At 41.9% G+C, this 72089-nt stretch overlaps 2 protein-coding genes and 1 long non-coding RNA gene across 5 annotated transcripts in view; 2 read left to right on the top strand and 1 right to left on the bottom strand.

Annotated features, from left to right (window-relative positions):
- Nucleotides 1-2005, bottom strand: part of LOC143422007 (uncharacterized) — a 6489-nt gene extending 4484 nt beyond the window's left edge. The window contains exon 1 of the long non-coding RNA XR_013101590.1: nt 1868-2005. This is a non-coding gene — a long non-coding RNA (uncharacterized LOC143422007). The remainder of the gene's footprint in view (nt 1-1867) is intronic.
- Nucleotides 2006-2179: 174 nt separating this feature from the next.
- Nucleotides 2180-11476, top strand: tbx2b (T-box transcription factor 2b). 2 transcript variants are annotated; one of them, XM_012916950.3, is made up of 8 exons: nt 2180-2308; nt 2554-3374; nt 4210-4477; nt 5976-6122; nt 7287-7363; nt 7551-7720; nt 8624-9207; nt 9629-11476. In XM_012916950.3, exons 2-8 carry the CDS (start codon nt 3016-3018, stop codon nt 10076-10078), a joined length of 2055 nt encoding a protein of 684 aa, XP_012772404.2. In that variant the 5' UTR covers nt 2180-2308; nt 2554-3015; the 3' UTR covers nt 10079-11476. The 2 variants fall into 2 exon arrangements, with proteins under 2 accessions (XP_012772404.2, XP_076748228.1); XM_076892113.1 differs by having other exon boundaries at nt 4210-4479; nt 5972-6122.
- Nucleotides 11477-32596: 21120 nt separating this feature from the next.
- Nucleotides 32597-66906, top strand: tbx4 (T-box transcription factor 4). Of its 2 annotated transcripts, none has more exons than XM_004537979.4 (9): nt 32597-32682; nt 38700-38845; nt 39005-39099; nt 48928-49047; nt 50470-50617; nt 59140-59292; nt 64095-64183; nt 64321-64556; nt 64645-66906. In XM_004537979.4, exons 2-9 carry the CDS (start codon nt 38702-38704, stop codon nt 65298-65300), a joined length of 1641 nt encoding a protein of 546 aa, XP_004538036.3. In that variant the 5' UTR covers nt 32597-32682; nt 38700-38701; the 3' UTR covers nt 65301-66906. The 2 variants fall into 2 exon arrangements, with proteins under 2 accessions (XP_004538036.3, XP_004538035.3); XM_004537978.4 differs by lacking the exon at nt 32597-32682 and adding an exon at nt 34754-35093.
- The last annotated feature ends 5183 nt before the right edge of the window (nt 66907-72089 follow it).

Raw genomic sequence — 72089 nt, 5'->3', positions numbered from 1 at the left:
TGATTTAAGCCTCCAAACGTCCTCATCTAGGCTCGTTTCTGACAACTATGTGACCTTATTTTTTTTATTATTTTATTTTAAAAACATACATTTTCAGACAACAGAAATTGAAGACAAAACCAGATAATTTGCTCATTTTTGGCGCATTTTTTCTTCGCAGACGCTTCATATCCACATCCCCAGCTGACAAACACATGCCCAAAGAACAAGTCTAAGGAGCATATTTACTGTCTGCTTCCATTAATCCACAACACACAGGACGCGTTAATCTATCAGGCCGATGCCCCTTCCACGTAGAGCTCCCAGCAGCCTGGAGCTCTGCTGCCTTGACTTAATGACTTTTAAATCGCGCTTGATGGAGATTTCTGTACCGTTGAAGGCACAGAACAAATAAATGGTGACTAATTTGTAAAAGCATTGTTGATACAATTATCCCGTTGAGCATTCCAACAGAAAAACCGTTATCCACCTCCATATGTTGCTAATCTGTTTTCATTTGTGTCACAGTAAAGCCCAGTGAGCAGCTCCCAAAGTCTCCTACGTCTTCAAAAAATAAAAAAGCAGCTTTAGGGACGAGTCAGCTGTTAGATACACACCACAACAACACCCATCTTAATTATTTTCAGTCTGAAACAGCTCTTCTTAACCTTGACACTCTCTGTGCTGCTGATGTGTGTGCCGTGCGGGAGCGCATGACGCTTCGGGGATGTGTGTGGGATCCACTGGGCTCGTGGAAACGGCTTCATTCAGGTGTATGAGCCCCGTTCACCGGAGCTACTCTCTCTCTGGCCTGCTGACTCTATTACGCATGGCTGTATGATGGGAGCCGAGCAACAAGTGTGTAACACAGAGATGTGCAGACATCCCATGCTCTTAAATCACATGACATGCTGTATCTGACACACAAGCCGAATCGTGGTGTCGGTTTGGAGACATCAAATCGTTTTGTTTACACTTTTCTTTTCTGTTTGTCTTTTTTGTTTTGAGGCCGAACGGATTACTTGGTAGTTTAGAAGCATTTCGTCTTTTGATTATTTCATTTTATTTATTCTATTATTTGTTTGTTTGTTTTGATGTTTAGATTTGTTATTGAAGACATTTAGATGGCTACTAAGAATTTTGTGCGGGTGTCAGCGGAAGCCACAGAGGCGGCTAAGTTCCAGGGGTTCATCGGAAATGCGCAGTTGTCGCTGACACACTTATTCAGAGGGATTAACACTTTTTGTTTCAGTTTTTGTCCAAGTGACGCCTGCGGCCCACTCGCGATCGTCCCAGCCCGGAGAGGGCAGCTGTTTATCCAAAACGAGGAGGCGGGGGGGTGGGGGACTCAGATCCGACACTGAGTCATGACCGAGGCAGGACAGTGGAGCAGAGCCGCAGATGAGGCTTCGCTTCACAGCACTTGAGGGTAAATCTAAAGAGACAGGAGATTGTTCTTACTGCGGCGCATCAGCCGACCGGCGCCGAGCGACTCTCTAACAAACCGAGTCCGAGTTCACTGGATTCTGCCGAAGGAGCTCCGCAGAGCAGAGTGCTGGGAGGCTGGTGCCCCACACCACCACCACCCCCTCCTGGCTCCTGGAGTCCCGCACTGCTCTTGGTTTGACAAAATAAAACCTGTCGGAGATTACACGCCACCACGGCCTGCCCCAAACTCAGACTGAGCTCTAAATCATCTCGTCGCTGTTTGATATCGGAGTTAAAAAATATTTTTAAAAAAATAAAAAATAAAGTAATCCCTCCGACAGCCAGCAGCACCGCAACAGCAGGAATAAAGCAGCGACACAATAATAACAAGTTCAAATACATGCAGTAAACTTCATCTGAAGCCAAACAAGGAAGAGTTGGTATCGAAGTGAGCACTCACCGCTTTTTTCTCCCTCATTTTTCTCGCAAAATTCACGCATCATTATTCATCGGGCTTCCTCTGTTTTTGCTCCACGCAGCATCAGAGTTGGTCTTTTCCAGCCCGCTTTACTCTGCCGCCGCCTCCCCGTCAGCCCCACCAGGAACACGCACAGATACGCGGCTCCCGCCCGGGGAAATCGAGCCTGTTTGAGTCTCGATTCAGTATACACACGGTTAACATAGCCTGGACTAGTGTGAGGCAAATCCAGCCTAATCGTCAAAACAGCCGACGCTATAATTACGAAGTCTCTATAGAGACTATAGAGCGACCGAGAGAGCAGCAGCTCTTGAGAAGAAATCTCTCCGGAATGCAGAGCATGAGCTGCGAGATTTACTGCTGTGACATGTTCGAAAACACTGTGGCAAATATGGAGAAGTGAGGCTGTTCCTCTGTATGAAGGTGAGTATTAAGACACCGAGTCTGTGGACAGGTTGGGTTTTTTTCCGCAGGCGACATTATAAAAAAGCTAGCCGAGAGAGGTGATGCCTCCACCGGCCAAGAGCTAAGGGCTGACCCGGTGTTTGGCTTAGAAATGGGGGTGGGATTTCCCGATCTTTCCTGTCATTGGTTAATATTTTATTCTGTTGACATGTTTTCTTACTGCTAATGCTTCCGACACCTTCTTGTCCCCCCTCCTCTCCTAGAGTCTGGCCGGAGCTGTCAGAACCACGCCTATAGGGGCCCACAATTGGTCCAGAAAGCGTAAAATCAGCAATCAAAGGGGCTTGGTTCATTAGTGTTGGGGATGGAGGCAGGAAGGACATGTGAGATAGTCACAGATCTGCAGTGAACGGGGCCACATCTCTCCAGTCAGTGTGGGATGACTGAGAAACTGCTTATTTCTCTGAGAGGCACACAGCGCAGCCGGGCTCTGCCTTCTACTGAAGCGCCACTTCTGCTGACGGACTCGGTGCAGGAACCAAAGGAAACGCACATCAGCAGCAACTCTGGGCTATTTTCTTCACCCCCATAACGCGCTGTGTGTTCACTGTGCCGCTTTACAGACATTACTGAGTGCTGTCGAAGAGCGGACCTTCTGGCTCTGGGCTGGGGGGAGATACCATTAAAATATCTGTTATTTCACTTCGCTTTTTGTGGATGCACCGATGAGAGATCCAGTTTTCACAGGGACTGCAATGGCTTATCACCCTTTCCACGCACACCGGCCGACCGATTTCCCCATGTCCGCCTTTCTAGCGGCCGCTCAGCCTTCCTTCTTCCCGGCGCTCAGCCTCCCTCCCGGTGCTCTCACTAAGCCGATCACGGACCACGGCCTGGCAGGGGCGGCGGAGGCTGGGCTCCACCCGGCTCTCAGTCACCATCAGGCGGCTCATCTCCGCAGCATGAAAAGCCTGGAGCCCGAGGAGGAAGTGGACGACGATCCAAAAGTTACACTGGAAGCCAAGGATCTTTGGGACCAGTTTCACAAACTCGGAACGGAGATGGTTATTACCAAGTCAGGAAGGTAAGAACTCTCGCCCGATGCATATAGATCCGCTCACGGATATCCGGAGAACGTGTTTTTATTTCCATACAGTTTAAAGCCTTTTCGGTTAGTCCAAGTAAGCTCGGAGAATTACTCGAGAATTTTAGAGCAGCTAAAATGCCAGTAAACGGCAGCCTCTTTATCAGGCCTTGCACGGTCGGTACATATTTTTGCAGTGATTGTTGGTTTGCTCATTTATTTAAATAAAATAAAATAAAAACTATATTTAACAAAAACAGCGAGAACACGGCATTTACCAGTAATTATACCCTAAATAGCAGTTTTAAATGTCGTTTTAAATAACTATGCCACATCTACATTTGTGGGTGAGGAGCCAGTTATTGAATAAAGCTCCCGTTTGTCTTGAAATATTTGTCATCTACTTCCACCGTGACCACAGCACATATCTGGGATATTTTGGGGGAAATGTGGTAAGAGCTTTGATCAGGTTTTATCTCCTAAACTGCATTCTGTGGAGGCAGCAGAGCTTCTGGGTTTTATAAACAGGCTGTCACTTCAAAAAGCAGGGACATGAGGTGGTGTGGTCATAAATATATTCCTCAGCTTTGTAGTGGATGGCTTGGACACACACACGCACAGAAACACGCACTGTGTTTTTGTGTTGCTGTCGCCTAACAGTGTGCAGCTTTGGAGAAGAATGTCTGACAATTGCAATATTTCTGCCTGTACGAGCGCCGCGTTTTTCCCTCAACGCCTCTTTTGTCAAATTTGCTCAAATGTTGCAGGATAATGTGCAGTTGTATTCGGGTTGTATCGCGGCGTGTTGACTCCCGGCGTGTGTTTCTTTCCGCAGGAGGATGTTCCCTCCGTTCAAAGTGCGAATAAACGGCCTCGATAAAAAAGCCAAATACATCCTGCTGATGGACATCGTGGCCGCGGACGACTGCCGCTACAAGTTCCACAATTCCCGCTGGATGGTGGCGGGCAAGGCCGACCCCGAGATGCCCAAGAGGATGTATATCCACCCGGACAGCCCGGCCACCGGCGAGCAGTGGATGGCCAAGCCTGTTGCTTTCCATAAACTCAAGCTGACCAACAACATCTCGGACAAACATGGATTTGTAAGTACAAATAGAGTTTTTTTCCTTTCTTTCTTCTGTGCAGGGAGGATATTTTTCATATTTACACGCTGCACTGAGTGTTGAAATACTGGAGATGACATTTTCAACATTTATGGATTTTTTATTTACTTTATTTATTTATTTTTTTGGAAGACGTGAGGGGAAATGGGTGATAGTGAATGTTTGATCACAGGAAAAAAAATCCGGAAAAAAAAAGAGCACAGAGCGAATTTCTAGTATGAAACTGCCACAGAAAAATGATCAAGTAGCTTCAGTAAAGCTGAGAGACGTGGAGCACTGACATAAATCTGCTCAGAGTATCATCGTCTCCTACAGTATTCTAAAATGAAATTGACGGAGAATATAATATGTAGCGTCTTTACACCCAAAGCTTTGTCACTTTGTCGCTACTTGACTTGGAACTTGTGTCTCTTCGATGTTCTGCAGAATATCGCGGCTCTGCAATTTCTCCACCTTGATATCCAAAGCCAGGCCCAGCTGCCTGAGCTGCAGCACCTACAGGCCTCCTTACCCCCTGACCGTAGTTTGCACTGCACCTCCCTACTGTACACCTTTGTTTTAGGCCCGATTGTATTGGGAACTTAAAAGAAAAGAAAAACCCAGCATGTCTAAGCCGACTGTTTGCGAGGCTGAGGATTAAGTGGTGTATTACCAAATCGGGTCAGAAAGAAATAACATGAAGTGAGTGCGAAACGCTCCCTCCAGCTAGTAACCTCATATGGCTGTTGCATATATTGTGTATTTTATTTTTTCATTTCTATATTTGTGGAGTGTGTTTTATCCAAAATAACTGGCTTTACTTTGTCTTTTTACAAAGCATTTAAAATCAAATAAATAAATAAAATAAATAATAACGCTACCAGTTTGCAAAGGGGCATATTATCACATTTTGCAGTGTGTATCTGAATGGCAGCCTTGTGTGCTTTCTACTGCAAATAAATGGAACATGACGCGTCAGTCTAAATAATTTGCAATAGCTAAGAAGCAGAATTTCTTGGTGTGTGCAGCGCTGATTCGGGCTTGCATTGCCTCGTACAGTCACCTAAAGTTTTTGGTTTTCTGTATCTTTACTGTCACTTTGTGTCCGGTCCATTTTGGGGGAATTTTAAGTTTTGCGTGTGATGTCTTTGATGCGTCAAAACAGACCACCGGGCAGTAACTCCACGCCGCTCTGTGCGTGTGTACTTGTGAAATTTGTAGCTCTTTGTGCTGTTAGGAATTGGATCAAATCGTTTTTTCTGTGGTTCTGATTCCTCATGGCAGCATGTGTGGCCTGGTAAGGTTTTTCCCTTTGCCCCGCACTAATTACAGACCAGGCTGCTTACACAGTAATTATAACAGCATCAATAACAATGCGCTGGATGATCCGCCTGCAACAGATTCTGCCTGGTGTCGAGGTTGAGCATCTGAGAGAGAGAGACATAAACATGCCGTGATATTCACTCGAAAGCTTCGCTTTCTGTGTGTGTTGGTCCAGACGATCCTGAACTCCATGCACAAGTACCAGCCCAGGTTCCACATAGTGCGGGCCAACGACATCCTGAAGCTTCCCTACAGCACCTTCAGGACGTACGTGTTCCCCGAGACCGAGTTCGTGGCTGTGACAGCATATCAGAACGACAAGGTGAGTCAGCGTTCACACTCCACCGACGGCCTCTAATATGGCTGCTATACTTTGCATAATAAACATCCTAAATAAACGTCCTACATCAGCGTCCTCTCCCCCCGCCACCAACCCCCGAAGACTTAATCTGATTTTGTAGGTCGCCTAATTTCCCTGCAGAGGACTCCCATGTCCCTCTGGATTTTTTTAATTGCTGTTTTGCTTGGATTTGTGGCTGCAGCCGACATATCTATGAATTCAAATGGAGTGTGTGTGTGTGTGTGTGTGTGTGTGTGTGTTATCGGCTATTCACGGGCTATAAATGGGCTATTACCTTGTCCAGAAGTGAATAAATTAGGCGTATAAATGCTGGAGAAAGGAGGTTATGAATGTTGTGACGCTGCGTTAAAAATGACTGGCGTCATATTTGAAAGTTTTGTCTTGTCAAAGTGACACTAGAGTCATTTATTTATGTATTTATTTATTTTCATATCAAAGCTAATCATTCCACCTGAATTTATAAAAAAAAATTGATGGCATTATTTTGAAGCCCTTGGCTGTTCGTTCGCCTCCTTCTTGAAGCTAATTGGGACTCGTGTCCAGGGGCGGGGGTCATGTTCTAAACGTTTATGGCAAAAAGACACAATTGAGGAGGCATTTAAAGGGTTGGTCACACTGCAGCTAGACTGGGCAGATGCTCAGACTCGCTACTCAAACTGGAAGCGCCTGAAGCGTTGAATTCTGGGGCCACGGAGGGCCTCCAGGAGCACGGAAGCTCCCCCGAGGCCTGTGTGGCTCCTTCAAATACACGGAGCCACACAGGCCTCCTCCACATATTGTGAGGCAGCAGTGTTCCAAACCGCCGTATTAATTATTGATATGAGCGTTATCTGTTCAAGTATAGCATCCTCCGCCATTTTTCTGGGGGTCGAAGGCCTCTGTGGCCCCACAGAGGAATGTTTCGTGGCAGAATTTCTCTCTGGGGGCCTATGTGAATAACGCACCATCATTACGTTTTAATTAATAATGCAAATCCGAGGTCTACGCTGTATGTGTGTTAATCCAAAGGCATTGTTTTAATACATGTGGACCAGGTGGAGACACTGGGGCCTAACAATGTGTGTGTGTGTGTTTTCCTGTGGTTCTCTGTGTATAAAACGGCTCCTGTCCTTCTATTTTGGATAGATAACACAGCTGAAGATCGACAACAACCCGTTCGCCAAAGGTTTCAGAGACACGGGAAACGGAAGGAGAGAGAAAAGGTACAAACTGCTGTATAACACCTGCTGTGTGTGTGTGTGTGTGTGTGTGTGTGTGTGTGTGTGTGTGTGTGTGTGTGTGTGTGTGTGTGTGTGTGTGTATCGGCCTTTTTTTTTTAATTCAGCAAGGACAACTCATTTGTTGTTATTATTATTATTATTATTATTATTATTATTATTATTATTGCAGGAAGCAGCTGTCCATGCCTTCGCTGCGGATGTACGAGGACCAGTGCAAGGCGGACAGGGAGGGCGCGGACTCGGACGCCTCGTCCAGTGAAGCTCCTGCCGGCAGGGACACGGTCCACTCCCCGCTGGGAGCGGGTACCAGCCCGCTGAGGTTCAGCAGGCCAAGTAGAGGTTAGTGATACTACCGCTTATTTTTTCTTTGGTGCAGGGGCTTTGTTGGATTTCATGACAGCGGGGTGCGTTAATAATCACGAGCTGCTGCAATGATCGTTTAGGTTATGAAATAATTTCATATTTTAAAGTGATAAAGTATTAAATGAGTGCAAAGTAAACAGTGACACAAAGTAGATGCATTATTGTCATACATGCATTATTTATTTTATTATTATTACACTATTAGTTCTAGATTATTATTGTGGCATTTGATTTTTGCGATTCAGTTTTTGTTTGGTTTTTGGACTGTGGTGCGTTCAGATAAAACAGCGACATGTCTTTAAACGGTGCCACAGGACTCTGACCTCCAAACTGTTTGGTTGTTACTCATATTACTGTTGGATTTGCGTTGGTTTTTGGTTTGCATTCCTCACCTGTTAACCAAAGGTTGCCTCGGATAACGCACTGACCCGCCTTTATTTAATTTGTTAATTTTGTTGGTAAGAACTGTGTATAAAGACAGTAAAATCAGCCTAATTTTGGACTGCCGTGGGATTTGAAATTCAAATTTTCATCTGAATGTTATAACTCGATTATAAAAGTTCAGAAATAGTCCATTATATATGAGTCTCATTAGGTCTCAGCATTTAGTTTTAAAGGGCTCTGATAAAAATTTAAACATGTTCATTTTTCCAATCTTTGCTCACTAAAACATTACACACAGGCTGACAAGGAATATTTTTCAAAATTAATACAATATTTAAAATGCTGGTTAAATGTTATTTTCTCAAAGACTGGAACATACAAGGTGGATTTGGAGAGAGCGTCCCAACCAGCCTCGTGACCACATGATTTGCTGTGTGTGGGTTAGAGTGTAGGACTGGTGCTTATGTGTCCTGCTTTCTGATTTCTGCATCTTAGATGATAAAACATGCACTGACAGCGAGCAAGAGCTGGAGCATCAAGATGAGCGCTGCACCGGGTCCAACAGCCCGGGACCCGAACCTGTGTCCCCCTACAGCTCCAGGTGTGAGGAGCGCATGAGGGAAAGAGCCGTTGCTGAGAAGAAGGATGAGTCTTTATTCAGTATAAGGAGCCTCGAGAAGGACAAAGTGGAAAGCAGGCACAGGAAGGACACCACAGACGTGTTAACAAAGGACTCGGAGGCTGGAGGCATCAGTGCCACTAAGGATGCCTTCTCCCCTCTTGTAGTCCAGACCGAGAGCCCCTCACACTTCAGCCCAGGCCATTTACAAAGCTTGGCTCTGTCTGGCCTGCACAGTCAGCAGTTCTTTAACCCTCTGAACACCGGATCGCCACTGTTGTTTCACCCTGGGCAGTTTGCCATGGCCCCTGGAGCCTTTTCCGCTATGGGCATGGGGCATCTATTGGCCTCTGTATCTGGAACAAGTGGTTTGGAAAATGGCAGCCTCTCCACCCAGGGCACAGGAGGAACCCCAAACCCCTTCCCCTTCCATCTGTCCCAGCACATGCTTGCCTCTCAGGTAAGGAAAGCCGCCCACTTAAATGATTTAGTCCCTCTCCACACCTGTAGCAGTCATGTGACGTCAGCAGGACAGGGACATAGACATGATTTACTTTGCCTTCTTCACACTGTGATTGTTGAAATAAACTCTACACTCAGCAAGCTCGGAATTTAGGTTTGTTGATGATTAAAACAACAGTACACTCATCAAATTCACCTTTTGAAATGTAGAATCATCTATTTGTAAAAATACATAAATAAACAAAACCCAGGAATAATATATTACTGCTTCAGTGCTTTTTAAATCAGTTTTAAACAGTCTGAAAAAACGGAAGAATCTGATGTTTTTGTGAGTAGGTGAATGGAAGAGATTCTTTGATGATCGTCCCACATCAGTGATCTTTGCACTGACTATGTGTCTTTCCTTGTTCGACTTTCAGGGCATCCCCATGCCTCCATTTGGGGGTCTCTTCCCGTATCCTTACACCTACATGGCAGCAGCTGCAGCAGCAGCTTCAGCCTCAGCCCTCCCAGCCACCAGCACATCCAGTCCGCTCTCCAGGAACCCCTTCCTCGGCTCATCCAGGCCACGGCTCCGCTTCAACCCCTACCAGCTCCCGGTGTCTCTGCCTCAAAGCTCGAGCCTGCTCACCACCGGCCTGCAGGGAAGCATCAACCCAGGCTCAGAGTCCTCCAAACCGGGCAGTAGGGAAACTAGCCCAGCACCGGAGCACCACAGCAATCACAAGACAGGAGGCTCAAGTGGGAGGGTCGCGTCTCCCAAAACCTCCGTGAAGGACTCAGTGAACGAGCTGCAGAGCATCCAGAGACTGGTTAGCGGCCTGGAGGGCCAAAGGGAACCCTCCCCAAATACAGACTGTCCCAAGTGATTAAGACTCTCTGTCTGGGATGAAGACTTGGCTTGAATACTAGAGGACTATAAGTGCATATGTCCTGTACAGCACATTACAGAGACTGGGATGAAGGCATGACTGATGGGCGTTGATGAAGGCCAATTATGACTATTTTTTGGAACAAAGCTGCAGGTAGACAGAAATATAGTCTATGTAATTATATTTAATCTTTTTCAATTCACAAGTATTGAAAGTTTCCTTCAGAGCTGACCTGTTGGAAAGCGTGAAAAGCTTCAGCACCATCAGACACCAAAGTCCTGCCTGAAATCCTAGTGTTTTTAGCGTTAGCTTTTGAAGACGGCCAGACCCACCAGAACAAAGAAAAACACAAAACAGAAAAAAAATCCCTGCTGCAATTCTACACTCATTAAATAAAAACGATTTAGAAAAGAATAATAAGGAAATAACTCAAATGTGAGGAAAATAAAGAATTAAATAATCACAAAAAACCCCTTTAACCTAAGGCCAAGGACGTCTATCAGAGAGTCACAGTGACAACAAGCAAACAAGTAGTGAATTAAACGTCATCATGTCATATCACAGGTGGACCACGCAAGGCCACCATCGGCCTCTTATAGCGGTCTAACCTGCCCGAGAGCCTGCAGCTCCGCACTGTGCGTGGGGCACTGTGGAAAGTGTGTGCTGTAAAGTTTGGGTAACCTGAAGCACTTGAGCATCCGAGCCTGGTTTCTAAACTCCACGCCTGAACACGAGGCTTACGACGCCGACAGGCAAGTCTGATTATTTCAAAAGGGATGGAAGGTGAACGTCCCGCCTGCGAGAGGAAGAAAGAACCGTTTATCATTTAATGCCAGAAAAAAAAATCTTTCTGAACTATTTATGTAATAAAAAAAATCTGTAAATAAAGCTAAGATCCAAGAATATGCAATTGGTATTAATTTATTCAAGGCTGTATATTAGCGTGTATATATTTCGAATGGATCCTGCCCCCTCCTCTTCCTCCTTCCGCCCCGTTTTACATATACTGTACATGAAAGCTATTTAGCGCTTGTTGGTTTGAAAAAAGAAAAAGAAAAAAAAACTGTGTATGAAGCATCGATGACTTTTTTTAGGAGACGTGTGCCATGTTTTAGTCTGCATCCACCGACAAACACAGAGGAACAGAGATAGAGAGAGCTCCACATGGATTCTAAAACACCTCAGGTTATTTCACTTCAGCCAGGAGACATTCAAAGTAATTCCTCTTATGGGCGCATCGTTCATATCTATTCATAAATATATTTAAAGTTGGAAATATCTTGTTTATGCTGGTTGTCCGGGTATTTTTTTCTTTTTGTTTTTTTCTTTCTTTCTTTCTTTCTTTTTTTTTTTTTTGTTTGTCTCACAATTTCAATAAAAAAATGTTGTGCGAAAGGTTGTATTATTATTATTGTTATTAGTATTAGTATTATTATCACCTCACTCTACCAACTGTCACCACTTTTGGAGCCTTTTTAATGAAGTCATCTAAGCTAAGGTTTCACACAAATAAGGGCCTGCTTGTAGACACACACGCGTACGCGCGGGGCAGGAGCGCCCCCTGTCGGCCACATGTCGAACAGGAGGAAAAAGTGTGGTTTACTAAATTTGATAAGAAAATGTGTCTGGGTCGAGTTTGCATGTCATTAAAAGCAGATTTAAATTGCATGGTGAAATTTGTGGGTCAAAATTGCTGGCAGAATTTTTGCATTGAGACTACAGCTATGACTATTACAGCGTGCTTTATTGTTTCAGACTTTACATGAGCAAACGAATTAAAGAGCAGGCTTTGCCCCTCTATATTTGCATTTTTATGTTCTATTTTCTCGTGTTTTGTTGCAGCAGTCTGTCACATCGTTTTAGTTCCTGGACCTGTCTTCTGTACACACAGCTCTATTTCGAGCAGGTCCTCGGTCGCCGTCAATCAGCATTTCCTTTAGCATTGTGTGTATTTTTAGAAACACTGAAGTGATGGAAGTATTTATAGGAAGAGCTTTCTCTGCTGCGCTCGCACACATCCGCTGCAGCCGGAGAGCAGCTTTAACTGTTTAAAGCAAAGAGCAGCTCAGAGTCCGACCGACGAGTGTGAAACAGAACGTGTTTTTACCTGCGGAAATAAATGTTGTATTATGAAACCAAACATGCATGGTGTTTGGAGTTTGAGCCTAAAGTATTTAGAATGAATGCAATATTTCGTTAGTGCTGCGTATTTGTGTGTGTGTTCCTGTACATTCATGAACTCATCCTCAGTAGAAATGTGACTTGCGCCGAGGCCTCAGCAGTGTGTGTGTTTATGTGTGTCACTGCATGTGTGTGTCTCGGTTTAAAAGGTTAAGCAGGGGGAGTTTAGGGCAGCAGACAGCCTTTTGTCCGGGACCCGGCGTCTGTCGCCTGCCTGCCGGCCACAGCCTCCACACCGCCCCGCTTCCTAATTAGAGAGTCTCCCCTCTTCCTCCCCTTCTTCTTCATTTTTCTTTTCTTTCTGCAGCGACAATCACAGGACTCTCATTCTGTTACGGGGGCCATTGTTGCCACTCTGTTATCTTCAATTAACAGGGAGAGCGAGTCGACCTCGCACACTGGGAGAAAAAAGTATTTGTCTAAATCAATCAGTCAGCGAGTGATCAATAGGCTCCTGTGGAGGCCCCGTGGATCATAACTAATGACTGGTGACGGCGTGGGGTAAAAAGGCCAAGATTATTCACAACTTTGTTAAATGATCAGTGCTGCTCTATGATGTTATTTATGCTTTTGGAGGAAAACAGGAGAAAATGCGCAGTTCGTTTGAGACAAACTGCAACTTATCCTGTTTGGACTGTGTGAAAGCTAAACAGCAGCGCAGAGGCTCTGCTTATCTGCAGGCCTGTAGGAGAGATTTCAGAGCCTGCTGGGATCTAGTCTCACATCAGTCAGCATGCCCCAGATTACACAAATATTCTACTGCCTCCGGGTGTAAGGTTACTTATGTAACTGCATGGAGAAACTGGTAGTTTATTAACAGTTTTACATTTGCTTTTCTTACAGCTACACTCGCAGTCAAGCCCTGCAATCGAAAAGCAGCTAAATACCCTCGTTCAGCAAATGTTTAGACCAAACTTATGATTATTGGATTTTTCAGTTTCGTGAAACATTACAGACTGCTTCTGCTCGTGTCAGAGGCGACTGGCACACTTTGTTATTCACTTACATTTTATCCGACAGTAATGGTGACACTGAAAAGGAAAAAATGCTTTTCATTAGATTTGATTGAAATAAACAAAAAAGTGTATTTTTTTAAAGTAGCACCGACCCGACACGAAACAAAATAAAAACAAACTGTAAAAATGATCATGTTACATGCAGCTGAATGACGGCACAGAGGTTAAGCTTGTTTACGAAACATATATGTGGGCACTTATTCATATCTGATACTTAATCGCTTTTGACGTGGTTCAATCCGGAATGTGATACTTTTAATTGTAGTATTATCACCATGAATAGTTCTTCTGATTTATAACACGTGAAAATTCATATTATCATCTTTCCTCGTGTTCTTTGTCTGTCGCTAAATTAGAATTAATTTAAGTGTATAAAGAACTGCAGCACTGGAAATCAAACTCTGACATCAATTTTCCACTTTTTAAGGGTACTACTCAAATAAGTCTGCTGATCTTATGCTTGCTTCATGAGATTAAAATATGACATTAATATAATGGGGAAGAAATGAACTCATGACCTCAAGAAACCTTCTCATCTCTGAAGAAGCTGACTTGGATAACAATGTGCTGATCTATTTTACAAGTGAAACCGCTAGAAACCAATTAGATCCGATACTAAGCACATGAAATTGCATTTTATATTACAAAGTGAAAATTTTAGGCCTGTGCATAAACATTTAAACAGCAAAAAAGTGAAAAAAGGTTTGCATTATGTTCTGTAGCTAAGTTTTGACAAGCTGGCTAAATGTTTTGTATGTGTGAAAAAGAGGGAGGTATTGGTACAGTATGCTGGGTGTCTACAGAGTGTGTATTGTCATCCTGTGGCTCTGCAGGCTGCTACTGAGAGAGCAGGCGGCCTATTGGTTGCTTAGCTCAGGTGCAGCCTTTGCACTGGTTCACAGTGGAGCAGGAAGAGTCCAATCACAGACCTCTGTTCTCCTTCAGGACAATGCAGGGAGAGGGAAAAATGCACAGCCCACAACCTCAGTGAATGGCTTCAGGGAGCCAACTCCTCACACAAAAATAGAGACCTGCACAAAAGCAGAACATACAAATGAAAAGGTTCTCATTTTGTTTAAATCCAGTGGCATGTGCTGAAGGGAGAAAGTGCAGAATGCTTTGAGTTAACTTCATGAGAGCAAAAGATCCATTAAAAACACCTAATAAACACACCTATAAAATGCAGCTCTAATAGAGTACAGGCAGATCAGATGGGCCACCAAAGCTGGAAACTAAACGAGCATAGATCTATAGAATGAAAGAGGAACAGCAAACTAATAAAAGTCATCAATATTCAGGTTACATGAGTGCTTTCAAATAAGGAAAGGAGTACATGCAGCAAGTCATCAAGTGTGTGTGTGTGTGTGTGTGTGTGTGTGTGTGTGTGTGTGTGTGAGTGAGAGAGAGAGAACCCTACTTTTTGGGGAGTTTGGAGCTGAAGTGTGTTAGCCCATCGCCCCCTCCTGGACACTGAGGAAGGGGAAGGACGTCTATTTGGACTTTATTTAGACTGTGACAGTATTAATACAATAATAAATAATACAAATAATGATAATACAAATTTACAGTGAAGCAAAGTATTTAAAACAGAGTAACATGCATGGAATCTATAAAACAGACAAGTTTGGATTTTATGACAATCACTTTCCTCTACAAATGATCTAAATGCTTCTTTTTGTTTGTTTTTTGCTGCTTTATTTAAAAATGATGTATTTAATCAGTGTATTTGCTCTGGGCCTACATTGATTAGACTCACACGTTACACTATCTTTACCTTACACTACAGAGTGTTTTGAGGCAACTGCTGTGGTGATTTGATATGAATAAAACTGAGCTGAAACTGAATTAGATTGAATTCTTTCATATTATCCACCGTAATAACTCTCCTAGTTAAGTTTACAGTCATTCTATTATAGTTCATACTTTTCTCTTAATGTCATTTTCAGCCATTCTACATCAGTCTTAGCATTTTTTTAACGTGCTACTAAAAGTCAGTACAAATATATTTATGAAGTCATATGATTTTGCATTGAAAACCAGCAGGAGACTGCCACTCCTCTAAAAGCGCTGCTTCCAAACGCAACAACCACTAGGTGGCACACTTACTTACTTTAGAAGTATCACTGCTTTATTAAAAGAAATCGGGAAGGACATTTCAAAAACTAATAATACATCAGAGGATTTGGGTTATAAATGTCTTCTACAAAGGAGCAATATTAAATAAGGACATGCAGTTTTTAAAAAGAGAAATAGTATCATTTGGCCAAATGTCTGTGAATACTATGTGTGTGTGTGTGTGTGTGTGTGTGTGTGTGTGTTGTGAGCATTGACCAATACTCAGAATAATAATACCTGGGACTGTGTCCCGTTTTTAAACAACTGCAGATTCCAAGATAATCAGTTCAAAAAACTGTACGTAAGTTATTTGTATGTGTCATTTTCACAGAACAAATAAGAGCCTAAATAAAGAGCATGGCGGGCCTGTTCAGCAGTGAAGTGCAGCACCGCTCACACAGTTAAGGGTTGTGTGAAAGCAGATTTGTTTGATCTTAGGCGTAGTGTACATCAAAGCTCTGCCAGGTCTGTCGAATTCCAGGAAAGACTTTTTAGTACTGAGCAGCAAAATGTTTACAAAAGGTTGAAAAGGGAAACAATTTCTCAGATTTCTTTAAAAGAAATCTGAGAAATTGATGCTAAGCAGAGGCAAATGGACAGATTTATATATTTAAATTTAACCGCAAATGTGTTTGCTTTTATTAAGAGTACTACATGGCACCTACAAGAGAGCTGCATAATTTACACATCCTTGGTGGTTTCCAAGTATACATCACAGCCTGATTTAGGAAAATTATAAGATGCACAAAGTCTGCGCACACACTATGCATCGTAGTTCATGCTCTTACGACCTGCTGCTCTGGAGACAAATTACAGACTGTAAGATGTCGGATGGAAAAGAGATAAATCAGAGCAAGCCAAATACTGTGGTGTAGCTAATGAAGTGGCTGGAAAGGCCAGACCGGGCAACCCCCATCTTTGTCACTCATTACAGCTGAGGGAAACAGTGGAGGTTTGCAATGAAACAGGCACCTTTTACTGTCCTAGATCAAACAGCAGCCAAAATCTGCACCGTCTGCACTTCAAGCCTCAATTACGAACACGGTATGAGCGTGTCGGACAACCAGGTCGTTGCAAAAACAGGCTTTTGATCATGGCCAAGTTCTCGAGGATATGTTTAAAGAGGACAGCAAGAGGAACTGTGCAGAATCTGTACATCTGACCCAGGAGAAATCATTTGCTCTGATGGCACTAAAAGGCCTGGCCTCCACACACTGGGCTGACACAGAGATGAACGCAAGAGATTAGCAAAGACTAACCGTCTATGTCATGATGAACGGACGCCTGGGCCAAGTCACAATGCTGAGACTAAACCCGCCAGTTCTTCTAAAAACATACAATCCCCTCAGCGCTTGTCCAAGCACAGACATATGTAAAATACACCCACGCCAGACTGGATAAACTTTGAGTTGCTCCACAGACACACAGTGTACTCAAACTGGAGTTTGACTGATGCAGCTTCTTCTTTAGAAACAAGGACCGTGTACATTACTTCTAAGTGTTGTTTATTACTAACTGCTACCCAGCTATAAACAGGCTGATTTAGGAATTAAGAGATTTTAGTGAATTATGTTACTTTTACCAGTCTAGTTAAAGACTGACCAGGTTTAAATCAGTATGTTGGAAGAAAATTGCTTAGTTAAGAATGTCAACTTATAATAGCTCTTATAGGTAAAACACTGGCCTCATTCTGGGTTATTTTAGTGTTAACTAAGGCAGAGAATCGTTTTCTGGTACAGAAGAAAAAACCTGTTATTTCAGTGTAAAACTCTTGTTCAATTAAAGCTGCATTAATGGAGTTAGACTGATGAAGAATGCAGTTGGTTTAATGTTACTGAACGCTTTCAATAGAGTCACCAGCTTGAGCTCCTAATCTGGCTTACTTGCTTAAACTTAAAGCTGCGCTGGTTATCTGCTGAATACTACGATACAAAGCTTGTTTTACACCTTTGCTAGCTGGTAAATGCATACCAATGGATCAGCCTGTGTGGGTGCAATGCTTCTTTAATGCAGCCCGAAGTTCCTCACGTTGGGAGGGTGGTAGGTCTTGACAGCGGTGTACATTTTCACAAAGGACACAGATGGTCCTGCCATGGGCAGTAATAGTTAAAATTTTATCAGGTCATCCTTCCTGGAGGTATTAGCAAGACAAATTTCTGGACAAGAACTGATTTATATTATCACTCCAGAACAGTAACTATGTACTCTAAAGTAGTGAAGCATAACTTGTGCATTTAAATTTGGAATCTTCTTCACGTGTTTCACAGGGTTCAGTTAGTTCAACAATTCGTTAAACTACAGGCATGTTAAAGACCTGAGGTTGTTGTATTTTGGCAATAAAAATCACATTTCATGAGTGGTGTCCAATCTCATACTTTTGGCCTCCAGCAGAACTGTGATGGATCCCGGAGTCATTTTTGACCAGGATATGTCCTTCAACATGTGCATAAACAAATATGTAAGCTGCTTTCTTTCATCTGTACAGTATGCTAGAATTAGAAACATCTTAACTCAGAGTAATGCTGAAGAATTAGCTCATGCATTTATTACTTCTAGGGTGGACTATGGTAAGTTATTAATTTAAGGTTGCTCTAAAGGTTCCCTGAAAGATTAATTGCAGGGCAGACAGACAGCCACTCACAGTCATGCCTATGGACAATAGGTATCAGGGGTGTAATTTTCAGGGGGATTAGGGGGGTTATGACCCCCCACAGACCCAACCAATATAACACCCCCCTCCCCCCAATAATATTATATCTTGCATAAATAGGCTGTTGATTTTCTTTACTCATTTCAGGTATTACCTGCAAAATAGTTGCATGTTTAATCATCTGGGAATTTACCCAGATTTATTTAGTTATACATTTTTTACAGAAACATTTGTTGTTCTACATAAGACTTGTATGTATAAATGGGATTAAAGAGGGTAATCCCCCCCAATGTTGAGCACAAAGTTGCACCGATGATAGGTATGGACTTTGTGCTGCGGGAGGAAGCTGGAGTACCCACAGTGAACCCATGCAAACTCCACACAGAAAGGCACTGGCCACACGGTGGAGTCAAACTCAGGACCTTCTTGCTGTGAGGCAGCAGTGCTAACCACTGTGCCACCTTGCTGCTCTTTCAAACTTTTCCCTTTTAAAAAAAAAAAAAAAAAAAAAAAAAAAACCTATAGCTGGGACTGGATCAGGAGCCCTTGATATATCCTCCATTTATTCTATTATTGTCACGGCGAGTGAGGTGAGCCGTGTGGAGGCAATGAAGGAGGATCCAAACGCAGGCAGTCGTGAAGGTGTGAAGGTGGTTTATTGAGCATGAAAGTAAATACAAACGGCAAAGGGAGCTATGACTAACTAGACTGGGAACAAACTAACTACAGAACACGAACCTGAACATGAGCAGAAACACTTAGCGGTTGACAGCAGGGAAACACACAGATGACGCAGGGTGGAATACACAGACGGACCAGCAACTACAATGACGGCAGACATGACTTAAATACACAGAATCACAGGGGAATTACACACAGGTGGTGGACACAGCTGGGAATAATCAACAAGACGAGACAAAGGTAAAACTGAACACACTCACATGAGACGCAGACCATCACAATAAAACAGGAACAAGCAACCATCACACTAAGACACAAACTCGACATAGAGAGACAGACAGAAAATGGCACATGGAGCTAGACAAATACTAAGCAGACACAACTGAAGAACAAATCCTAAACACCACAGAAACATGAAACTCAAATAATAAACATCATCATAATCAACACTACCAGAGAACAAGAAAACAATCCCTGATGCAAACTAAAACCAAAACATAATAAAACTCAAACTACTGGGTCCGACGGACCCAGAACCGTGACAGTACCCCCCCCCCTCTAAGGGCTGGCTCCCGACAGCCCCGAACAAAAAAGCACAAAGCACCAAGCCAGGGCGGGCGGAGGGGGTCCAGGAAGGAGGGTCCGAAACAAAAAAACAAGGAGCACAAGAGACCAGAATAAACCAAAAACAGGCCAACACAAAACAAGACCATTCACGAGTCCACAGTAAAGTCCGGGGGCCGACAACACAAGAGCCGAAACAGTTCAGGGGGCCGACCCTGCACACAGCAACGGCGGCGACAGGCAAACAGTTCAGGAGGCCGACCGTGCACACGGCAACGGCGGCGACGGGCAAACAGTTCCGGAGGCCGACCACGTGGAAGGCAGTGGCGGCCACCGAGCAGGTCCGGAGGACGGCCGCGATGCCAGCGGCGGCGACGAACACCTTCCGGAGGCCGTCCCCGAAGGCCATGATGCCATCTCAGAGGCCCGGAAAACGGCCGGCAGAGGCGAGGCGGAACAGGTCGAGCTGGCACCGACGGCGGCGTGGCAACCACAGGACCAGACGAGGCAGGACCAGGCGAAGATGATGAAGACACGGAGGCAGGACCAGGCGAAGATGATGAAGACACGGAGGCTGGACCAGGCGAAGATGATGAAGACACGGAGGCTGGACCAGGCGAAGATGATGAAGACACGGAGGCTGGACCAGGCGAAGATGATGAAGACGGCAGCGGGACGGCTGCGGAACCTGACGGCAGCGGGACGGCTGCAGAAGGTGATGTGGAGATGTGCTGGCTGGGTCCTCCAGGACCACCAGCAGATGTGAGGATGTGCTGGCTGGGTCCTCCACGGGCCCACCAGCAGATGTGAGGATGTGCTGGCTGGGTCCTCCACGGGCCCACCAGCAGATGTGAGGATGTGCTGGCTGGGTCCTCCACGGGCCCACCAGCAGATGTGAGGATGTGCTGGCTGGGTCCTCCACGGGCCCACCAGCAGATGTGAGGATGTGCTGGCTGGGTCCTCCAGGACCACCAGCAGATGTGAGGATGTGCTGGGTGGGCTCCACGGGCCCTCCAGCAGACGACACTTGAGGCTGGCTGGGTTCTCCTAAACCCCCAGCAGACGACACTTGAGGCTGGCTGGGTTCTCCTAAACCCCCAGCAGACGACACTTGAGGCTGGCTGGGTTCTCCTAAACCCCCAGCAGACGACACTTGAGGCTGGCTGGGTTCTCCTAAACCCCCAGCAGACGACACTTGAGGCTGGACGGGCTCCTCAGGCCCTCCAGGGAAAGCAGTCTCTGAAGCAGCAGGTACGGAGACCTCTGCCAGTGTGGACACTGGCTGGGACTGAGCAGCACCGTGGCTAGACTCAGGCAGCAACAGTGGGATACAGTCCTCAGAGGGCTGGAAGTGTTCCCCAATACACTCAGCAGAGGACTGAGGCGGACGGGTGAACTCACTTGAGCTCTCAGGGGGTGCTGAGAGCCGAGACTGTTCAGGTGAGTTCTCCGGTGAGGCTGCTGGTGCTGGTGTCTTGACCTCTAGGGGTCCAGAGTTGGCTGGTGACTGACACCCAGCCTCTGGGGAGGCCCTAGAGGGAGCAACTGCCTCTGAGATGGCCAGCTTAAATGAACCAGCAAAAGTTTGTGTGGAGTGTGTTCCCTGCTTGTAATGAGGCTGTGAGGATAAAGGCTGGGTAAATGAGTGGACAGGCTGCTGAACTGGTGGCAACTGAGCTACAGGTAGCAAAGTAGTAACAGGTGGTGGAGTGGCTGGCTGAACTGATAAGGCTGATGACTCTCTTGCCAACTGGGCTATTGACTGGGCTATGGACTGTAACATGGTGTCTACTGGGTCTGACTGTGACTGTGATGGAGGTGATGAGTGAGTGGCTGACTGAGTTAGCGACTGCTGGGAAGCTAACCGAGCTACCGGCTGAGCAGCTGACTCAACGAACACAGCCCCGGTATAAACAGTCATATGAACTGGTGAAACAGACAGAGCGTCTTTTCCACTCACCACACCCGGCAGTTCTGAAGTCCTATTCTCCAGCTGTGGGGCGACGCGCCGACGGCGCGATCGTCGCTTCCTCCCGGGCAAAACCTCCGGCGGGCCGGGCAAAACCTCCGGCGGGCCGGGCAAAACCTCCGGCGGGCCGGGCAAAACCTCCGGCGGGCCGGGCAAAACCTCCGGCGTCCGGCTGGGTTGGGAAGCGATAGCGGCTGGTGGGTGTAGGTGAAGTTCGTGAAGGATGAAGTCTTGCGCGAGTGGGTGTAGTGAGTCCAATAGCCAGGGATAATCCGTGAGCAGCTGTTGCAGTCTGGCTTCCAGAACGTGGAGGAATGCTTCTCCCTCATGCTCTAGCCACAGGTTGATTATTTGTGAAGCGGAGTTCGTGATGAGGTCCCGAAGCTCCGTGGGTGGGGTGAATGCCGCTGGATCCATATCTGGCTGGTTCGTACTGTCACGGCGAGTGAGGTGAGCCGTGTGGAGGAAATGAAGGAGGATCCAAACGCAGGCAGTCGTGAAGGTGGTTTATTGAGCATGAAAGTAAATACAAACGGCAAAGGGAGCTATGACTAACTAGACTGGGAACAAACTAACTACAGAACCTGAACATGAGCAGAAACACTTAGCGGTTGACAGCAGGGAAACACACAGATGACGCAGGGTGGAATACACAGACGGACCAGCAACTACAATGACGGCAGACATGACTTAAATACACAGAGAATCACAGGGGAATTACACACAGGTGGTGGACACAGCTGGGAATAATCAACAAGACGAGACAAAGGTAAAACTGAACACACTCACATGAGACGCAGACCATCACAATAAAACAGGAACAAGCAACCATCACACTAAGACACAAACTCGACATAGAGAGACAGACAGAAAATGGCACATGGAGCTAGACAAATACTAAGCAGACACAACTGAAGAACAAATCCTAAACACCACAGAAACATGAAACTCAAATAATAAACATCATCATAATCAACACTACAAGAGAACAAGAAAACAATCCCTGATGCAAACTAAAACCAAAACATAATAAAACTCAAACTACTGGGTCCGACGGACCCAGAACCGTGACAATTATAGGCTCTGGCTGCTGAGCGACTTCCCATGATGCACTGAACATTTCTCCACTTCCCGGTGTTTTATTTTACTATTTTTCCAAAAGCGTTCACTCGCCTATCCAAATCATTGATTTCAGGAGTTTCAGTCACTTCTATGTACATGTAGGCACGCAGACTGCTTTCACAAACATTTGTGAAAGAATGGGTCACTCACAGAAACTTGGTGAATTCCAGCATTGCACCGTGACAGGATACCACCTTTTTCAGAGGTTGGGTCTGTGACCCAGCGTTTTGAGTTTATTTTGTGTTTTTGATTTCCTTATGTTAGATGGTGATAATATTAAGTTCTTGTGTCATTATTTAGTTAGGCAGTAGCTGAGTTTTATTCTAGTTTTATTCTAGTTTTTTTTTCATTATGAGTCTTGAATTCAATTCAAAAAATTTTTATATAGCACCAAATCACAGCAACAGTCACCTCGAGGTGCTTTATATTGTAAGGTAGACCCTACAATAGTACATACAGAGAAAAACCCAACAATCATAAGACCCCCTATGAGCAAGCACTTTGGTGACAGTGGGAAGGAAAAACTCCCTTTTAACAGGAAGAAACCTCCGGCAGAACCAGGCTCAGGGAGGGGCGGGGCCATCTGCTGTGATTGGGTGGGGTGAGAGAAAGAAGACAGGATAAAGACATGCTGTGGAAGAGAGACGGAGATTCAGAGTCTGTCTTGTCTTCAGTGTTTTTACTTTCACTTATGCCAGTGCGATAGTCTCTCCCTGTGTTCTGTTGTAACTGTCAAGTTTGTGTTGTCATGTCTACGTTCCACTATGCTTCCTGTTTTATTTTGTAAGTCTTGTTTCCATGTTCAGTGTGTTTAGTTTTGCATCCCCTGTTGTGTCATGTTCATTTGTGTCAGCTGTGTTTCCCCAGGTGTTTCCACTTCCCTCATTACCCTTGTGTATTTAAGTCCTCTGTCATCCTCTGTTCAGTGTTGGGTTGTCTGGTTGTTTCCAAGTCAGGTCAGGTCAGGTCAGGTCAGGTCAGGTCAGGTCAGGTCAGGTCAGGTCAGGTCAGGTCAGGTCAGGTCAGGTCAGGTCAGGTCAGGTCAGGTCAGAGAGTGTAACCTGATGTGGTAGCATATACACGCTGCATATGCTGCTGCCTACTTGGAAAATATGGAGGTACAGCACCTGGGGGCGCAGGTGAAGAGGGCTCTCTGTGGGGAACACCTCCTCCATACCCCTAAGTGAGAGTAGACTAGGCCAGTCTAAGTTGGGTGATGGGGATATGTGGCAGGGAGGGGTCTGTGTTCTCTATTTACCTGCATTTGTGATTCAACACTTGTTTTGAATGATTTCTTTTGTAGCTCAGTATGTAGGTCATTTACTCACTGGAAGTCTTGTGGTTTGATTCCTGGGTGCTCCAGTCTGCATGCCAAAAGGGTAAGATACAGGATGTGTTCATCAGAGCGTAAATGTTGGATAAAAAGGCACTAAGGCATAAAAAAGTGCATGTGTGAATGGTTAAATGGACTGGTTCTTATATAGCGCTTTTCTACTCCCCCAGTGTACTCAAAGCACTCTATACAACACATTCACCCAATCTCACAAGAACTTTCTCTAAACTGAGTGCTTTTCTAATGACATTCACACTCCGATGGATGCATCGGAGAGTAACTTGGGGTAGTAGTTTGCCCAAGGATACTTGACATGCATGACTGGAGGAGCCAGGGATCGAACCACCAACCTTCCGATCAGTAGTTGACCTGCTCTACCTCCTGAGCTACAGCCACCCCAGTTAAATGAGGCTATATTGTATAAAGTGCTCTGACAAAGTAACAAAGTACTATATAGAACCAGTTTACCATGACACTTGCTACACACCTTTAACAATAGATGAAATGATTATGTGCAACATAAAAGGCTTCAGCCAAAGTGATGGTAAATGGACTGAATCTTACACCCAGAGCACTTTACGTAACGTGCCTCATTCACCCAAGCACTTTTTTATGCATATGCTTAACTATTTTCTATCTGCCATTCACACACATTCATACTCCAGTGCATTTGGAGAGCAACGTGGGGTTAGTGTCTTACTCAAAGATATTTGACATACAGACGGGAGAAGCCAGGGATCGAACCACCAACCTTTCAATCAACTGACCAGTGAGCAACTGTCCTACCGTCCCCATTTTAGAAGAAGTTTCTGAGTTTGTGGACAAGGCACAGGTGACACAATACGAAGATAGCCAGGATAAGCGGGTGAAAAACTTATTACAAAGGAGCCTCACCGAACCAGAAAAGAATGTGCTCGCCAAAGGACTTGATTTTGTGATTTATCCACAATAGCTGACTATAGTGGATCTTATCACAACCACAGAAACAGGGATAAGGAACACAACCTGAAGCATAGCTTCCTCTGTCTAACTGCACAGTACAAGAAAAAAAGAACACTGTCACATCCCTAAGCAAAGACCAAAACATCACCATATTACCAGGCAATAAGGGAAGGTGCACTGTTGTTCTATACTCAACTGATTACCACACCAAGATTACTACACTCCTCAGTGACAACAATACCTACAAAGCCTTAAGATGAGACCCCACAAGCAACTACAAAAAGAAAGTCATCACTTCCCTACAACAACATGAAAAAGCCATTGACATGTGTACAGAGGGGATGTTATACCCTGTATATATGGATCTATTCCACTCAGACCCATTATTAGCAGTATAAACTCATCTCTCCACCTACAACACTTCGAGGCACCTCACCACCAGCCTAGCTCCCCTTGTGAGGAACACACCCCATTACACCTTGGTCAAAAGAATTATGAGACTTCACTGTTCACATCAACCCAGTGGACCAAAACATAAAGGTACAATTTGCCAATGCCACTTCTGCATTGTGCTGTACACACAGAGGAGAATGGAAACTTCAAAACTAAAGTTTACCGGACGTCCACAACAGACCAGTACCGACTCCCACCGCCCTCTGGAAGTAATCAAGACCCCGCAACACCCAGTAAAAATGGTTTCTTCTAAGCAAGAGGGGAAACAAAAGGATCACACACATGTAAACAAAGCTCTTAAAACATGTGGTTATCCCAAATGGGCCTTCATCAAATCAGCAAAGATGCACAGGAAAGAAGGTCAAACACCAACTAGGGAGGAGCAGAGTGACAAACGGAACAACACCGTCAATCCCTATGTAGCAGCTTTATCAGAGAAACATCCCAGTGCACTTCAAACCCAACAAGTTGAACAACATGGTGGCTTACAACACTGACTTTCTGCCACCTACAATTCAATTTTGAGATCCCTTCCAGGAACCTCAAAACCCGCTAACATCTTGTGTCAGGAGATCTCAATAGGTCACATGACCGGGTGACAATGGTAAATGGCCTGTATTTGTATAGCGCTTTTCTAGTCCCTAAGGACCCCAAAGCGCTTTACACATTCAGTCATCCACACACACATTCACACACTGGTGATGGCAGCTACATTGTAGCCACAGCCACCCTGGGGCGCACTGACAGAGGCGAGGCTGCCGGACACTGGCGCCACCGGGCCCTCTGACCACCACCAGTAGGCAACGGGTGAAGTGTCTTGCCCAAGGACACAACGACCGAGACTGTCCAAGCCGGGGCTCGAACCTGCAACCTTCCGATTACAAGACGAACTCCCAACTCTTGAGCCACGATCGCCCCAACCAAAATTTCTGCTGATATTGACCCATGCACACTTTGGCTCATGTGATGAGGCACATGACCAATAGTGGGTCAACAACCTTCTTAAGGAACAACTCCCTCTAGGGTTTGAATACCTGGGACTCTCCAACATTTGGTTTTAGAACTAGTAGTGAAAGAAGTCCATTCGCTTTCTTTCCAAGCCCCTTATATGACTGACAACCTACACAGGCATTCATACAAGTGCTTCTTTAACGCCTAAACAACCATAGGCTTAGACGCCGATGGATAAATCTGGGACAACACAGGGTTGAGTATCTTGTCCTTCAACGTGCAGATTGAAAGACCCAGAGATCGAACCACCAGAAGAGCGGGTCATCTAATAATCAGTTCAGTTGGTACAGCCTACTGTTAAAATGTAATAATGACCAGATATTTAATCAAAATGATTATAACACTTATTTTAGTAATCAGTCTATGGTTCACCAATGAAAATCATTCACTTTGGTCAACGCTGAGATCAGTTACATCAACAACAAACCATATGGGAAACCATGAGAAGGAAATCACTTATCTGGTCTAAAGAACAAAGTAAATAAATAAAACAATAAAATAAAACAAAAATCTGTAATTGATTTACTGTTTAGTGAACACAGATACAACGAGGAGCTGCTGGGGGTCACATTTGTCCCAACCATAGGCCCCCTGAATCTGTCATCATGTTATGACTTACTTGGTGATTCCCATCTAAAATATAATCCAATTTCCTTTGGCTTCACTACAAAAACTGACAAAACTGATTTCTGATGGTACTGAATCTGATGAATTGTTTTTAGAAACAGTGTAGAGTTAAAGATATACACCTAGAAAATAATTTGTTCAGCACAGTTATATAAATACAACCTAGAATGCTTAAGGGTGATAAAAGTTAATTGTGACTGAAGGTTTTTAGGACAAGTTAATGTGATGGCTATAAATAGAGAAAACTCTTTGGATTAGTAAAGAACCAGTCACTGTTTACTGTCTTGAAAGAGTTCATGTTTTCTATATTTGTGAATGAAAGGCTCCAGTGAGTGCTTATAACACATTGCATGAATGTATCTGATATGAACCAGTCTTGCAATTCTTTACTGAATTACTTATTCACATCTGTGAATATTCCCATTCCCCGAGTGGCTGTCTCAAGTGCAAAAGCTCCATTCAGTGTTGAATCTAAGGCGGACCTGAAAATGCAGGGCGCCTATCTTGACTTTTTAGAATATAGTACAGTAATATTGCACAGGGCTCCAAACTGTAGTGCTTTACACATTTGGCTGATCTCAAGATGAGAAACAAAACCTTTGGAGGAAGCATCATTTGTAAAGATCTGCCAGCTCAAACACATGGAGTGACCGTCATGTTAATAGAAGAGAGCTGCCTGAACTGTTTTAAAAAGTCCTGCGTCCATATTAATGGCCTCTATGATCTCCGTACTGATAAATAAATGTGAGGTGTTGTAATCGTATTTTGGACTGAGTCGCATCGGTGAATGCACATAACAATCTTAGATATGATCACGCGCAGTCATGTAAACACATGACATCAGTGCTTCTGTTTCAAATCCAATACTCACACAGTTTTCTCTTTTTTATTAGAAAATGAACTAAGCACAAGTCTTTTGAAACCCTTTGAGATGACTGCTAACAAGTCAGTCACACCCAATAAAAACAGAGATATAGTGAAATGCAGCGTCACAAATTGGCTGCCCAGTTATTACCGCCTGTAACAAAGTAAAGCTGGCAGACTGCAGCAGTGAGGATGGGGACAAAAAGTAGTCCTTAAAATCCTTCAGTCCCACTTAACTTTAATCACCCTTTAAGCAAACAATGTAAAAGAATTCAGGGGAGCTTGTCCTTGTCACAGATGTCTGCATGTTATTAGTTTGTCACAGGCAAACACTGCTGTTCTGCTTTTAGCTCCAACTGTTACAGTGACAACTGTGCAACAACAGGGGGAGTTTGAGGAACATCAGAACTTGAGTATCTCAAAGAGAAAAAAACAAACAAATGAAAGAAAAAACTTGTAGAAAAAGACATAAAAGCATGAGTTGTGTTGGATAAAGATTACTGTACTCTTGCATTTTTGGCTCTTCTCCCAACACCTGTTGGTCAGAAGTTGCAGCCCTTTAAAGTCCCAGGTTTATGAATTCATTCACTTGAAGTTCCATTTCCTCCTGAACAAAATCATTGGTTTAATAAGCAAGAGTCAAATAAGAGCCAGCCATCTCTGACCCACATCTGCTTTTCGCGAGCCACATAAAAGGCAGAAGGGAAAGTCCAAATGTATCACTTCCACGTTCTGTGCACATGGCAAAGCCATTTCACCGAGGCACAACTAGAACACGGACTCTGGGGCCTGGTGCGTTGATGAATCGATGAGGAGGAAGAAGTCGGCGAAGGATTTCGGAGGTTCCGTCATGGGAGGTCTGACCGACTGCTTCCACTGTGCTGGGTTTAGGTCTGTGAAGTCAGCAGGATAACCAGGTCCCATGTCTGGCCTGTCACATGTTCGGGGATCAGAGAAGCTGAAGGAGCTGCAGTGTGTACGTGAATGTTACTAAGACTATGGCTTTGACCAGATCTTGAACTGAGCAGCACATGATGCCTACATACCGCCAGCCAGGCAGTCTCTAAAGTCCAACTGAAATCAGCAATTGACCCTGACACCTATATCATCAAGCTGGGCTCCAAATTAAACGCACTCAGTGCAAACATGGCGCACACTTCAAAGAGTCCAGGGGCTTACTTCAGAAAAACAAAAGGCATGACACTGTTTAAATACAAGCACTGGGGAACTAGTGAGACGCCAGAGCTTGTGAGATGGAGCAGAAAGAAAGAGGCCAAATAAACAGGAACAGTTTTAAAGAACCTGTAACCCTGCTAGACAGGGCACCAGTTTGTATTATTCAAGTGCTGTGTTGTGACCTGTGTTGCACCTCCATCAGTTCACACTTGCTAATGATAGCAAGCAGGAGGATACGGGTTTAGGTTGTTACTTAGTTTTCCCTTATGTGTGATGGAGCTAGGTGGCTCCACGCCTTACTGTTTGCTCTGAGTTGTAGTTGTGGAGTAACTGCTCTGAGGCCGCAGTCTGTGTAAGCAGAGCCAACACTGAGGATGGATAGCTTCAAACATTCTTTGAGTCTGTGTCAGTGGATTTAGTGCTCGGGAATTTGGGCACTGTGGGGGTCTAAATAAAAGAAAACACCATCTTTAAGTCTCTGTCAACTGTCAAAAAATTAAAGAGACTTCAGGGAAATCAGTTATTCTCTGCACTATAAGGGAACAGTCACATTTCTGCCACTTGAGGCATAGATGCCCACATGTAGAAAATTTGCCACAGGAAACACCCGGCTAACTTCCCAAAGTGTCAAACCAGAGTTAGAGACTACATTTAAATGCCTTTGCAGAAACCCAAACCACTGCACTTCTATTAATTGGCCACAGAGGATTTAGAGTTTGATGTTATCCAACCACAGAGCTCAATCCCTGCGTATAATGAAGATGTACTCCGTGACATTCAAAACAACACTACAGTATATCGTGTGAAGCTAAGATTTTAAAAAGCAACCATATCTTTATAGAAGGAAATGTTTCCTAGAACTTGAAGCTTTTTCCTGCTGAATCATGTTTTAGACTCAGAATAGGACTGCAGGAAAGCTTTGCCAGTATTTCAGGTATTTTTCAACATACATTAAACATATGAGAGTTATTTGGTGTCTGGACTAAAGTCCATAAGATGAGGGAAAAAATTCTAAGTAGAGTTTAATTTTGGAGGTTTTCTAGAATGTATTCTAACTGATAGTACAGTCACTGATCTACCCAAGCCAAAAAGTCTAATAAACATGTTGGTGGAAAAAACTGCTTTATTATTAGTGCGACTAACCATAATCTCACTGATTCATATAAAAAGTGCTAGAAATAGTGAGATCTGTGCTGCTATAAAAGAACTATAGTGCAACAGGAACACGGTGATGTGTCTCTGCTGTTTTCCACTGAAACCAACCAACCAGGTGTAGCTTCAGGCATAAACTTTTGAAACTATTTTATTTACAATGAAACTGTTGCCTGCTGCTCGGGCAGTCCTCATCTAACATACAGCGCTCATAAATATCTGCAGTAAAAACAGTATATATGCTTTATATTGTTTCACTATCACATAAGAGAAAATGTACATTTTCATTGCAATAATTTGACAGCAGGAAGTTTGTTCCTGCCAAAGTTTGTTAAGTGTCCAAAATGAAAAGGCTTCAGGCTGACTTAGAAATGTTGATTAAACATTACAGAGTGTGTAAATTTAGATTGCTATGAAACCACTTAAACATCATGTTACAGAATTTTTAAATAAAATAATTTGGAATAAACACGCCTGTTTTTTACATGACCGAGTATTCTGTAGCATATCTGGCATTTGTACTAACCAACTGGAAAGTTGAAAATTGAGTGCTGACAATGATCCCGTCCTCCTGAGAAATCACTGTAAAGCAGCCAAACTGTTTAGCTGCTACAAAGTGAAATCAAAAACTCAATCTTTAAAAAACAAAGTTCAAATCAGTGCAAAGCTTTACTTTTCTTTTTTCTTTTTTTGATGCAGTGCTTAGATCTAAACTAGACTTCAGTAAAACACTCGTATTGAACCCAAATATCCTGGGTTACCTGGTCTAACTTTTTCCATCAGCACCACATCTTCTGAGTGGTGACACTAAACACTGCCAATTATTTTTGTTTGCAGCTTGACCACTAAGTGAGGCTACAACAGCCTACTGGGCTTTAATCTCTGCCAAATCTTGACAACAAGTATATTACTCTTCGGTGGGTCAGTGCTCCATTATCTTGTCCTGCCTATCCCTAACTTTGTCGTCTGGTGTTATTTTCCAGAGCAAAGCAGCTGAAAGCATCAGCAGACTGGGAATGATGCTAATGAGATTGTAAGACTGAAGATTCAAGCTCTGGGATAAAAAAAGGGCCAGTAATTATCTATCAGTAACTTATTCTAAATAATCATTGTTCATGGTTTCTTACAGACAAAACACAGAGGACAGTAGAATTCATTATTGTGTATCACATTAGAGCAACACCACCTTTAACATCCTTAGGCAGTGAAAATATTCCATCGGAATACTCAACAAGATAATGTTCACAATACCTCCATCCAAATATGTGCTAAAGTTTTCTTGTGCAACATACTGGAGGTCAGCCACGAACAATAATACAGCGGAGGCCTGAGGAGGGGAACTGAAACAGAAATCTCCACCTCGTCTGTGACGCACTGCAGCCACTTAAGCCTCATCATTGGCCGGGAGAAGTAAAAGTGACCAATGAGTGATTAGAAATGAAGCTATGGCAGAGAATGGGGAGGGGGCTGACACACTGTATCCATCTACAGCAGACTCGGCTTCCGCCATTTTGACTAGAAAAAAAAGAAGGAAACAGAATTTGGTGATGTGCACTAACTACACAACCCACACACACACACACACACACACACACACACACACACACACACACACACACACACACACACACACACACACACACACACACACACTTCATCAGTAGCTATGCCTCAGATTAACTGAAGCACTGCATCATTTTGAGAATGAACATTATCAAGTAGACAAGGTAAACAGCTTAACTGATATTTTTGGAGTTTCTGTATGATGTGGTGGACTTGGTCTGAAAATAGTCTCATCCCAGATCCCCAAAGCAGCAGCATGACTGGTTTTTAACTATGGATGACATAAGACTGAATGGAGACATGAAATATTTAACACAGAATTATAAGAAGGGCCACAGACAGTTCAGAAGATTTTGTGTTGAAAAAAACATTTCATTTGTGTCTAACAGTTCAGATCTGATAATAAGCTTAATAATATTATACTGATACACTCTCACACCTTGTTCCAAAAATTACAAATTTCACATATTTATGCATACACATTATTATTATTATTATTATTATTGTTATTATTATTATTATTATTATTATTATGTTAAATTTTTTAGCTCTACATCAAGAACATTTCCTTTGCTTTTAGTGATGTGACACTTTCAAGAAAATGTAGCGTTATTAAATCGGTTTTTAAACTTCAGCAAATGTATTTGATTTTTTGTTATCAACAAAGGAAATAAATTTGACACATTCACAGTCGCCTGATTTAAAGATTAATGGTTTGTGGACGATAATTAGCACATAAATATACCTGCATGCAGTTCGTTTGGCTGGGGGTCTGTAGAATGGATGTTAGTTGTGTTGCTTAGTAACAAGTAGCGCAAAAGGAGCGAAATAATGTTGTAAAATAATTCACAGAACATGAATCGAATGGTGGCGTTTGCCTCCCATCACTGATCACCAATTGGAAGTCATATTTCCCAGTCCAACGCTGGTGTCAGACTGGCTACAGCCGAAACCTCCTTCTGCTCCAATCACGTGACAGTGGGAGTCCGTGGAGGTTTAATTCCCTTCCAAGAAGGCCAGCTCTAATCTGCCGCTATATACATCTATTAAAGAAGAAAAAACTGAAGTTCTTTGATTGCAGCAGATGCAGAGGTGCTGCACGTGTGGCACAGGGAGGACTGAAGACTGGAGAGCAGGCTGAAGGAGTACAAAGGTCAGGCAGCGCAGAGAGGAGGACGGGAGGTAAGAAGCTCGCCAAATAACAAAATAAGCAGTTTTTTTGTGTATTATGATCTGTTATTGGAATTACTTTTTACAGTTCAGTGTGCTGCGTCTGTGTCAAACTAAAGCCCGTCAAAAAGTACAAATGCAGTTATTTTAGTATTCGAACACATTTTTTAAGTTACTTGTGAAAACACTTAAACACTTTCACGCAAGTTTTTCACGCACTTAAATATTTAAAGTCTTGTGAATTTCCAAACTCTCTGATATTGATCGAGCCGCGCTACACGAGGTTCACACTTCTCCTGAGAGTACAACACGCACATTTATGTGGTTTGAAATGGTTCAGGCTTTAGTCTAATTGCTTTCTGGTTAATTGAACTGATTGGCTAATTGGCTGTGACACAATAAGGGCGTATGCGGAGATAAACGCGGCTACATCGTAATGAAGGCTTTTGCAGTTTCTGTGGTGGAGACAGACAAACACTTCTTGCGCGTTTCTTTTACTTCTGATAGTTTAATGAGCCAGCAAACTCAAGGTACAAGGTAAAAAAATAAAAGACAGAGAAATGTATTTATTTGGGTTAAATTGAGCATAAACGGTGGTGTTTATAGTGAGTGAGGCAAGGCGAGAATGTGTGTCGAGTTAATAGTTTGAGGTTGGAGAATAAAGCAGCTCACTCTCCGCTCTTCAGGAGTTGGAGAAAGTCTGTCAGCAGCGCTATCAGCCTGCTTGGAAAGGCAGCGGAGCAGAGCTGCAAACACACACACAGCTGAGTGACAACCGGGGCCGTTCATGCGCTCGTGTCACCAAGCAGACATATAAGTCACGCTGGCATCTGATTTATAGACGCGCTGCAGATTCACGCTTCATTTAACGCGAAGCCACAGCGTATATTTCACCTGCAGACCCAGCGCGGCCTCCGCGTCAGCCCTGCTGCATGTGGCAGTGTGCAGAAGGATGCCTGCTGCTGCTGCTGCTGCTGGGTTATTACCGCACACACACACACACTTTCAACACTACCTCATTTTCCTAAACATTATTCTCAAGTGGTTTTACATTCGGGTCTTTATGGAGATGGAAGAGTCATTTAAACCCATTTAATGCGTAAAGTTTTTATTTTTTAATTTAATTTAATCCATGTATTTAACCTTGTTAAACGTAGAATTTACGAGGGTTTTATTTTCTTTCAAAATGTCTTCTCAGTTATTTGAGTAGGCATGATCTGCTTGTGGTCTCGATTCATTCAGCGTTTATTATATACATGCTGATCAAAATAAATAATTAAATGTTATGAATAATCCAGGATTCCTAATAGGTAATCGCTGGTTTGGGCCAGTGCATATTTGCAAGTGACATATTAATCACAATGTCTGCAGTGGCACAAGTAATGCGAGCGCTCTATTAAACCGCTGTGAGGCTGTTAATAGAAATCCACCGCGGCCTATGTGCTACTGTAGCACACAGCTCGCTGTTTTCAGTGTGAGATTCCATTGTATGTTACAAAGCTCTATACTGGTGGTTACACGCACAAGTTGTTAGGATGTATTTTGAATAATTTCGTGGCTTCATGTCGGGTGGGGAACAGTGTTTTGGGGGCTACCCTGGTTCATGAGGTGGGTTATCGTGGACGGGGAGTCAGGGTCACCACCAAGCCCCGTGGAGGCGAGTGAAGGCTGGGGTTATCTTCTACAATATTTTATGAATATTGTCTTGTTCACTGGTTGTACTTGGTTTTACATTAAAGCCTCACTTTAGTCAGCATAGGTTCAGTCCGGCCTGGTGACCCGAGGCAATGACGAGGGTTGATACAGCAATTACCAGATAATTACCAGACATGCATTCAAATGAAAACGCAATAATAATAATAATGCACATTATAGTCTGGTGGTGTTGGGAATGCTACCAAGATACCAAGGCTCAGAGGAGGGCACCGTTTCTACACCACAGCTGTAAGGCTGACCCGGTGAGAGGAGCAGTGGGCAACGAATCACTTTCTCCCTGCTGCTTTCACACACCGAGGGGGACTGAGCTACTGCGTGTAGCAATGTAGGAAAGCTCTTGTTGCAGTGTGTGTGTGTGTGTGTGTGTGTGTGTGTGTGTGTGTGTGTGTGTGTGTGTGTGTGTGTGATTCCAAGAAAATAACCCACTGAGATCCCCCCTCAGAGCTCCAAGTGCGCACTGCACAGGCGCAGAACGCGGCTTGTCGATAGAGAAGCTGAAAGGCACTAAGGCAGCCGAACCGACCGGCACTTCCCAGCGGACAGCCGCCGCTGCTGCAGCCGTCAGCACAGCGCTCGAGACGAGCAGTTATCTTCTAAAAGCACGTGCAGCCGCGGTGGGAAGGGGAGGAACCCTGCTGTTTGCAGGCCGAGGACCGAGCTGCTGTGCGCGGAGATGGATTTAAGCAGATGATAGCTGACTGCGTGAGGTACAGTAGAGAAGCGTCCGCGCTGCCGACCGACTTGTAAATAGTGCTGTTTGTTTCAAGAGGGGAGAGCAATGCTGTGTCATCCAGAGTGTGATACTCTGTGGGGGAATCAACCCACTGTAATTAACCCACTGTACTCAGTCCACAGAGAAATCTGACAAGGAAGCGCTGAAACTGACAGTCAGAGAGAGAGAGACAGAGAGACAGCCAGACTGAATGAGAGCTGGGATGAGCAAGTCTAGCTTTTTATTTCTATCTTTATTTACTTGTTTTTATTGATATTTATTTATTTCAGAACATGTGCATGCTGACTTTTTTGACTGGCTGTTATTATTATTATTATTATTATTATTACTTTAACATTATTAAGAAAGCTGACTTTCACATTTTCTTTACAAACACTGGCCTGTGCTTGGAAGTTTTCACACACCAGCTTAAAAGTAATTAGTTAATGATACTGCTATTTAAAATATTTCAAAATGCATGGTTCACTTCATATATTTTATAATATTTGTGTTGAATGGAGGATGGTTTGAAAGCTTTTCGTGTTCAGTTTTTTGATTGTTTTAAAATATTATTGGGAACAGGGCTGGAAGCCCAGCTTTATGTATGTATGTAAATATGCAAGCTGCTGTGATCATTGCATTTTACACTAAAAAATGACGTAGATTAAAAGCCAGACAATTGCTTTATTGTTTCCATGCATCAGTATTTGCTCATTTTATTTTGAGGAGTTTTTGTTTGTTTGCATTGAGGTTTAAATGCTGTCAGCGGATTAGAAGCAGTGGAAGGTGTTTTCTTTATGTCCTCATCAGCTAACGTTGTTTGTTGTTGAGAAGGACGTGTTGAGCACTGATGCCGGGCCTTCATGGTTCAGAGCTGTTGACACAAAATGGCGGCAGATTGAAATGTGTTACATCTGCCTCACACAGTTAGCACATCTCCACACACACGCACTGTTTTTAGCGTCTTAGGCTTTTGGTATTTGCTACTTCAAACTCTGCAGTCTTTCTGCAGACCTCTGGAAAATATGTGAACAACAGGCCCACGGATGCTGGCTGTAGCGTGGCATCATAAACAGGAGACATCTAAGTTAAATGTGTCAGAGAACGCCACACCAGTTGTTGCAGTGTTTCCCACAGGGGAACATTGAAAACCTTATTTTGTGGCAGAACCTTTAATTGTTTTATTAAAAATGAGATTTGACCTGTGATTTTCTGCATGATATTTTCATTTCAAAATGCAAAGGTTCAAAATGATTGGTGCTTTAAGATGGCTGCCAAGTTTCACGACTTTCTTCTGTGAGGCCTTCGGCCGAACAGTTTTCCTGCTTGCAAGACAAGTAAAAGTGAAGCTTTGCAGTTAAATGAGCAGCTCATCTGTATTCGTGTGCAGTTTGTTTCCCCTGTTTCTTGCTTGCTTTGCTGCATAGCCATTACTTCTTTGTCTTTCAGTGCACTATAATATTTTCCAAGCAGATTCATTTAGATGATCATTTCTCCCTGTAAGCAGCAGGAACAAACCAGACTCCCTTCAGGATTTACATGTTTAAATAAAACCTTTAGATGCTGAAAACATATTTGGTGCCATGGATTTGTTTTCATGTATTTATTTACAGTCTATCGAAATGTTATAACGGACAGAAATATGTCCGGAATAGTCCTCAGATTGGATGTCGTGTGTGAGGCAGAAACAGGCTTATGCATGCGCTGTTGGCTTGTGCTCATCAGTTAAACAGAACTAGTGAAAGGCCTAGATTCACACTGTACAAAAAAGAGAAAAGAAAAAAAGCTTGTAGCTGTTTCTTCGTCAGATCTTATCTTTATTAGCTTTCACAAAGGTCTCCGTCCGTTTACACTGGATGCCACCTCTCCAGTTTCATGGCTAAGAGAGTGGTTTCTCTATGTTTACAGGCTCACGTCCACAGCGTGCAGCCCTGAGGCTAGGAGACCGCAGCAACAGGTTTCACACTAGCATACTCCGAGCAGCTTTTGCCTTACAGAAGTACAGAAGCATTTCCAACCATTAGAAATGACCTGAAAACTAAACTGTAGTTAGACTTTGTCTAACTTTGTGGAGTTAAACAAAAGCATTTGGAGCAGAAGTAATAGTTGTAAACTTGCAGTACGAAGCACACAGAGAGCTGCATCGAGGTTTGAGGCAGGAACAGAAGCAGAAACAGCCGCAGTGACTCTGTACATGTGAGGACAAAATAATAATGACAAGGACGAGTCTCCCATGTTAACGATGTATTACTTTGACTTGATTTTTTTTCTGTTAACAGTTCTGTGTTTCAAATCGAAATGAAGATTTCAGCCTTTCAGAGCTGCACTCTCAGCTGCAGCGATGTTCACTGTACAGTGTGTCAGCCTAATTTACTGCTGAGACTTTGACCCTTTTGTGGAGTCTCGTGCACAAATCTTTAATAAAGTTTGAGCTTGGCTGTCACGGAGCTAAACATGTTTAAGTCTCTACGGGCCGAGGTTCACATGAGATGGTCCTCAGGTGCTGGCATTCTCTAGATTAATGGATGAAATGGAGCAGTACAGAGTAGCTCAGTAGCACAGAGAGTTTTGTGACCCTCAGTTAACAGAAAAATGTTTGCCTCATTACTGGCGTGAACTTCAAACGGAAAATTGTGCTGATGCATTGTTGATATCGACTTAAAAGCAAACAGCGTGTGAGGAGAGAAGAGAAATATTGAAACCTCATTCCTCTGTTGTGCCACTTGAATATTATCACTGTATTTTCAACATTTTTGTCTCTCTGTTTGTATGCCCAGTATTAAACCAGTACTTGGCTCAGGTTTCCTCCATAGAATTTATCAACAACAGCAGCCAGTGGTACCTGCACACCCAGCCCAAACCAAAGATTTCAACTACAAAAATAAAGGCTGCATATATATAGCATTCACTTTTTCAAAAATGCTTCAATTGGGTCTAAAAATGTCATTCAAATAGAAAATCTTTCATTGGCAAAAAGTGTGCGGTCTGTAATGGAAACCTGACTTCATACTACAAAAGCTTAGCTGGACGTTTTTATTTTGGAGAAGGGGGAAGTTTTACACACTCCAATTAAATCTTAGAAATTCATATTTAAATTCAAAAACCTAAATATGTAAGATGATGGCCCGCAGCTGTGCAGGCTCACAGTCGCACAACATGTGATCTGCACTCACACTGACGTGCAATCTGTTACATTTGTGTAAAAAACACACAAAGGTGTGGCAAAAAGATAGAATTGTTGTTGAATAAAAGGGAGAGTTGTTTTATTTCAGATCATTTTTTAAGTTAATAAAAACTAGTGTTTAAAACATTTAATGAAAAACAAAAACTTTGAAATAAAGTTTTGCTTCCACATTAATCATTACATAGCAAAAAATGACCATAGCTTAATAAAGTTCTTGGCACCACTGATTTAAGGCCAATGCTGTCTCACAGTAATAGAATATATATAGGAGTATACTTTATAACTGTATATGACATGAGGCTACATTACATCTGGAAAATGTCCTGTGCCAGGTCTGACCCACAGTGGCAGTTCCCCTCTGCTTTCACTGCTGCTCACTGATAAATCTGACAGCTGGGTATTCTTCTAATCCTGCAGCGATGCTTCAGGAGAAAGCTTCAACTGTGACGGACGAACATGTGAGCCGGCTCCAGACCGGCGGGGAGACGGATCTGCTTCCAGACCAGTCGCGACTGGGCCTGTCCACAGCTCCCACCGTTCCCAGCTCCACCGAGCCCGACCAGGTACGCACGGAGGGCAATCTTGCATCTTCTGGATGGACTGTGAAATAGTACGCTTTAGGCTGATTTATAAATTGCTCCCTTTGGTGTTTATATGCAACTATTTTGCATTTTCTTGGATGGTCTGAGTAGTTTTGATTGTAACTGTGACTCTTCCTTCAGAACATTGAGAACATTAAGGTCGTCCTTCACGAGAGGGAGCTGTGGAAGAAGTTCCACGAGGCCGGTACAGAGATGATCATTACTAAAGCGGGGAGGTGAGTGAGGCATGTTTCTGATGAACCATAAAAAAATTAAAAGAAATGTTTGAGTTCATGTTTGCAGTATTTTTTCCATTTTACAGAAGAGTAAATACTCTAGTGTAAAAATACTTCAAAAGAGCTACATTCAAAATGTAATCTAAGAAAATGTACAATTTCTCATGGTTTTTTCAGTCCCTTGTATTACTGCATTTTTGTTTGGATATTGGAACACGTGAACCAGCCAGTGTCTGCTGTCAGGTATAAGCACTGGAATAAACAGTTTGTTCAGACGTGGAGTCAAAGAAGACATATTAAACATCTGCCTAAATCTCTACAGTAAATGTATTTTCTGCTGTTGTTACATTAACGTACTGCATTACTGCATTGCAGGATTTGTGGTGGAGTTTATGAAACACAAAGATTACCTGAAAAAGTTTTTCACCTGATTTGAATCTCCCCGTCAACAGTAACCTGGAAACGGTCGAGCTCCTTGTTATTCATAGAACATTGAAACGTAGCGATAGTCTTCAGAGTGAAAACATGCATAGCTTTCTGGAAAATTGCAGGCAAAGTGATTTTCTAGTGATGGATTCATTATGCAAGATGAGTATCACATCTTTCTGGGATCATCTGTTTAGACAGCTCGTAGTAACGTACGGCAGTTATGATTTTGTCTTTCAGGAAGAGACAGAAAGTTCCTGCCGCGGCGACTGCATAATTGAAAACACAAATGACTGCTCGGCTGGTTGGATTTAATGCGACCTGAGGATTAGATAGTGAGGCTGTTGGACATTAACCAGAGAATGAATACACTCTCAAACTGACCTCCGCCTCTCATTCCTCACGGGATGTTTTTTTCCTCAGCGAAAAATGTAAAAGGTCACCACATTTTTTCCTTAATGCTGTATAACCGTAGGAGATGGGCTTTTCCTTGTCCAGCTGATAAAGTAGGCTCTGAATCCTTAAAGCCCTTTGAAGAGTTGTACAGTCGTGTAGCTGTGCAGCTGTGCTGGAAGACCTATCGGAGTTTACCTGCAGTCAGTCTGCAGCGGGCGCGCTGAAAATTGGCTTCATCGCTGACAAGCAACAGATCTGAAAATGAAAATGATATCGACACCAGACTGAATTATTTAAGCACGTCATGAGCAGTGCATGTAGTGCTCACTGTCTCATCACGGTAGAAGGTATTTTAATCATACTGCAGCAAAAAGCATTTGGCAGTAGAACATTGTATTTAATGTGTCGTTTGAACAGACAATAAAAAGCACCCAAGAGTGGGAACCAGGCATTACTGCAGACACAATCCCTGCTTTATCTTTCTAATTTTTTATTATCTCAAAGTGTATCACAGAGAGTCACAGCAGTGAGCATTTGCCCACTAATTTGGAGAAATTTCTCAACAGACGTATTTATTACATTCATTGAGGTCATAAATACATGTAGATAAATAAAAAGAAAAGAAATGAAAGACGAAAAGAGGCAGGTTACAGGTCAATGGTAACTTTATTGTCCCCAACACAACACACAACAAATATACAGAGATTAATTCTTGGAATTATGTTGTAAGGAAAGAATGCATCATCGTGAATGCGTCTGAGGTTCACACACCAGTCTGTCTTATTCTTCAGGGTGAGTGCAGCTTCAAAAAGAAGCTAGCATGGCTGTAAGCTCCTAATGATGACGCTAAAAAAATGATTCATAGCAAGTAAAGTCAACCATCTTAGAAAGCAATGTTACAATTCTAATATTCATTTGCACTAAATAAATAGTTCATCCAAGTCTGAAAGAGCTATGGAGGCAATTAGTCGCAAACCAAACTACTGGATAAACTAAGGTCATTAAAGTCTGAGTGATGTGATGGCTGCCACACGGGGACGTGCATTTCTGTAGAGCTAAACTGAACGGAAATCCATCCAAAAGCTGTGCAGATTGATTGGTTGGACAGCAGTTATATACCAACTGCAGGTTTGTTCTTGTGTATTTTGTTCATATTTAGTGCACTGCACAAAAAATGACCTGAAATACTGTCTCACTGGTTAATCACATGACTCTTAGACTGCAGTCGCAAATTTTGGTATTTGAAAATAAACGACATATAAAAAAACATGATTACAAAATAATGAATCTAAGCAGAAGAAACATTTTTCCAAATCATTATTAAACTAATATTTAGAGAAGGTAATATAAATATATGTCAGAATAGGGCAAAGTACTTGCAGTGTCTGTCTCATGGATTTTTGAATGAAACGTGTTTATTACTCATTCACTGAAGTTACTCACACTGAGTACTGTAGCCAGAATTTTTTCTCGAGTAGAGATACTTACATACATACATACATACATAATATTATTCAAGTAAATGTAACTGAGTAAATGTAATTATCAGTGATGGGAATAACGGTGCTACAAGTAACGGCGTTACTAATGGCATTACTTTTTTCAGTAACAAGTAATCTAACTAATTACTATTTCTATCGTTACAACGCCGTTACAGTTACTAACAAGAAAATACGATGTGGTCGCGTTACTATTTTTCAACAAACAGACGGTTGAAGCCGTGGTCAGCTTAACGCATCTTATATCAGTTGCAGGAAGTAGCTGTAAGTAATCTGGACTACAGCTTTAAGCAGCTGCGCGCTCCCGCGGACGGTAATCACTTTCTAGCACAACACCTGGAGCTCAGGGGCAAAACAATGGCATGAGTGCTGCTGTTCGACTGAGGAAGAGTAAAGTAGTCGTGGTAAGCCAATCACATGACCACTTAAAGACAAAGCAACAAGGTGCCAGTTTTTAAATTGTGTTGATAGGCCACGTAAAACCAGAGTCATGATAAACAAGATATACTCGGCGTTTTTACTGTCTAAGGACAGCGCTAGCAAGCACTCTCTGCTTATGACCAGTGGCGGTCCTAGCCTGTTTGGCGCCCCGGGCGAACACTATACTGAATTTCACCAGAGAAACACACACACACATGAAGAGAGAGAGAGTGTGCACTGTATGCAAACAGCTACCAAACAGCCATCATTATTCCTCATACAATGAGAACAGGACAAATCAACAACTGACAATGACTAATTAATATTAAAATCTGTAACATAATGTATTGTTTGGAGTTTAGTCTGTTACTGTTGCTATTTTTACCATTTCTTCTTGGAGCAACTGTAACGCACATAATTTCCTTAGAGATTAATAAAGTTTTCTGATTCTGATAGTTTCAGGATGAGCTGCCATTATCCAATCACACATCTGCTTACCTGCATCTTTTGCTCGTTTCTGCTTGTTTTTTCTCTTTTTTTCTAAACTGAGCACCTGATGGCTTTGAACTTTTCTTGTCCATCTTCCACTGGTTTGAATTTTGCACTCCAGTATGAACAATCATCCCCCAACCCGAGGATCACCACAACATGATCTAACACACCTACACCTTAGTTGAAGATTCACTTTGTCTAAGGTGTATTTCTGGGATTTCACACAACCCAGGATTCAAATCATGAATCCATAATGGGCTTGGATTTACAACATTATGAATGAAATGTGCTCGATCTGGAAGCAGCTGGCCCCTCCCCTTTCGACGGGTTGTGTGTGAGACTTTAAATCATCAAATTATAAATTTTAAATTGTTATTGATCCTTTACCCCTGGTCCTAAAGTGTATATTTATTTTCTTACTCTTCTTATATTTGTTTTTTGTTTACTTGCACTGCTGTAGCTGGAGCCTCGTCGTCTCGTCTCTCTATATGCTGGGCTGTCTGTAGCGGAGATGACAATAAAGTTTACTTTGACTTCAGCAGCGCGCAGGCGCACCGAGGGCTCTCGCGCTCACTTTTCACGTACAGAATTTCGAAAAAAACATCGGTGCAAATTATAAGTCTGTATCATGATGCCTGGTGTTTTTGTGTTTGTTGGGTTTTTTTTAAATTGTTTTATTTTGCAAGTTGGTTATTAGACGCTGCTCCAGCCAGCCAGAGAATCCCCCGCCGCCCCGCCCTCTCCTCCCTGTGCTGCAAGCAGCAGGCGCACCTCGCGAACGGAGGGCGCCCTTACTCCCAGCAAATGGGCGATAGAAAACCGATCGGTGCCTATGCGCTCCCAATATGCGCTGGCTGGCAGCATGAGTACGAGCAATTTATTTATTTATTTATTTTTGCCGATGCCCGTGAATCCGCCCCCCACCACGATGCCGCCCCGGGCAACCGCCCGTGTCGCCCGTATCAAAAACCGCTACTGCTTATAACCCCCAAAACAAACAAAAAACAGCCCTTTCGTGTTGGTGGAAAAATGCACCATGTCGACCAATCAAAAAATGATATGACAACATGACATTTGGTTGTTTAGGAAGAGGGGGAAGTTTTAGGGGTGACGGAGAGAGAGAGAGAGAGAGAGAGAGAGAGAGAGCAGAAAAAGAGAGAGAGAGAGAGAGAGAGCAGAAAAAGAGAGAGAGAGAGAGAGAGAGCGAGTTTTGAGATGTGAGAAATTTGTAACATTTAGCATGTTTGGGGTGTGTAGTTAATGTGTTGTCTTGTGTAGTTAGTGTGTAGTGTTGTGGATAGTTTTGTGTTGTGTGTCAGAACAATGAGGCGACTGCTGTCTCCAGGTAGAAACAGGAGTGATACACCTGCTGCTGTCAGACCTGCAGGTATCAGGCTGTGATGTTTCCTTTATAGTGGACAGAAATTATTTTTTGGAGTGGCACAAATAATTTGTGACATCTTATTGAAGAACAGCTGATTGTTCCGCAAACAGTTTGAAATGGTTATTTTAAAAAAAAACGGTCAAAGGTAAATGGCTGCAAATAACTTTGTTTGCAAAACTTGTCCATATGATTTTCAAATTGACAATTTATATTTGCATCTAAAGTTATGAAATATGGTTCAATAAACATGTCTGTGGTTGTTACAGTAAAAATATAACTTTTTCTACTCGGATTTTATGTTTTTTGTCTGATTTTAGATCAATTGTGTTAATACAGTTTGTCAAAATGAAAACATAACTGTAGATTCAGACACGTGAGGCTGTGCTGAAAATAATGATACCAAACAAGACAAAGTAAATAGTTTGTAAAGGTGAAATGTGGAGGAAACATCAGAAGTAGTTAAAAATGGCCAATTATGACCTGGACCCCAGAGGGTTAAACACTTTTTTTAAAGTAACGCAATAGTTACTTTTCAAGTAATTAATTACTTTTAGTATCTTGTAACTCAGTTACTAACTCAGTTACTTTTCTGAAGAAGTAATTAGTAACTATAATTAATTACTTTTCAAAATGAAACTTGCCCAACTCTGCTAATTAGTTACTACCCACCTCTGACAGTTGCACACACCAACACAAGTCCCTGTCCTAATGAAGGCAACGTCCAATCTTTCTTTTAGTTGATCCGTATGAAGAGACGACACACAGCTAAAATGAAAAGCAGCCCACAGAGAATTCAAAGTGATCGCCACTGTTATTACTTCAGACACATGAACCAGTACAAAGGGAGGCTTTAAGCTGAACTACTCATTACCACTTTTGTTACTGGTTGAAGTTCAGGCTCTGGCTGCTGAGCCGTGGTCTGCATACACTCAGCTCTGGGTTCTCGGCTAGCTTAGTGTTAGCATGCTACCTGTGCTATCTGTGCAGGTGCTAGCAAAGAGCAGAACTTCTGTTAGCAGCATAATGTGATTTTTGCCCTGGATGCAGTTTGAACTCTTGTTCTTTTGTAGAATAAAAATAAAAGTAATATCCATATATCTGTTGGAGGTGTTGTAGTCGCCAAATAACATAACGTTGGCATTCCTCAGTATAAATTGGCGTTACTCAACTTCTAGTTGTCGTTGGCTAATATCCTAACCCAACTAAATGTCAAGTTTAAGGAAAGCCAATCGTGAATCAAGTTGAATGAATGTAAACATATGCACAGGTTTTTCAGGCATAAAACTTTATTAACGACCACAGTCATATAGTACTGTTTTTAACATGTTTAAAAATGTGGTCAAAGAGACATTTGGACCAGCACAGAGGTGATTTCAAGTATTCTGGCAGGTCTGTTTTCTGGTATTCTGCTATCATTTGTCATGCATAAAATGAAATAGTTCTCCTTTTTTATGTTTGAATGGTCACTTCAAAAGAACTGCCAGTAAATACAGTTAAGGGTGCACTTTATACAGGCTATGGCATCATTCAGATTACATCATCGGTTCAGTTGTGATTGAGTTGGAACAACAGAGCAAAAGACAGACTTTGGAACCTTTTAGCTTCTACCTGTGTACTCCCTCTAACCAGGAGAGTCTGCTTGTGACTTCAAATTAGACGTTTTTGTTGTTGTTATTGTATTTGTTTGTTTTCTTAAGATCATTTTTAGACTTTACTAAGAACTGGTGAAAATCAGGAATCAATAACAACTGACAGTTTTAATTAAACTGACCTAAATCACAAATAAAGCCTTTAAAATGGGAATAGAACCAATAAAGATCATATGGCTCCATAAATATGCAGAATTATGAAGAAAAAAACATTCATAATAAAATGTGAGTGTTATGTGTATTTAAACTATGGACACTTTTAATTTCTCCAGTTTTGTCATATAAATATATATATATATATATATATATATATATATATATATATATATATATATATATATATATATATATATATATATATATATATATATATATTGCAGTGCAGAGATGAGAGGGGAGTCAGGACAGATGCAGATGAACCATAAGGATCCCATATTTCCCAAACACTCCGAGATGAAACTAGCTCAGTCCTAGCTGAATCTAGAAGACTTGTTATGATGAGTGTCATTGTCCAGGTGTAATCCTCCTTCTTCAAAGCACCCACCGCAGCTCTTGCCTCACTCTGCCTCTTTGTACACAGCCCGTCAAGTGAGTAGGAGCAGTTTGATAAGAGGAACCCGGCGCCCACAACAGGCCTTAGTCTACTAGGCTGTAGCGCTTCATCATCCTCATCCCACCCCCCCTTACCCTCAACACTTCTTTTGATCTCGCTGTAGTACTGCAGATTCCCAGAGAAGGAATGGATCATTGGAGGGCCTAAACATGTGGGATTGTTAAGAGAAACAGCTGGCTGGACATAGAAACACACACACCCTGACACTGATATCATACACACACTCACTGACTTCCATTTCTCATGCCCCCCCTTAAGTTCACTCACTTAGTCACGCTGCTGAATGTATACGTATCCCTTCATGTTGTCTTTGAAAAGCAGTTATCCTGGGTCGATTTAATTCAGCGTTTTAATACATTAGACTTAAAATAGGGGCGGGACAAAATACTGATACTGCAGTAAGTACGGTATAATGAATCACCTCATCTTGCCATACGTTACTTGTACACCAGCAGCACAGATATTTTGGTCGCACTTTATAATAAGTCAATAACCTATATCACAATATGTACTGTCCACACTTTAATGAAAATAGGACTTAATTATCTAAAGTAGTTCCCTAATGGTACTTAATGATGTTGCTACAGTAGAACAAGGGAGTAAACAATTTTAAAGGAAAGGACAAACAACTTGTACTATTTAGGAGGTAAAGATATTTTATAATACAGACTGCTCCCTTAATAATATCAAATAATTACAACATCCCCTAAAATACTTTGAAGTGACTTGTTAAAAAAATATTATCTACTTTCTTTCCACCAAAACAGGCATTTATTAATTAAAAATATTTACAGTGTCATTTGTGTCTCCTTTCCATGAAAACAGCCGTTGGGTAACCACCTATTTCTGTTTAATATTTATATTAGTGCGATTAGCATTAGTGTTGCTGTTGGGTTCCCACCCTAGCTAGTAAATTGAATTTGCGATCTTTCACTCGTTGATTGTGATTTTGCTGATTTCACATATATACAAACTTCCCAGTTCATTTAAGTCTGCCACTTTTTACTGCTATATGTTTTTAACCACATACTGCTGTTAATTTATTCTGTAATTATTCACATTTTAATTCTTATTAAAAATGTATTTTTTTTTAATTTCTCAACTACAAATCCATATGTCCTTTAAGTGAAGTAGGTTATTAAATATTCAAGTCCCAGTGCCCCCAGGTAATATGTTTATGTATATATACAACCCTAAAGCTCAACTCTGAACAATCTGAACAATGAGGAAACTCATTAAAGAGGTGAACATATACATACCTTGCCAAACAATGGTTTTATATTCATTGTTCTCTCTTTTCCTTCCAGTGAATCTGGTTCTCCCACTAGATGTCATGTCAGCTCCCTGGGGGAAAGCTGCCGGTAGCTCGCTTCTTATGTGGGGGATTATTATTTGGTTATTCAGTTGAGCCTAATTTTCCTGGATAATTTAGTACCTGCTCACAGGACACAATTGCATAGTGAAAGCGATGCTTGTAGGGAACCAATGTAAACACAGAGTGTGATGTCACTCAGCTATTCATTACATTTACTTGCTCAAGATTGGATAAAGATCCCCCAGCAGAGTGAGCCGTGAGATAGTTATGGTCATATTATACAAATCCGAGGGCCACATGTGTTGACACAGGCCTCCAACTGCTCCGACTGTGTGTTGCGAGCGGAGTCAGAGATGAGCAGAGGTCTGTTTTGAATGTTCTTCTAAGATTAACCCGTCTTTCAGTGAAGATGATAGCAGGACTGATCCCTCCTACTGATTGGATTTGAAGCCTGGGAAAGAGATTTAAATTACCTGCTCTCAATCCCCCGCCGCCCCCTTCATCTTACTTGATGGAGTATTTACAGTAACACGATCAGCACTATGAACTTTTGAAGATGGGCATTTGCACCATTTGGAGCAGCCAGTACGCAGACAGGGGTTTTGATGCCTTGCAGTCCTCCCAGAACAACACGTGAGGTTGTCCATTACAGTGTTTGACTATGTCACCATGGGCAACACCAGCAGATAAACTCCAGGCCTTTTTGACCATTGCCAGTGACAAGCCAGCTGTCTAATCTTCTGTCCAATCCGGGGTGCCATTAAAAACCACTTAAGGCTTTATAAGAGACTGCAGAGGCTTTTGCAAAATTTCCTTTGGCACAGATGGGATGAAAAAGTTTTTGGTTTCCCAGAAGAGGTCACAAAAGGTAGCTCCCCTCATGTGCTTTATAGCCTTGGCTGCTATATTAACATATTTGAGACATTTAAAAGATCAAGCATGTTCCCATGCTTTCAGTGACATCTCACAAATTGTTACCAGGCCAAGAAATGTGAGATTTTTCTTTTTCTTTCACAGACAGGACTATCTTAAGCAGAGGTTTGTTAAATAAATGCTGGATTTGTAATGCGTTTGATGTAGTTTTCTGCTGACAGGAAGGTTTCATTAACGTAACATTCAGGTAGGGTTTATTTCAAATGTCCAAGATGGCAACTTTCTGTCTGTCTGTCGAATCCTGTGATCTCTGTGGGTCCTGGCTCTGCCAGCTCCTGCTGCCATGGAGCAAATCAGATCTTCAACTGCACCAGCGCCAATACTGGTCTCTTCCTACAAGCTGAAATTTTTTTTAATGGCCTACAAGATCCTTTCTTATGAAGAAAACCAGTGCAGAGCGCTACCACTGAAATTTGTTGCCTTCTCTGGAGTGTGACATCATGTACAGATAACATAATCGTCCAAACTTGTGTCCTTTGAAAGAACTCCTAATCACAGACGTGATATGTTTACCGCACTGTGCAGACAGGGCTTAAGCTCATTCATTTTAAAGCTGAGGGTGGACATCTCTGTCCATATTGAGGCCAATTAAGAACTAATTTGTGTGGCAGTAGCTGAGATCAGCTTTTCTGGGAATATTTCATGTTGTTGCAGAAACATAGAGTGTGTGTCCAACAGTTTTGCTTTGTGTTTTTCAACAGGAGGATGTTTCCTAGCTACAAGGTCAAAATGACTGGGATGAATCCCAAAACCAAATACATCCTACTTATTGACGTTGTCCCAGCTGACGACCACCGCTACAAATTCTGTGACAACAAGTGGTGAGTTTCAAAGGACACAAGAAGAGGTGTGTGTGTGAGTGTGTATATGCATGTGTGTGTTAAGTAATCACATTACAGTTACTTAGCAAACAACCATGTCGCTTCACGAGCAGCGTTTGATCGGCCTCAGTTCATCTCACTGTGTGTGTGTGTGTGTGTGTGTGTGTGTGTGTGTGTGTGTGTGTGTGTGCGTGTGTGTGTGTGTGTGTGTGTGTGCGTGTGTGTATGTGTGTGTGTGTGTGTTTGGGATTAATATCCCTACTTTGTTACTGTCATCATTATACTACTACATTTCCTTTTAAAAAATTACAAATAATGTGGAATACATTCTATTATCTGAGCTTGGCTTTCTTCATTAAACAGAGGAGTACCAGAGTAATAATCTGTATATAAATAATAATAATAATAATAATAATGGATTGGATTTATATAGCGCTTTTCAAGGCACCCAAAGCGCTTTACAATGCCACTATTCATTCACTCTCACATTCATACACTGGTGGAAGCAAGCTACAGTTGTAGCCACAGCTGCCCTGGGGCAGACTGACAGAAGCGAGGCTGCCATATCGCGCCATCGGCCCCTCTGGCCAACACCAGTAGGCAAGTAGGGTAAAGTGTCTTGTCCAGGGACACAACAACCAGGACAGAGAGCCCAGGGATCGAACCGGCGACCTTCCAGTTACAGATGCGATTCCCAACCCCCTGAGCCACGGTCGCCCCCGTAAATAGTACCCCTCCAGAAGAAGCACTCCTCAGGAGTCTGTCCATTCACAAAAATGCATCCACTACAATTCTTCTAATTCCTTATTTAACCCAGATAAGAAGAAACGTAAAGAGGAACTGCTGCTGGTTTGTTTCAAATATTCTAAAAGAGCAGAACCTTTAGAGTGACCTAAGCAGGTAACTGTTACTGTGGCTCCTCGCCAGCAGCACCTCCTTACTGCGGGGCAATTACAAAACATTTAAAAAGAAAGAGAAAAACTACCCAAGTTTGACTGTTGCTCCAGCTGATTTTGTATCTGGAGTTGATGACATTATAGTCCTCCATGCGTTAGCACAACAAAATAGCTGCCCTGCCTTCATACTGAGGACAGACAAAATAGTTTTGCCAGGAAAAGCTTAAAAAAAGAATTCAAGCAGACCTTCAAGCAGAGTTGTTTTACAGCCATTTGTTTCTGATCTTGTGGCACGGCATGCAGTTGGTGGGTTCTGGTGTTTCTCAGTAACACCTTGCAGCAGTATAATTAGGAATGAAGTTTTAGCAGGGATCACTGCTTTTCAGTATAAAGGACTTAATGCTGTGAGGGTGGAGAGCCTTGTATGTCCAATGTTAAACTTAAAGAACCTGGCATAGTCCCTGAAAAACAGCCCTGGCTCTTGAAAGCAACTATGCACTTTGTTCCATTTGTAATCTGTTTTTAGGATGGTGGCTGGGAAGGCTGAGCCGGCGATGCCAGGCAGGCTCTATGTGCACCCTGATTCCCCTGCCACTGGAGCTCACTGGATGCGGCAGCTGGTGTCATTTCAGAAGCTGAAGCTAACAAACAACCACCTGGACCCTTTTGGGCATGTGAGTAGCTATGGAGGATGTTAGTTATTTAAATAAGCATTTAGTGATTTTAGAGGCTGTAGCGCTTTGTGATGCTTGCTGTCTAACACTGCGATGTGAATTAAATGTTAATCTCATGTTTGGAATGAGATGCTGTGTCCATCCATCTTTAGAAAACACTTGGTGACTAATATTCACAATAGGTTAAAAATGGATAAAAGAATAAGATAACATTGATGGATGGCTCAATACTTCCAATATAAGTTACAAAAAATAAAAAACAGGCTTGCTAACATAGCAACCCTAGAACCGAATATAAGCTAAGCTAAAAGCTAAGATATACTTATTTATCCCAAAGTTGAGAAACTCCTTCATTACAGCATTTATAAAATAGGTCAAATAAGTAGAAAGGCATATATCTTCATATCTTTAAAAATGATCAAATAAATACAATACATTAAAACACGTATGAATTTGAACAAATTTTTAAGTAATAAAAACAAAATTAATACGAACATAAAATATTTAAAACTCCAGAAAACAACAGGATTTATTAAAGGAAGTGAAACCAGCAGTGCAGTGCAATAAAGTCTGTGACGGTGCTGTCACAGGCTGGGTCTCCGACCCAGCACTCTGAGTTTTCTTTGTATTTGTCTCATTTTGTTATGTGATCAGTTTTGTGTCATTTCCTATTTTCCTTTAGTTTAGGCAGTTATTGTTCTTGGTTTTCTATGTTTTGGGGTTTTGTAATTATTCATCACGTATTAGGTCTGTTAAGTTGTGTTGTCATGTTTTAGTATTTCCTGTTTTATTCTGGCAATGTCATGTGTTCTTTGTTTATTGTATTTAGCTTTCCTCTCCTGGTCCTGTCATTAGGTTTATGTCTGTCAGCTGTTTTCCCCCATGTGTCGCCACTTCCCCTGATCACCTCATGTCTGTATTTAAGCCTTTTGTTTTCTCCATGCCATTGTCGGTTCGTCTGTTTACATCACCGCAGTCATGGTTATAGTTTTCGTCTGTTTAATCTCACCTCAGTCATAGTTATAGTTTTTTGGTCTTAGTACCTTTAGTGTTTTGTTTCTTAGTGTCTTGCCAGTTTAGTGTTTTTTGTTTCTTAGTGTTTTTGCCAGCTTAGTGTTTTGTTTCTTAGTGTTTTGCCTGTTTGTTTTGGTCTCTTGGTTTATTTCCTGCCGGCATCGCAATAAAGCTTCACCTTCTGTTAAAACCTTACTACTCCTCATCGTCATCTGCTTTTGGGTCCTGTTTCCACACACACACCGGCGCACCCCGCCGTGACAGGTGCAGAGTTGAACTAAACTGTTAACATAAGAGATGATTCTCTCCTAGACAGATGTGTTCGACTGCTGAGCGTTACTGCATGTGGTACGAAAGATCATCATCCTGTAAAAGCAGGTGCTCCATTACCTGTTTGTTCAATGGCCTCGTCTCTGCCACAGCTTCAGATGTGTCAATTTCACAGCCAGTCACAGAGCCAGCTCAGTAATCCAAAGTGTCGGTGCCAACAGGGTGAAACACACTACACGAGAGAAAGATTCATACTTTAAAATGACCACTGTGCTTAAATCACTGACTGTCAGTTACAATTTAGTCAACAGTGCTTTACTGTTAACTAAACATGAAGTTATAATGAAACATGCTAATGATAAAAGATAATAAACAATTGTTTCCAAACAAATTTATGAACTTTATTGTAAAGTTGTAACTGATTATACTAAAAAATTATTAATGAGTACTATTTAATTTAATCACTACAGCCTGTACATACTTATAGTTATAGAATATTCACAACATACTTCATACCGTGTACATTATAACATACCATAATAGACCCATTTCTGTAATATACTCACATATCTATATTATTGCTAATATATATTGTAATATATCTATATCACTAAAGCACTTCTGGATGGATGCAAACTGCATTTCGTTGCCCTGTACCTGTGCATGTGCAATGACAATAAAGTTGAATTCTATTCTATTCTATTCTATTAATTAAATTCAGCTATATTTATATAGTGCTAAATAGGGATGCACCGATACCCGATACCAGTATCAGTATCGGTGCATCCCTAGTGCTAAACCACAACAACAGCTGCCTCAAGAGGCTTTATAATTCAAAGTAAATCCCCAACAGTCAAACAACCCCCGATGGGCAAGCACTTTGGTGAAAGTGGGAAGGAAAAACTCCCTTTTAACAGGAAGAAACCTCCGGCAGAACCAGGCTCAGGGAGGGGCGGGGCGGGGCCATCTGCCGCGACAAAAGACACACTGTGGAAGTACTCGTGTATAAATATATGGTGAGTGAAAAGAGGTGCGAGAAGGACAAACGCGCAGTGCGCCATGTGAAGCCTCCGGCAGCCTACACCTATTGCAGCATAACTAAGGGAGGATTCAGGGTCACCTGGTCCAGCCCTAACTATATGCTTCAGCAAAAAGGAAAGTTTGAAGCCTAATCTTAAAAGTAGAGATAGTGTCTGTTTCCCGAATCCAAGCTGGAAGCTGGTTCCACAGAAGAGGGGCCTGAAAACTGAAGGCTCTGCCTCTCATTATTCATTCTACCTCTATTTAATGTATCTGTAAACATTATTTGGATAGCTATTATAAACTATAGGTGCAACTATGGCGTGTCAGTTTAAGTGGTCTCAGAATCCCCTCTCTGTATTTTGCTGATGATGTGGTTCTGTTGCTAATATTCCTCCATGTCAAACGGGGTCAACATCCTGTATGGCTCCTGGGTGTTTCAGGATTGTTGATATGGGAGGAAGTCCAGGGTTAGGCCCAGGGCACTCTGGAGAGATAATATCACTGAGCCAATGAGCACCTTGGTGCCCTGCCAGAAGAGCTGTTGGGGAGGTGTAGGGGAGAGGGAGGCCTGAGCATCATTGCTTAAATTCCAACAATGGCAACCTGGACCTGGATAAGCAGCTGAAAGCTGGATTTTAACGAACGTGGGCTGATGTCAAGCCCAGATCTCGGTGAGATTTATGCACCAAAACCTGGTTATGTTTAGAAAATGTTTGTGTTTATGCTGAGGTTTCTTCCTGTTAAAAGGGAGTTCTTCCTTCCCACTGTCGCCAAAGTCCTTGCTCATAGGGGCCATATAATTGTTGGGGTTTTCTCTGTATGTATTATTGTAGGGTCTGCCTTACAGTATAAAGCACCTTGAGGCGACTGTTGTTGTGATTTGGCGCTGTGTAAATAAAGCTGAATTGAACTGAATATCGGACTGATAGATATGTGAGCAGCAATATCATCGTGCTGTTTTTCACAGGCTGATTCATGATGGAAAGATGGAATGAAGAGATGAAGTGTGTAAGAGAGAGAACTGCAGAGGGAGGTGAAGAGTGTGACTGTGGCAGCACTCCCCAGGGGGATCCTGGGATAGCTTGTCTGAAGCCATCCCATCAATGGGCGGGCTCATTAGGTTCATAACCTCTCAGATCAGTGGCGGGGCCTGCTGTCAGATTGAGTTGAGTGCCTTGCTAGTGATAAGGGCGAGTAATGAGGACAGAGCAAGTTAGAGGCCAGGCAGGGCCCAAATGACGCGCAGACCAGGAGGTGTGCAGTGAAACAGTGCCTCTTGAAGTAGAGCGACAGAACTCCTGATTATGCTCTTTGTATAATGTGAAAGTAATACTTTTGACCATAGCTCTCACTGTTCATAGGCTGTTTAGTGTGGCATCAATAAGTTTAGTAGTAGTAAATGAATTGTGATAGAAAAATTCTCACATTGGAAATTCATGAGATAATATAATAATGTAATTAGAGTCTATTTAGTGGTCAAAAACAGCATCTAAATGTTTGATATTCTCAATATTTTATGTTGTGTTTTATCCAGGGCTGGAACCAGAGTTTAGAAATAAGGTATCACACTGAAGATGTAGCACCTGTGCTCCAGTGACCTGTGGAAAAGGCTAAAGAGGTCCTAGAATGTTTTTAAAACAGGGATGGGCTTGATTTTGTACATCTTCCACCTTTTGCAGGAGCATGTGTGCACAGAGAAGCATTTAAGGTAAAACGGAAATATTCCTTAACTTAAAATAAAAATAGCACAAAGGAAAAAGCTGCTAACTCAGTGGCTCTGGCCCCACTTTGCTTCTGATTCAGTCAAAGTGCTTTAACCAGTTATAATTCATCACGAGTCAGGTGTCAACACAGGTCACAGCTTCTCTTTTTGTAATTCATGCCTAAAAAACTAAATACTTGGTGACATCACAGTCAGTTACAGACGTTAATTCAACTGCTATTCGCTTTTGGCAATGCAACCTGTTCTACATCACCAGAAGAAACTATCTGCTCGTTCTTGCCAGCAAACAGACGCTAGCTACTCAGGATTAGCTGCTGTTAGCCAAAAGATGCTTTTAAGAAATGAATAAGTTGCTCTTCAGTGTATCCATCAGAGTATGAACGTGTGTAAATGTTGGATAGAAAACACTCATGAAGAAAAATATGTATATGTGTAGGAAAGTATTATAAAAGGACAAGTCCGTTTATCATTGTGTTATGTGTACAGACATTAATCTGTCACTTATGCACCTTTAAAACCTCAACAACAACAAAACTGTGGTGCATCTATAACTAGCCCAAGTGCTTTTCAACAGTTCATTTAAAAATATATAGATGTGTTAACAATAATAGTAAATGATATATTTAAGGGTTAACTCTGAGTTTCGTAGGAATCCAGATCTCACCAAACACCATCCGACCCATTGTTGTAATAATGGAAAGAAACATTTTAAAATGATTTCACTGGCTGTAATATGGCCAATGAAATCATTTACTTTACTACAGAAAATAACTCACTGCCTTTTCAGGACTCATCTCAATCAAAGTCAGTAATCCCCATTTTTAATCAGCTGAGATGAAAGCAATTTCTTTAACTCTTCACTGATCTAAGAGGGCTTCCCTGATCGGTGCTTTCAGTCACCCAAGAGTCTCCAGTATCACCCCCAAACAGCAGCCAGACAGCAGAGCAGACAAAGGTCAACAGAGAGCCTCCATTGAACCAGCCAATAGCTTTATCTCTGTCTCCACCCTGCCTCAGCAACAGAAGCAAGTGAGCGAGGGGCTGGTCACTGTTGAACCTGTGCCTAGCTCCCCATGCCCTCTTCAACCTTTGATTCTCTTTGGGAGTTCCCTGGAGGTGAAGACTCCTCAGGAGAGTGTCTGGCAAAAGAAGGAGGGAGTCGAGGTGCATAGCTTGACGATTATCAGCCCTGACAGAGCTGGACTAGCGCTGACCCTGCCCTACTGTTGCTAACGCTTCACTGGGCACAGCACTGGGAGAAGAGTGATGCTATTGAGCTGACCTGCAGATACCTAACAATGTAAACACTACACACATGCCACCTGCTATATACTGGCACATAGCAACACTCACCTGTGATGGAAATGAAACATCAAGATCTCACTCAACGCGTTAATCATGTTACAACTAAAGGGTTCAGTTTAAGATGAGATTCAGAGGGAAATGTTTGGTACTTTAACGAGCATAGTGTGCACATGGGAGACGTTGGCCTGCAGGGCATTCAGCCAGAAAGGTTGTTAACATTTTAAAAAGGTCTGTTTTAAAACTGCTACACACTGACATCACACAGTCTGGAATTCATTGTTTCATATTTACAGGAAGACATAAGTGAGAGTTGCATTGATTTGCACAAAAACATAATAAATGTCCAAAATGAAAAAAATTACCATTTTAAGAAAGAAATAAGGTCATTTTAATGCAAGTAACAGGGCAATATTTACAACTGTGTAGCATAACCTCTGAACAAGAGTCCAAAAAATCATCTGGGAAAAGAGGAGAGAGGATTGTGACTGCTCAACAGTCTCTGATTTCCTTTGTGATATTTTTCATTTTGGGTTGATCCAATTGTTTTCATCTATTTCTGTTGTAATAGATGGAGTATGCAGTTTAGAATTGTCTTGCTGAAATATGCAAAGCCTCTTCTGAAAAGGACAGTGTCTGAATGGAACTATATCTTACGCTAAAAACAGAAATTGTTACAAAATTGTTCCACAATTTGACGTTTTTTGGAGATGGCGACGAACTGCTTCCCATTTTTATAGCCAGTCGTGTCACAGGTAAACTGTTTATTTGCAAAATGTCCCTACAGCACTTACTTTTCCAGCCGTCTAATTCAAAATGATTTCATATTTTTTAGTGAACACAGCACCCCCCCCCCACACACACAGACACACAGTGTCAGTGGCACGGAGACCATCTGCAGCAAAAACAGTAATTATGATTATTTGGTGTCAGTGTTCATGCTGTGAGATAAGTTCTACCTGTTGTTAAAACTAGATTAACTTGATTAGAAAGGCGCTGCATACATTCCAGTTCATTTACCATAACACTAAGATTATTGGTAATCTTCCAGTGCAGTGATAAAGTATTTTCCCCTGCTCGATTTCTTACTTTTTTGCATATTTGTCACATTTAAATGTTTCAAATCATCAAACGTTTTTTAATAGGGGGAGCTGAGCAAATACAAAATGCAGTTGTGATGATTTAATGTATAAAGGGAAACGAGTTAGTCAAACCTTCCTGGCCCATTTTGAAAAACCTAATAACTGGTTGTGCCACCCTTGGCAGCAAGAACTGCAATGAGTCTTTCAGATGAATGTGTGGTTCTGCTTTGCAGAATTGTTTTAATTCAACTACACTTGTAGCGTTTCAAGCATGAACAGTATGTTTAAGATTATACCAAAGTATCTCAAATGGATTTAAGTCCACAGAATATTTTCGGGGATCATCAAGATGTTTTTTGGCAGATGTGAGATGAGCTTTGATGTTCTTTTTGGTCAGCAGTGGTTTTCTCCTTTGAACTCTACCATGGACACCCTTTCTGTCCAGTCTCTTTCTTACTGTTGAATCATAAACTCTGACCATAACTGAGGCGAGTGAGGCTTGCAGTTCTTTAGATGTGCCCATGGCAGGCCAGCCACTCATGGGAAGGTTCACCAGCACTTCCAGTTTTCTCCATGTGTGGAGAAATGATTCTCACTGTGATTTGCTGGAATCCCAAAGCCTTGGAAATGACTCTGTGACTCTGTTCAGGCTGACAGATGTCAGTGACCTTGTCTTCTCAGCTGTTCCCTGAGATTGAGGCACAAGCCTCCTTCGCTTTGTCAGACTCGTCTATCTACTGGTTTAACAGGTCTGGCAGTAATCGAACCTGATTGTGGCCAGTGAAACTAAACTTCACTGAACTTAAAAAATGTGGTTAATCATAAATGATATCTATTATCAATTTTATTATTTTCCATTGCTCAAAAACAAGTCACATAATAACTTTTTCTGAGCTCCAAAATCAGTTGACATGTGCTGCTGCTCTGGATTACCTCAGATTTTCAACCTCTGACACTATGAAGCTAATATAAAAGGAAGAATTCAGAATCTAATCATCGACCATGAATACCACAACCTGCTCTGTATCACTTCAACATACTGCATTACTGCAGATTTTCCCCACAGTACTGCAAACCCACCGTTTTAGCCTCCACTAAACTTTAACTAAACCCCGGGTACAGTGTTATGTTTTCTTATTTTCAGCAACACAAATCAGTGTGTTTGTTTTTCATTTTGTTTCACCAAAACATAATTAAGCAAAACATCTGATTTATAAACTCTAAAATTAATAAGGAAATTATATTTAAGATTTAAACGTTACTCTCTAAGCTTCCTCCTGTCCTCTCTTTGGTATTTCTTTCTCCATCTCTTATTATGACAGTAACATTTTTTATCTTTCTGGGAAATATAGCAACCACACATTAGCTAACAGCCATATTTGTGACAAACTGCAGAGGAACGCTTTGTATATTTGCTGATAATTATTTGAAATTACTGCCCTCTTTTATAAGTTTCTGCTTTTAAAATGAAATAACTTCTGCTTCTTTCTCTTATGCAGCACTAGCAAGATGATGAAATACAGCAAACACCACTTTATTTTACGCACACAGGGATAAGGACAAGTTGATGTGTTGAGGGTGGGCAGTGGAAGCTGTCATGCTGTCACTGGAAATTATTAATTGTTCAAGAGTAATATGCATTAATTTGCATTTATCACCTTTAATTGCTCATTAACTGAAGATTCTACATGGCCGATTTTAAAGCCTGGTTATCACAGACTAAAAACATTTTTATGTTGATTCATTCTTTAAGTTCAGCCTTTCCAAACAAGCTGAGTTGATCTACATGGATTCATCCTTTAGCCCTCCAAAAGCACTGTGCACAGGGATATTGCATCGTTTTGTCTTGTGAGTTGCAGAGTGGGATCTCCATGAATCCAGTTTGTTGTCCATACTTCACAAATGCTCGACTGGATCATCTAGGAAGTTTGAAAGCTGGGTCACTGGCTTAGTTGTGTTGAACTGTTTTGAGACGTTTCTGTGGTATGATGTGGAGTCTGTGGTTTTAATGCTGTACTGTAGCTGATTGATGTGTGTGTCCTCTAGTCACCATTCACATCAGGTATGCTCAGTAATTTTGAAAATAAATGCCTTCTTTTTCTTGCTAGATCATCTTGAACTCCATGCACAAGTACCAGCCCAGGCTACACATAGTCAAAGCTGATGAGAACAATGCCTTTGGATCAAAGAACACTGCTTACTGCACCCATGTCTTTCACGAGACAGCCTTCATCTCCGTAACCTCTTATCAAAACCACAAGGTATGTCTCGGATGTATGCTATAATAATTAGCATTTGGTTTAGAATAGTCTTAAGTGCTCAAAGGGTATTAAGTGTTTTATCTAAATGTGAAGAAAAGCACCATAACCCTGACCACATAAAGCAAAAATCAAACAAAAAACAACCATAACCACGCAACTTCATGTTTTTAGTTTCTATGTCTATCTCAGTGGGACTTCCTGGTTAAATAAAGGTAATACCAATAATAAATAATTAAAGCTGTTTTCATGCTTCCTCCTATTTTTGATCACTCCCCAAATCTTGTTCAGGCAACTTCCAGTTTCTCTGTGGAGATTCAATTCAATTCAATTCAATTCAATTTTATTTATATAGCGCCAAATCACAACAAAAGTCGCCTCAAGGCGCTTCATAGATACAGAGAAAAACCCAACAATCATATGACCCCCTATGAGCAAGCACTTTGGCGACAGTGGGAAGGAAAAACTCCCTTTTAACAGGAAGAAACCTCCGGCAGAACCAGGCTCAGGGAGGGGCGGGGCCATCTGCTGCGACCGGTTGGGGTGAGAGAAGGAAGACAGGATAAAGACATGCTGTGGAAGAGAGACAGAGGTTAATAACAGATATGATTCAAGTTACGACTTTTACTTCCTCTAGATAGTCAAGTTTGATCGTCTTCTCGGCGCTCCGCCAGGGCCGTGACCGACCCCGGCGGGGCCGATCCGAGGACCTCACTAAACCATCCAATCGGTAGTAGCGACGGGCGGTGTGTACAAAGGGCAGGGACTAAAGAGATAAAATTGGTTAACACACCAAACGACTTCTGTGACAAACTGAGCTGACTTTCATGTCGAAGGTCTTCACTGCTGTTCTCTTTCTAAAACCCTAAGAGCAAACATCAAGAGTCTCAATGCAGTACATCAGCAGGACCACCAGCCTTAACTGTAGCACATGTTCACTGTACATTGGTGCAAGTGGTCAGAACAGGATTCCCGGGAAGTGATTTTCAAGAGGAAGGAAGTATGGAAGTACTGCAGAAGCACTAGGAATAACCTTTACAGGAATAGTGACTGAATTTTCCATTTATCAGCTGTATTTAGATAACACCAAATCACCACAGACATTGCCTCAAGGCACTTTATGTTGGAAGGCAAAGAACAACAACACTACAGAGATAACCCCGACAATTATCAACCTACTTTAAGCACTTTGGTCATTTTTGGTCATTTTTAGTTCAGACATGTAAACAATATACATTTAGAAAGGAAATAAGAGAGAAATAAAATACTATACAAAAAAATCAATACATTTCAATGTAGCTGCCGTTCTGTACACACTTATTTAATCCCACCCCTTTGCCACAAATTATCAGTTAATATTTAGTCAGCTTCCTTACTGATATAATTTGTAATAAAAATAGTGAACAAATTTCTTGTATACTATATACTATAATATCACATCATGATTTTTTTTTAAATAGAGACACTTAATTTAAATATTTTCCTTTTCTTTATAGTTTGAGAAGATCATATTTTTAAAACTCTTTTGGTGACAGTGAGAAGAACAGGACGAAGGAAGGAGTCGTCTGTAAAATCAGACTGGGGGGGGGGGACTCCCAACGGCCTAGACCTATCTGTGGGGACACACCCACCTGGAGGGCAAAACAGCACTGCCATCCAGCTTTCCCCTGAACGTCTTTGAGTTTAATTTAGCCAAAATGCCAGATAGTTGCTGTGCTAAGCAATGTTTGTTTACAGCTACAGTACCAGAGGGGTGTAGAGTATGGAGCAAGGTGTGAACACACCTACCTGCCTCCTATTCTACATTCTAAATGCACCAGCAACCACGAGTAAATCAGCAGTCTGAGAGTGCTCTGCCTATTATAGTTATAAGATACTATGAGGTTTTTAGATAAGATGAGACCTGATCATTCAAGACCTTATACGTGATGAGAAGAATTTAGCCAGTGAAGAGAAGCCAATATGGGAGAAATATGTTATCTCTGTCTAGTCCCTGTCACCTGGGACAAAAAATCAGCCCGGGCATTTTGACTAGTGACCGGCCCACCAGGTATTATAGGAAAAGCCATAAAGCCTTTATAATAAACTTAAACCTACACCATCCTCCCTATTCTGGTATTCTAAACAGTACTTAGCAAAAATAAAAAACAACCTAATTTATAATTACATATACCTCACTAATACTCCCAGCAAAAAAAGAAAAGAAAGAAAAGTAGGGAACCACTCCCCCACCCTCTGCCTCAAGATGCTTAATTGACAAAACCGATTTTAATTATAAAGAACAACAAAATAAACTACCACAGCTATGCAGATGACACACAAATATATATCACAATGTCACCAGGAGACCAAGGCCCTGTACAGGCTCTTGGTAAATGCATTGAGGAAATCAATGACTGGTTGTGCCACAATTTTCTCCAGCTAAACAAAAACAAAACTGAGGTAATAGTCTTTGGTGCCAAAGAAAAACGATTACAGGTCACCAGAGAACTTCAATCTATACACCTAAAAACCACAAACCAGGCGAGAAATTTGGGTGTAGTGATGGATGCAGACCTAAACTTAGAAAACACATTAAGACAATAACAAAGTCAGCTTACTATCACCTCAAGAATATTTCAAGGATAAAAGATCTGATGTCTCAACAGGACCTGGAAAAACTAGTCCATGCATTCATCTTTAGTAGGCTTGATTACTGTAACAGCATCTTTACAGGTCTACCTAAAAAATCAGTCAGACAACTACAGCTCATTCAGAACTCTGCTGCTCGAGTCCTCACTAAGACCAAAAAAGTGGACCACATCAGTCCAGCTCTGAGGTCTTTACACTGGCTGCCTGTCCGTCAGAGGATAGACTTTAAAGTTCTGATGCTGGCCTATAAAGCTCTGAATGGTTTAGGACCAAAATACATCAATGACCTCCTGACCCAGTATGAACCATCCAGATCCCTCAGGTCATCTGGATCCGGTCTTTTATCAGTTCCCAGAGTCAGAACCAGACACGGAGAAGCTGCATTCAGCTTTTATGCTCCTTATATCTGGAACAAACTCCCAGAAAGCCTCAGATCAGCTGAAACACTCAGTTTATTTAAATCCAGGTTGAAGACTCACCTGTTCTCAGCTGCATTTGAATAAAGCACCAAATCCACACTTTAAGCTTAAATTTCAAAACTTACATTTAACTACTGATTTTATCTACTGTTCTGATTTTATCTGTTTTGATTTTATATACTGTTTTGTTTGTTTGTTTGTTTGTTAAGTGGGTTTAGAGCTCTGGGTAGCTCCCCAGCTGGGTCTAGACTGGGTCTAGAGAGTATTTTAAATTCAGGGAATTTAAAATAGAAAGTAGCTCGTCCACAGAAGGACTGGTAGCTCCCCTTACGATAAGGGTTCAGATCGCGCGAACAGGTGTGAAATGTGTGTGTTTAGTTAGTTAGTTTGTTTGTTTGTTTGTTTGCTTGTTTTAATCAATTTTAAATCATGCTTTTTATTTGTTCTTGTTTCTAATGTCTCTGTAAAGCACTTTGAATCACCTTGTTGTTGAATTGTGCTATACAAATAAATTTGCCTTGCCTTGCCTTGCCTTAATGCACGTATCAAACAAATGCACAGAAATCTATTATTTTTCTACAGTAATTAAATAGATTCAACATCTTTCTTCAACAGAATTGCAAACTGCACAGATGGTACCTTCCCAAAGGGAAGAATACTATAACTTACTAGGGTATATTAGACTTAATATTTACTGAACACAATAATTGATTTCTATACATTTTACATCAGATGAAAACTTTGGTTGTAAGATTCAGATGATTATTTAATAAAAGTGAGATATTTTAAATGAGAATAAGAAAGAAAAGTATTTCTTTGTGCCCCCCTCTCCCTGTTAATGCCCTACATGCCCCCCTGGCAACACTTTGCTAGAGCCGCCCCTGCACAGTTACCAGCTGTCAGCTACTTAGAAAAGGATCCTGGTGTTATTTGTCAATCAGAAACAGTTCATAACTTCCCTTCAACTCATTCATGTCACCTAAAAGGTAAACCTGTTTCTCCATCACAGCTCTGATGATTCAGTAAGAACATCTCCTGGTTTCATCTTCATGTTTCCCTCTCACCAGATATACAAACCGACATCATGACCAGCAGCTTTACAGCTGTGGCTCCAGCAAACATCAGCTGATACTAGAAATTAATATTAAATACATTCTAACAACAGCTGATCAAGCTTAAACGTGCTGCTGTTGTTTAGCGTGACCTGTGCTGGTTTCCTCTTTCCGGCGCAGAGAAAAAAGCCGATCAGCCGATCAACTTTCTAGCTGAAGTAGTACGGGACAAATCGCGTTCCTTTGTTTTCCTTTGACCTCCTCGGCTGTAATTGTCCAGCCCAGAGTCGATCATGACCAACTGGCCAATCCACCACCATTCATTTATACTGTTAAAAAAAGAAAAGAAATAAAACCCCATCGGCCCATAAAAATGAAAAATCACGAGCGGCCCACCGGGCAAATGCCCGATGGCCAGTCCAGCCCTGCCTGTCACTACTCTTGCTTCAGCATTTTGCTTTCCAGGGAGTTTTTAAGACAAATTGATTAGAATTATTAATCATTTTATCAATTAATTAATTCTAATTAAAGTATGAAAACATAATGTGAAGTCTTTTTGCTTTTAAAGGGTAGAGTCAGACCGTTTTGGTCAGAGCTCACAGTTATAGACTGATGAAATGGAAATGTAACTATAAAAGCTCTTGCCCAGTATCAGCAGGGACTTTTTCAGAATAACAGCTTTATTAAGGTCTCATTTTCCTAGATCACTCAGCTGAAAATAGAAAACAATCCATTTGCTAAAGGATTCCGAGGCAGTGAAGAAGGAGATCTGCGTGTCTCAAGACTTCAAGGGTATGTTTACAGAAAAAGGAACCAGGAAAGTAAAGCTGATCTCATAAATCCATTTAGGACACTATAACTGTCAGTGAGGGTATGTATACACGGCAAACTAAATATACTTCTACTCTATCACTTCTACTCACCTACAGGAAAGAGTATCCCGTGATTTCAAAGAACATGGTTCGCCAAAGGCTCATTTCAACGCACAGTCACCTAGCGGGGAAACTTGGAGCAGGAGTTCTCGCGGGGCATCCTCAAGTACTGTCCTCTTACCAGTATGATACTGGGGTTCCTTTGTCTAACCCAGACTCCCAAGATCCCATTTCTACTCACTTCCCACAAAGCAGAGATCCCAATCTTCTTTATCACTGCTTCAAACACAGAGGTATGTTCTGCTGATAAGTGTGCAACATCACAGACGCCATTGGCTGCAATTGCCATTAACTGCAGTTTTCTTTGTAACAACGTTGCAGATAACGGGCGACACTTGGAGCTCGGATGTAAACGGTCATACCTGGAGACATCAACTGCAGTCTCAGATGAGCATTACTTTCGGTCGCCTCCTTCTTACGAATCACCCTTACTCTCTCATCCATATCGCACTGAGGCAATCACTTCTAGAGAGGCGTGTATGTATGGCGGTATGGAAACAGAGTCTGGATCCGGGGCGGCAGACGCAGATGACCTAACCAACTCTCCTTCAATTAATTGTAATATGTGGGCTACAGTGCAGCCGTACCCTCGCTACGGCATGGAAGGCGTACCCTACCAGCCTTTTACTGCTCACTTCACCAACTCAGCCACGGTCGCGCCTGTGGTGCCACACCCGGCATCATCGGTGGTGTCACGACCACAAGCTGACTTGGGCGTCTACAACTCGGCCGCAGTCCAGCGAGGTCTGCCTGTGATACCACCTTCAACCTCTTCTTCATCAAGCTCTCCATCTTTCCCGGGATCCAGAGATAGTTCAGGTCATCCACCTCTGTACCACAGGAAACCAGGATCGCCACTCCTACCTCACCGAGATTTCTCCAGCTATTCAGCACAGGGTACAATATCCATCCGGGAGCAGGCTTATCAGTACCAAGTTGGGCTGAGTAGCACAGGGAGTAACTGGACTGACAGCTAATGTCAGTCACTGGAGACATCAGTTTTCTCATATGAAGGTTTCCAGAATCCCACTGTGGGGTGTCAGTGCCAAGCAATGCTAATGAACTACAGTCATGTTGCTTTACACCCACGTGTTCATACTGAATCAATATTCCATCCAATGCTGTAGGTGGCAAACAGTGACAGACCTGCTCTTTACTTAGTCAGATGTGCTATATGCCAGTGATCAGGTGGAGTGGGGCGGTTCGGTCACACTCAAATGCAAATCATTGGTTTCAATGACACTTGAGGTATGTCAGAGGCATCGCTACGGGTACAAAAAGTGTTACGGTTGTCAGTGTCTTGTCCTATCAAGGTAGCATTAGCAGAAAAACACTTAGCAGGAGGACAAAGAAAATTAAATAAACAGAAGTTAACAGCTGCCCTGTTTAGTCTGAGAGACACGAGTGCTTTTCAGTCCCAAAATAAAGAACGGTCGCTGGTAATTGCTTTTTTAAAATTAATGTCAATAAAATGCATAAAAAGACCCCAAAAACAATCTGGTCATGTCCCAAATCTGTCTTTTTAATGACTTCTGTGGTATGTCTTTGTGTATACCACGAGCCAATCAAATGCTAGATAGACAGAAGTACATATTGTAGCACAACTTCAAGTGTGTGACCTCGATCGAGTCAAAGCTGTGCTGTCATCTCGAGTACACCTCTGGCTTTTTGCTTCATCGTGGAGATTTCAGTGTGTTGAACACTTGAACTACACCAACATGCACTTTGTTCTCATTTTGACAAACAGTCCATTCCATGTTGGGTGACGATGAGTCGATCGGTATTTCTTATAGCAGCAGATTGGTGTACATGGGATTGGCTCACCAAAAGAAATGACAATGGGCAATTTTATTCTTTAGTTTTGAGTTTTAATTATGCACATGTGCCAAAAATAGAGTTGTTACACTTTTATCTGCAGAGCAAGAATGCATTAAACCCAGTGTAAAATAAGACTGATCAAAATATAAGGAAGATAAATCCAAGTTCACGTCATAAACTCATGTGCACTGGCATTAGAAAGCTAGCAAGACACTCTTTCCCCATGTTGTTGTACATACATAAATGAAGTGAAAGCTGTACCACAATCCACCATGATGGCAATTGTTAATATGTACGTTTCTACAGCTTGTTTGTCGTGTGATACTGGCACTTAAGAAAAAATGTTGCGAGTATAAGATTCAGCCACTGTGGTGGGTCGTCAACGTTTGGCTCCAAAGTGAAGACTCGAAATCACACTGAACAGCAAAGAGTGCTCAGGAGGAACCAGATGGGAGCTTAAAGAGCTGTTGTTAAGCCAGCACGAGTACTAGAAAAGACAGCGCCTCGCCAGTCCGACTCCCAGATTACTTACTAGGAAAAAAATCCCTGCACAACATAAAACAGCCTGAGCGGACAAGGAACAGGACGTCCTCAGTAGAACTGCATTCAGTAAAAATCGGAACTTGTATTGCCAACGAAAGCTTCTTTGTACGAAATGATATAGGTTTGTACATTGTCCTTTTATTTCATGTAAATTCAATATAACATTTTTGAATATTTGGACATTTTTGCACATGTGATAAATAAACATTTTCATGAATCTAACTGTCTGACATAATTACTTAAAGACACTAAATGACATTTCATTACAATTTCCTTATTATTATGAGGAAAAATGTTCAGAATTTATATTTAAAGCTATTAAAAGCTGATGATAAATAATGCCAAGTCCCATAAATAGCATTCCAGATGATTTTGCTGCCTAACGACAGTTTATGGTCTATGACGATGAGTCAATCAAAATTTCACTGAGCAAATATTTGACATTTGAAAAATGTTGGCGTTGGGCATAATTCATTGTGTTGGTTGTGGTTTGACTGATGCAGAGTGTCCAAGTTTTACTGTTATTGGCCTTTTTCACTCCTCACATGCAAACATGCAGAGCTCAAAGAAAAATAGCAAAGATTTGAAAACTTTTAAATACTCATTCTGCTCAACATCATTGAGATTTTTAAAGAGACATTAAATCAAAGTAGTTTGATAATCTTGGTTGCAGTTTAGAGATTTTGATGTTGCAAAAAACCCTTTCACAATATGCACTATACTCTATGGCTGCGGTATAACATGTCAAGCTTGGTGTTTAAGTGAAACCCTCCTCTGTACACAAGCTTGTTGCTAAAAGGCTTTTGAGCAGCTTCAGCTTGATTTCATTTTAAGAACCTCAAAAGTGTTTTTATACCTTTTGGGCCAGAAAATTCTCACTGGTTTGACACTGAACGCCACTGATTTATAAAACATAAAGACCACTACTTGACACTTGCGGCATTGTCTAACCGAAACCAAAATATGTACTTATAGTACAAGTGTCCACTTGGGTAATAATCAGTAAATGTCAAAGTGTCCTGCAATCAAAAGTCAATCTGTTGAAAGGAATGTAGAGACAGCAGGATGCGTGTATCAGCGTGGAGGGCACTGCTTTGCCTCACATGCAGCTCTCGTTAGATCATGAGTTATGCTGATGGCCAGGTCCTGGTTCTTGTCAGCACCTCTTTCTCGATCTCTTTCTCAGCTGCTGATGTAGTTCACATGAAGGATGTTCTCATCATAGAGCGCTCACACTCCAATCAACAAATCATCAGCCAGCTATCTTGAAATGTTGAGCTGTAAGTTGTCTGATAATAGTAATCCGACATTCCTGTAGCTCTCAGAGCAAACTTCATTCAGCCAGGGTGATCCCAGAGGGCCGTACCAGTGTTTTTACTAATTGTGACTACTATAGATTATGTATGCACTTTGCTTTATCTGTTTGCAGCACAGCTTCAGATTTTCAGTTGTAATTGATGCTTATTCATCTGTTATTTTCACAAGTATTGGTGAAATATAATTTCTGGCCCTATTATTTTCACTTATACAGTTTTTCCCATTGAAGTAAGTAGACAAAACAATTCTAGTCTTGACCGACTTGAGCTTCTATAACATTGAGCAGAAGCAATAGTTAATGACTGTATCTCGGCCTACAAACCCTTAAAGTCAATTACATTTAACAAAAACAACAAAGCGATGGAAGGTCACACCAAAGATCAGTGACTCCACTTAATAGTTTTTTAGTAGAGGCTTTAATAGTGCATTTCAAGGCAGGACAGGCATATTGAAATTTATGTTATCTGTTTCCACATAAAACCTTAGTCAATCTCATTATAAAGAAGCCACGTTTAAGCCCCTTATGGAGCAGAAGTTAACTAAGCCCAGTATGTATCTCCAGCCAGAGAAGCTGGGACTTGCAGTCCATCTGGAAGTCATTGAGGGGAGATCCGCTCCCCTCTCCCCTACGTCGCACTGCCCTTCTCTACTGTCGTCCCATAATCCCATCTAACAGCCGCCTGGGCTTGGCTGGCCCGTTCAGCACACTGATGGGCTTAGCTTGGCCCTCTTGTAAAAAAGGAAAGGCTTGGTTTTTCGGCAAGCCCCTCCAAAAAGACACTTTAAATATCTAAGGGGGATTTAATATCAAGTCCATTAGGGGTTTTCTGGGGCCCTGTAAATAGTCAATTAGTGGATAATTCTGATTCGATCCACATGCAGAGAGATCTGCCATACAAAGAATAGAGCCAGTCCAGGGGTGTTCTCATTTAGCTTCCTACCAGATTACCATTCGTGCGTCACAAGCACAGGGTGACACTGTGCATTAGCTGAGTGCAGGATAATGAACATGCTAAGGTGTTTTAAGTTGTCTTTGTTTTACTCCTTCATAAAAATGATTAATCGCATACAGGAGGCCAGAAGAGCACAACGCTTACACACAGATTACCCACAGTGGGCAATGCTTAGAAGAGTGGGAGGTTTGAGGACTGGGCCAAAAGGACACAGGCTAGGTTCAAAGCTCTGGTAGGGGGACATTAAACTGTTTGTGTCCCTTGATCAAACATACAGCTGGTTGGCAGCGATATAAACCAAAGCTAAATCTCCTGTATAAAACAAGATTCCAGCATTTCAAAGTGGCTTCGGATAAAAGCGTCTGTAAAAACTAATTATCATTAACATAAATTCTGGGATTAGACACGTAGACAGCATTATTTACTTTTTACACGGGACAAAAACATTTCAAATCGGAAACTCGCGTTCTTTAGAAATGACGTACAAAGTAGTCCAGGTCATGTTGTGTTTCAGCTTTCGGTGCTTTTAAAGCAACTGAAATGTGAAACAAAACAAGAATTACTATCACAGTCCATGCCAAGCTAAGGCATGCAAATAATGTGTACTTTTGTGGCGTAATACAAATGAAACACTGCAGATTGCAACACAATGAAAGCCAGGCTGCATATCCTCCAAGTGCAGTCATAAATTAGCAAAGGTTTGGAGCAACAGTGCTCTCCAAATGTTCGTCGACCTCTTGTGAATAAGTCTAAGGACTCAACATGAAGCAAACTGAGAATACTTACTGACCACGTTCAAAGAAATGCTCAAACAAAAGAATTTTAAAAGAAAAAGCACAGATGGACTTGCTGCTGACAGAAAATGAGCGGATTTTTTGGCAAGAAGGGCAAGTGTGGACCTGTATGGGAGCAGCCATTATACATTTTTTATAAATAATTTTGAGGGTTAACATTAATAAAAAGTTGTACTGGCTCAATTTAGAGTAAAATATTATTCTTTATGTTATTTAATAGAAAGAAAGGAAACTGTACCCACAACTGTACGTAATTAAATCTTCCTGCAAAATGATGCAGTTTCATGAATTTAGATTTAATCCATTAAAAATACATAAGAGCAGATTTGTGGTTTGTACTAGCCGCCATGTTCCCCCAACTCAATCTGAATACACAAGCACATCTGCCTTCCAACTGACACGGGCTGCACACTGGCCACGTATGCAGAGGTTGGGGAATTTGAAACTCATGCCTGCACCTTCAGATTAAAGATACGAACATATATGTTTCATCCTCTGAGAGCGGATCCCTTTCATCAAAGAAGCACAAATGCAGAGGAAAGAGACAACGCCACCAGCACCATATAATCCTCTTCCTTCTTGTGTCAGGTACATCTCCTGAACTGAAGTCAGGGCTCTGGCACATGAAAATATGCATAAATATGCTTATTTATTCCCAATGTTCTTTTTGTCAACAGACTAGACATGCAACCCTCCCATCTCCAGACAACTGACAAAAGACAGCTAAACAACACCAAGACCTCGTTATAAGCTAACATTATGCTAGCTGACGTTATGTTTGAGTGGCCTAAAAATCACGATTATATTATTACATTCTCACTTTGTATGACAGTTTATTCATTAAGAACTGGAGAGTCCAATGCTAGATTCATTACACTAACACTGGCAAAATATTTAAATAGCCGTGAATAGGTCTTATCCATTTTTCATTTCCTGATTAACAGCAAAGTGTTGATATTATTCAAATATGTTAAAATACAGTGAGTGCAAAATGTACTTTTTACAATTGTAGAAACATGCTAGCCAGTCACGGGAGTTATACGGTGCAGTCTAAATGTAACATGTTTCATCTCTTAGCTGGCTAAAACTTTTAACAGCCTAGCTAGGTTTGTGCAGTTCAGTTGGGAGGAGTAAGAAACTGAGACCCGCAGACTGCGATTAATGCAAACTAAGGACTTATAGCAGTGAAAATGTTATACATTGCTTTACACTTTTATACACTTTATATAGTCTAGACCATGAACTTCGGGGTGGTCTACAGTTCGCTGTAAGGCAGCTACGATGAGTCGGCAACTACTGAGACCATGGTTCCGTTTGACCAATAATTGTAAAGTATTATTTCTAATTATTGGTCAAACAAGAGACTGACAGGTAACTTGATGTGCCATCAGCAGTAATGAAATTTTACTTAGTTTTGAGTTTTGTGTAGTAAACAGAAGGGCCAAAATGAGTTTCTCCCTGGTTCCTGGATCACACTTAGAGATCGGGTAAGAAGTTCTGATATTTGGAATGGAACATGTACCACCGCACCTTTGTGTGTGTTCATAGTATTTTAAAGGTCTTAACATTAAACTTACCATTGGTTTCCCAGTCATAATACCAGTGCATATTCCTTTAGCATCAATGTTTCCCAGCTCCTCATTATTCTTACTATTTGTTTTTGTTCTCCAGCATGTGTATCTACCTTAGGTTTAGTTTTTAGTATGACTTTGTTTGATTTTTACAGATTCTAAAGTGGCTACAATATCTTCTCCGTTATTTGTTCCAACATTCAGGTATAAATTATTATTATTATTAAGCTCTGGTTTTTGTGGTTTTTACAAATATCCTGTTAGTCTGCTTCCAAAATTGAAAAAATGAGTAGGCAGAATTTAAAACAAATAAAAAATTTAAACACGCTTCCTTCTGCCCGATCTGATTTCTGATCTGATTTGGAAACACGGTGCTAAAATGCTGAATCCTGATAAAAATCTTCTTGAAAATCTTTCGATTGGTAATAAAGACAGCTAAACCATGAGCATGCCTAGATCTCCATTAAGACTTAACCTTTGGATCCCTAATAATGCCTTTTAATTAAGTCAACTCTCTTTCACCTCAAGTTGGAGCATATTTCATGCCTGACTTTCTAGGAAGGCATCCTGACAATGGAAAAACCTTTCCAACCCAACCAGATGCACTGCAGATTACCAGGTCAATTTAAAGTGCATGAAGGTGGTAGAGGAAACTTTCTTATTCTTACTTCTGCTTTTTTTCTTGCAAAACAGTATAAATGTTAACAAGGGAGAGAAAAACGACACACAAAGTGCCAGTTGTCCCTGCTCGTCTCTTGGGAAGACACACA

Source organism: Maylandia zebra, linkage group LG14, assembly GCF_041146795.1.
Source record: "Maylandia zebra isolate NMK-2024a linkage group LG14, Mzebra_GT3a, whole genome shotgun sequence".
NCBI lineage: Eukaryota > Metazoa > Chordata > Actinopteri > Cichliformes > Cichlidae > Maylandia > Maylandia zebra.
Note: the sequence above shows the minus strand (reverse complement) of the source record. Positions and strands in the feature narration are given on the sequence as shown.

Excerpts from the sequence above, each read along its gene's own strand:
- tbx2b (XM_076892113.1), top strand. The coding sequence starts at position 3,016 with ATGAGAGATCCAGTTTTCACAGGGACTGCAATGGCTTATCACCCTTTC. Across the intron at positions 4,480-5,971 it reads TCGGACAAACATGGATTTGT|CCAGACGATCCTGAACTCCA; the intron begins AAGTACAAATAG and ends GTGTGTGTTGGT. Across the intron at positions 9,208-9,628 it reads AGCACATGCTTGCCTCTCAG|GGCATCCCCATGCCTCCATT; the intron begins GTAAGGAAAGCC and ends TTCGACTTTCAG.
- tbx4 (XM_004537979.4), top strand. The coding sequence starts at position 38,702 with ATGCTTCAGGAGAAAGCTTCAACTGTGACGGACGAACATGTGAGCCGG. Across the intron at positions 49,048-50,469 it reads AAATTCTGTGACAACAAGTG|GATGGTGGCTGGGAAGGCTG; the intron begins GTGAGTTTCAAA and ends ATCTGTTTTTAG. Across the intron at positions 64,184-64,320 it reads CGTGTCTCAAGACTTCAAGG|GAAAGAGTATCCCGTGATTT; the intron begins GTATGTTTACAG and ends ACTCACCTACAG.